Source organism: Leuresthes tenuis, unplaced genomic scaffold (assembly GCF_036924035.1).
Source record: "Leuresthes tenuis unplaced genomic scaffold, fLeuTen1.0.hap1 SCAF_6, whole genome shotgun sequence".
Taxonomy (NCBI): domain Eukaryota; kingdom Metazoa; phylum Chordata; class Actinopteri; order Atheriniformes; family Atherinopsidae; genus Leuresthes; species Leuresthes tenuis.
Genome location: NW_027325360.1, coordinates 31,006,971 through 31,079,059, shown reverse-complemented (window position 1 = coordinate 31,079,059; position 72,089 = coordinate 31,006,971). Strand labels below are relative to the sequence as shown.

At 42.1% G+C, this 72,089-nt stretch overlaps 11 non-coding genes across 11 annotated transcripts; 6 read left to right on the top strand and 5 right to left on the bottom strand.

The window, feature by feature from the left end:
• Positions 1–565: 565 nt before the first annotated feature.
• LOC140310783 (U5 spliceosomal RNA) lies at positions 566–679 on the top strand. Its single transcript, XR_011916821.1, has one exon. It is a non-coding gene; the product is annotated as a U5 spliceosomal RNA (small nuclear RNA).
• Positions 680–987: 308 nt separating this feature from the next.
• LOC140310427 (U2 spliceosomal RNA) lies at positions 988–1,171 on the top strand. The gene has a single exon (XR_011916500.1). It is a non-coding gene; the product is annotated as a U2 spliceosomal RNA (small nuclear RNA).
• Positions 1,172–4,386: 3,215 nt separating this feature from the next.
• LOC140310653 (U5 spliceosomal RNA) lies at positions 4,387–4,500 on the bottom strand. Its single transcript, XR_011916703.1, has one exon. It is a non-coding gene; the product is annotated as a U5 spliceosomal RNA (small nuclear RNA).
• Positions 4,501–24,081: 19,581 nt separating this feature from the next.
• On the bottom strand, positions 24,082–24,265 carry LOC140310725 (U2 spliceosomal RNA). The gene has a single exon (XR_011916769.1). It is a non-coding gene; the product is annotated as a U2 spliceosomal RNA (small nuclear RNA).
• Positions 24,266–24,573: 308 nt separating this feature from the next.
• LOC140310735 (U5 spliceosomal RNA) lies at positions 24,574–24,687 on the bottom strand. The gene has a single exon (XR_011916779.1). It is a non-coding gene; the product is annotated as a U5 spliceosomal RNA (small nuclear RNA).
• Positions 24,688–44,241: 19,554 nt separating this feature from the next.
• LOC140310565 (U5 spliceosomal RNA) lies at positions 44,242–44,355 on the top strand. The gene has a single exon (XR_011916622.1). It is a non-coding gene; the product is annotated as a U5 spliceosomal RNA (small nuclear RNA).
• A 308-nt stretch (positions 44,356–44,663) lies between these two features.
• Positions 44,664–44,847, top strand: LOC140310426 (U2 spliceosomal RNA). The gene has a single exon (XR_011916499.1). It is a non-coding gene; the product is annotated as a U2 spliceosomal RNA (small nuclear RNA).
• Positions 44,848–48,103: 3,256 nt separating this feature from the next.
• LOC140310651 (U5 spliceosomal RNA) lies at positions 48,104–48,217 on the bottom strand. The gene has a single exon (XR_011916701.1). It is a non-coding gene; the product is annotated as a U5 spliceosomal RNA (small nuclear RNA).
• A 19,336-nt stretch (positions 48,218–67,553) lies between these two features.
• LOC140310782 (U5 spliceosomal RNA) lies at positions 67,554–67,667 on the top strand. The gene has a single exon (XR_011916820.1). It is a non-coding gene; the product is annotated as a U5 spliceosomal RNA (small nuclear RNA).
• A 308-nt stretch (positions 67,668–67,975) lies between these two features.
• On the top strand, positions 67,976–68,159 carry LOC140310425 (U2 spliceosomal RNA). The gene has a single exon (XR_011916498.1). It is a non-coding gene; the product is annotated as a U2 spliceosomal RNA (small nuclear RNA).
• A 3,224-nt stretch (positions 68,160–71,383) lies between these two features.
• LOC140310650 (U5 spliceosomal RNA) lies at positions 71,384–71,497 on the bottom strand. The gene has a single exon (XR_011916700.1). It is a non-coding gene; the product is annotated as a U5 spliceosomal RNA (small nuclear RNA).
• Positions 71,498–72,089: the final 592 nt, after the last annotated feature.

Sequence of the window (72,089 nt, the reverse complement as noted above, 5' to 3'; positions counted from 1 at the left end):
TTTTATAGCAAAATCCGAAATCGTGAAGAACTCATGAAAGTAAGCTTATTCTCGGATTCCTGAAACTTTAGATTTGCTCTTTCTTTTACTGCAAAGTACAACGTTGTTTTTTTTGTTTAAATCTTTCTAGACATGGTAAATATTAAGGACAAAGCAGTTTTCACATAGTTTGAGTGAAGGAATTCATTTTATAGATAAAATCCCAAGAGTCTGCTGAGAAAAGAGAGTGAATGCGAAGTAGACTTTAACACGGCTATGGGAGCGAGCCGAGTGTGGGCTAACCGGGAGAATTGCTTGAAAGAAACGCGACACCGAATGAGCGGTCAGAACAAAGCCTCAATACGGGATTCTCGTGGTGTTTTTGTTGCTGCCTTGTCTTTTGCATAGAGTAAAAGACAAGGCAGCCATCGAATAGGGCCCGATTGTTCCTACTTGGTCAGCCGAGGAGCAAGGGGGGGGGGGGGGGGGGGGGGGGGGGCAAGCGTCTCAACCAAGCAAAGCTCACCATGGGGAAGGTGACTATACCAACTAGCCTGATGCCCTGCTCCCGCAGTGACGGATAATTGTACTCTGGTTTCTCTTCATAACATACAAGTCTTTCGCCTTTTACTAAAGACCTCCGTGGAGAGCAGCACTAATGAGTTGTTTCTATTATTGGCAGGCTTTACCTTTGCGGGTGAAGCCCTTTCTGTCTGTGCAAAAGAAATCTTGCTACTTTGCAGAGTGACTTCTCTGAGTAGAGTCGCCTTACTTGTTGCGACTGTGCCGATGTTCGAAGCTGGAGTGCAAAGTTGTTGCTTGAATGGTGCTTGCTGGAGCATGCGGGAGTGCAAAGTTATACCATTTAAAAGGGCTGAAGAGTGCTCAGTGCAGCGGGTGGGCGGAGGTGCAACGTGACACTCTGGCCACCTATGGCCATAAAAAGAACATTGCTACAAGTGCGCATTGTGCCAGCAAGGGCCCTCGGACCTGAAACAGTGGACAGTTATCGCTTCTCGGCCTTTTGGCTAAGATCAAGTGTAGTATCTGTTCTTATCAGTTTAATATGTCCTCTATACGAGGACAACATATTAAATGGATTTTTAAGAATAGGAGTTGAAAAAGAAGCTTGCTCCGTTCACTCCAAGCCTCGACCCGGTACTGCAGTGCCGCTGGGAACGGTGCGCTCTCCTCTGCTCTTGTGAAAAAGCAAACAGCGGTGCAGGATGGAAGTTTCAGGGAGCCCAAGATGAAACTTTCTTTTAATCTGCTGAGAAAAGAGAGTGAATGCGAAGTGGACTTTAACACGGCTCTGGGAGCGAGCCGAGTGCGGGCTAACCGGGAGAATTGCTTGAAAGAAACGCGACACCGAATGAGTGGTCAGAACAAAGCCTCAATACGGTGTTCCCGTGGTGTTTGTGGCTGCCTTGTCTTTTGCACAGAGTAAAAGACAAGGCAGCCATCGAATAGATTGTTTCTACTTGGTCAGCCGAGGAGCAGGGGGGGGGGGGGCCCTTCAATCGGGCCCTTTTCGATGGCTGCAACACCTGAAAGAGATATTGATGCGAGACCCGATCAAATGCTTTTTCAAAGTCTAAATTTAAGATGACAAGCCGGGTGTTTCTGTCTCTAGCGTAATCAATGATGTCTCGAATCAGTACGAGGCTGTCGGTGAGTTGTCTCCCTGAGATGGCACAAGTTTGGTCTGGGTGAATTACCTCCTCTAAAACAGAGGACATCCGTGTCGCTAAAACCTTGCTAAAAAGTTTACAGTCAAAGTTTAAAAGTGTGATGGGCCTCCAATTCTTTAGGTCAGTCTTATCATTTTTTTTATAAAGTAGAGTCACTATTCCCACTCTAAAACTGTCAGGCAGTCGGTCGAGTTTTTCAAAATCTTTAAAAACATCTAAAATGTCTGATGATAAAAGGTCCCAATAGGTCAGATAGAATTCTGCAGGAAGCCCGTCTAAACCCGGAGCTCGACTTCTCTTAAAACCTGTTAGGCATTTTTTTAACTCTAAAGCAGTAAAATTCTGTGTCAAGTGTGCATTCTCTTTTACGGTTTTGTCAACGAATTTTAAGATTTCTGCCGATGTTTCCAAGTGCACTGGTTTCTCTTTGTACATGTTACTATAAAAGGTATGTACAGTTTCAATCATCTCTTGTGTGGATTTTGTTAAAAACCCATCTTCTCTTTTTAGATTTTGAATACACTCCTTTTTATTTATAACTTTCTTTATTTTTCACCTTCCTCAATTTCCTGCTCCCTGCTTCTTACAAAAATTCCTTTACTCTTTATTTCTGCTGAAACTGACATTTCCTTTTTGACATCTTTGATTTCTTCTTTAAAGTCTATGCCACACTGATTTAGTTTAAAGTAGCGCTGTAAGCGTTTATGTAGTCCCATCATACATCTATTCTCTTTCCTTTTTTTACGTTTACCTTGCTGTTTAAAAAAAGTCTGGGTCGTTTCCTTCACCATTTCCCACCATTGTGCATGTGTTTCGTAGAGGTCTTGAAGGGTCTGCCACTCTTTATAACATTCCCTGTACTGACTGACTATGATTTCATCCTCCAACAGGGAACAGTTGAGTTTCCACAGACCACTTCCTACCGTCACACCAGAAGGGGGTGAAAGGGTGCAGGAGAGCATAAGGTGGTCTGAAAAGAAAACAGGGGTTAATCTAACATCAGTGGGTGGGCAATCTCTAGTAAAGAAATAATCAATGCGAGAGGCTCTGGTGCCATCATGACTAAACCAGGTGAAGCCCTCCTCTCTGGGATGCATGGTTTTAAAACAGTCAGTAAGCTTAAAATCCCTGCATATGCCCTGAAGTAAAATCGAAGTCTTATCCACTTTAAAATCTACCCCTGCTCTTTTTCTATCTTTCCTGCTCAAGATACAGTTAAAACCCCCTCCTACAACTAAAGGTACTTGCCCTAGCATGTAAAGCTGTATATCTTCTAAAAGGTCATACCTTTCATTTTTTCCATTGAAACCATAAATATTTAAGAGGTTAAAGTCTTGCCCCATAAAATTCAAGTGTGCTAAAAGTGCCCGTCCGTCTCTCACCACTGTGCTACCTTTCACCAGAACATGCGGATTTTTTATTAGAATGGCCACACCATCATTTTTATTTTGATTTGAGCCACTCCATATCGATAAATGGGGCCACATTTCCTCCCATTGTCTATGGTTTTTTTAAAAAAGGTAGTCCACATTCTTGTATTAAAAACACATCTGATTTTATGGAGTCTAAGAAGGATAAAATACTCTGGGCTCTTGTCTTTGATTTCACACTTCTCACATTTAGTGTTGAGAAGGTGAGAACCATTAAAAGCATAAAGGAAAGTAGGTATGTCATTTTCGTTTTTCTAAGTTATCAAAACAAATTACACACAGGTTATTTCTTGGGAAACTAGCTCTTCCTTCATTTCTTTAGGTGAAAAGTGAGTAGGGTGATCTATATTTCCTTTTCGGACTCTCGGTGTTGGCCTCTGACGCAATGTTGCATTTAACTTTGAGTCCCTGGGGGTTGATTGCAGAGCTGAAGTTAAAAAGGAGACCTCATTTGGTGAGTCGGAGGGGAAGACTCTAGGTTCTTCCACTGAAGAACTGTCTGAAAGGGACCTAACCCTTCCCCTCTTCTCTGATACCACTGGGGAATCAGAGGCTCAGATGCCGTCCTCTTCGGCTGTTGACCTTCGGGGAGGTGAGTATCTTCACTAGACTCACCTGTCTGCTCTTCCTCCTCATTTAGCGTAGCTCCACCCTCTGCCTGTGAATTCTCACAGACTTCAACACTGAGTGGTGAGGCCTCTACAGACCCCTCCCCTTTTTGCTCCTCACTTCCAATCCAAGCTTTTGGCGGGAAGTTTGAATTTATTGGGTCAACCTCTTCACTTTGTTCACCAACTGCCACCTTTGGTCCTTCTCTTTGTTGGCTTGACTGTGGCTTTACCGTCTTTAATTTGTTGGCAAAAGATTTAGGGCAATCTCTGAAGAGGTGATTTAATTCTCCACAGAGATTACATTTCCTGCCATTTGGACACTCTCCAAAAGTTTGCCCAATTTCTCTGCTCTTCCCACATAACACCTTGGTACAAGCCTCAACCAGGTGCCCATGCTCACCACACTTGCGGCAGAACTTGGGCTGCCCCTGCTAGTGGATGTAACCTCGGTTTTCAAGGTGGCCAGAGTGTCGCCCACCCGCTGCACTGAGCACTCTTCAGCCCTTTTAAATGGTATAACTTTGCACTCCCGCACGCTCCAGCAAGCACCATTCAAGCAACAACTTTGCACTCCAGCTTCGAACATCGGCACAGTCGCAACAAGTAAGGCGACTCTACTCAGAGAAGTCACTCTGCACAGTAAGAAGATTTCTTTTGCACAGACAGAAAGGGCTTCACCCGCAAAGGTAAAGCCTGCCAAAAATAGAAACAACTCATTAGTGCTGCTCTCCACAGAAATCTTTAGTAAAAGGCGAAAGACTTGTACGTTATGAAGAGAAACCAGAGTACGATTATCCGTCACTGCGGGAGCAGGGCATCAGGCTAGTTGGCATAGCCACCTTCCCCATGGTGAGCTTTGCTTGGTTGAGACGCTTGCTCCCCCCCCCCCCCCCCTTGCTCCTCGGCTGACCAACCAGGAACAATCGGGCCCTATTCGATGGCTGCCTTGTCTTTTACTCTGTGCAAAAGACAAGGCAGCAACAAAAACACCACGAGAATCCCGTATTGAGGCTTTGTTCTGATCGCTCATTCGGTGTCGCGTTTCTTTCAAGCAATTCTCCCGGTTAGCCCACACTCGGCTCGCTCCCATAGCCGTGTTAAAGTCTACTTCGCATTCACTCTCTTTTCTCAGCAGACTCTTGGGATTTTATCTATAAAATGAATTCCTTCACTCAAACTATGTGAAAACTGCTTTGTCCTTAATATTTACCATGTCTAGAAAGATTTAAACAAAAAAAACAACGTTGTACTTTGCAGTAAAAGAAAGAGCAAATCTAAAGTTTCAGGAATCCGAGAATAAGCTTACTTTCATGAGTTCTTCACGATTTCGGATTTTGCTATAAAATGAATTCCTTCACTCAAACTAAATTAAAACTGCTAAACCGCTAATCTGTTATATGTAAGGCAGATGTCAAATTCACCGAAATAGGATCAAAGGGTATTCGGCCAATCGAGCTGTAGCAGCTTCGGTAAAAGAGTATAAGTTGAAGAGTTTGTGAATAAAGGTGTGCGCACACATAGTGTGCTGTACGAAAATAGGCAGGGAGCAATGCCGGCTGGGGTATATGTTCTTGTATGTTGTCTGACTGTTTGATTTGAATGTGTTGTGTAAGTGTCCTGTTGAATGTTACATGTTTGGGCTTTGACACGCTTCACTGTGGTTGTTAACTGTGTGGTGTGTCCTGAAATGTTATATGTTAGGGTTGTGTGACATGCTTAATGCTTGTCAGTAGCTACCCACTTATTCATATATAGCAACTGACAACATAAGAAGTCTGGACATACTTTGATAGTAGTTGTAGAAGTATCCTTATTGATAATAGATCACTAATTCATAGTGATAGAACAGTAGATGAACAGGTGCTTGCACATGTCTCACGAAAATAAAATGGGTGTATGATTGCTGACGGCAGAGCAATACTGCCAAACTTATGAGTTCTTGTGGCAAACTTGATTCAGTGTCTTGACGTGTATACGCTGTTTCGCTGACTTGATTGTCACACGAAACAAAGTGTGTTTGATAAGATCCGACCATTTTATTACGGGAGGATCAGTATGTATGGATTCTGATGTGACTGATAAACCCATTCGTATCTTAAGCATAATCTAATACGTGAGACAACGCCCTGGCACACGATAAAAAAAAAAAAGAGAGAGAGCGGTTTTGTGTCCCCACAGTCCATAATGTAGAAAAGAGAGAAAAAAGCCTTTCTGATTTGGTGTGTGTGCTCATAGTGCAGAGTGTAGAGAAAAGAAAGCCGTTTTGGTGTCACGGGTGTTGTGACTTACACACACACATTTCTAAATTGAGAAAGGAAATTATTTTAGAGGAAGCACTAGAGTTTAGATCCCACATTTGTTGATAGGCATTCATTTATTTCTTCACTTCTGATGAAGTTTCAACAATAAACAACAAACTTTGTATTATGAGAAAGAACCAGACTCATTCTTCAGGAATCCGAAAATAAGCTCTATTTTATGAGTTATGCACGAATTCGGATTCTCCTATAAAACGAATTCATTAACTCAAACCAAGTTAAGACTGCTTTGTCCTTCATATTTATTCATGTCTAATCAAGTTTCAACGATAAACAACGTTGTACTTTGTAGAATGAGAAAGAACTTCTTCAGCAATAAGCATCTCTCGACATATGACGAAATACAGATTTTGCTATAAAATTAATTCCTTCTATCAGCCTGACTTAAAACTGTTTGTCCTCCTTATTTATCCACTTCAAATCAAGTTTCAACAATTAAAAAAAATTTGTAGTTTGAGAAAGAACAACTTAATCTTCAGCAATCAGTATAAAAAGAGGTGCAAATGCCAACCATACATACCTAAAAGGTGGAGCGGAAGTATTCAGCTGCAAGTAGGAGTGAATGTTCGACCATAATTTGTAAAAAGCGGGTAAGAAAAGGTTCGAATGCCCGACTATATATTAACAAAAGCGGGAGGAGAGGTCTTCGGATGAGAGTGGGTGAGAATTTCCAACCATAATCTATAAAATACGGTGAAAAAAAATATGTGAATGCCTCATAGAACACTAAAAGCGGAAGCGTTTGGCTGCAAGAAGGTGTGAATGTCCGACTATATTTGGTGAAAAGCAGGTGAAGCAAGGTCTGAATGCCCAACCTTACATCATCAAAAGCGAGATCAGAGGTGTTCGGCTGCAAGAAGGCCATAGTTTGCCAAAAGCGGGTAAGGTGCGAATGACCGACTAAATATCAACAAAAGTGGGGGCGGAGGTCTTCGGATGGAAGTGGGTGTGAATATCCCACCATACAAGTATGGTGGAGAGGAAGCTGTGAATGGCCGACCATAGTAAAAGGCGGGTGAGAGAAGGTGCGAATGTCAAACCATACATAATCAAAACAGGGAGCGGAGGTGTTCTGCTGTAAGAAGGTGTGAATGTCCAACCATAGTTGGTAAAAAGCGGGTAAGAAAAGGTTAAAATACCCGACTGTACACAATCAATAGCGGGAGCGGAGTTGTTCGGCTACTAAAAGGTGTGAAAGTCCGACCATGGTTTGTAAAAAGCGGGTAAAAAAAGGTGCGAATGCCCGACAATGTATGATCAAAAGAGGGAGTGGAGGTTTTCGGCTGCAAGAAGGTCTGAATGTCCAACCATAATTTGTAAAAACCGGGGAAGAAAAGGCTCGAAAGCCCGACTATACACCATCAAAAGTGGGAGCGGAGGTGTTCAGCTGCAAGACGGTCGGAATGTCCATCAATAATTGCTAGAAAACATGAAAGAAAATCTTCGAATATCAAACTGCACATGATCATAAGCGGGAGAGGAGGTGTTCAGCTGCAAGAAGGTGTGAATGTCTACCCATAATTACTGAAAAATGGGTAAGAAAAGGTGCGAATGCCTAACCATACATCATCAAAAGAGGGAGCGGAGGTGTTCCGCTGTAAGACGGTGTGAATGTCCGACCATAGATGGTAAAAAGCGGGTAAGAAAAGGTTAAATTACCCGACTGTACACAATCAAAAGAGGGAGTGGAGTTGTTCAGCTAAGAGAAGGTGTGAAAGTCCGACCTTGGTTTGTAAAAAGCGGGTAAGAAAAGGTTCGTATGCCCGAATATACACCATCAAAAGCGGAAGCGGAGGTGTTCGGCTGCAAGCAAGATATTGTGAACGTCCGACCAAAGTTTGTAAAAAGCAGTTAAGAAAAGGTTCGAATATCTAACCAAACATAATCAAAAGCGGGAGCAGAGCTGTTCGACTGGAAGTAGGTGTGAATGTCAGATCATAATTTGCAAAAAGCTGATGAGAAAGGGTGAGAATGCCCGACTATACACCATCAAATACGGTAGCGGAGTTGTTCGGCTGTGAGTAGGTGTGAATCTCCAACCATAATTGCTGAAAAATGTGTTAGAAAAGGTAAAAATGCCGGTCCATACATAATCAAAATCGGGAGAGGTGGTGTTCAGCTGCAAGAAGGTCTAAATGTCCATCAATAATTGCTAGAAAACATGAAAGAAAATTTTCGAAAATCAAACCACACATGATCATAAGTGGGAGAGGAGGTGTTCAGCTGCAAGAAGGTGTGAATGTCCACCCATAATACCTGAAAAATGGGTAAAAAAAAGGTGCGAATGCCCAACCATACATCATCAAAAGCAGGAGTGCATGTGTTCGGCTACAAGAAGGTGTGAACGTCCAACCAAAGTTTGTAAAAAGCAGTTAAGAAAAGGTTCGAATATCCAACCATACATAATCAAAAGTGGGAGCAGAGCTGTTCGACTGCAAATAGGGGTGAATGTCAGATCATAATTTGGAAAAAGCTGATGAGAAAGTGGTGAGAATGCCCGACTATACACCATCAAATGCGGGAGCGGAGTTGTTCGGCTGTGAGTAGGTGTGAATCTCCGACCATAATTGCTGAAAAATGTGTTAGAAAAGGTAAGAATGCCGGTCCATACATCATCAAAAGCGAGAGAGGTTGTGTTCGGCTGCAAGTAGGTGTGAATGTCCAGCCATAATTACTCACAAACGGGTAAGAAAAGGTAGTATTGCCAGACCATATATGATCAAAACAGGGAGCGGAGGTGGTTCAGCTGCAAGAAGGTTTGAATGTCCGACTAAAGTTCAAATATATTAACAAAAGCGGGAGGAGAGGTCTTCGGATGAGAGTGGTTGAAAATTTCCAACCATAATGTATAAAATGCGGTGAAAAAAAGGTGTGATAGAACACTAAAAGGTGGAGCGGAAGTGTTCGGCTGCAAGAAGGTGTGAATGTCCGACTATATTTGGTGAAAAGCAGGTGAAGCAAGGTCTGAATGCCCAACCTTACATCATCAAAAGCGAGATCAGAGGTGTTTGGCTGCAAGAAGGCCATAGTTTGCCAAAAGCGGGTAAGGTGCGAATGTCCGACTAAATATCAACAAAATTTGGGGCGGAGGTCTTCGGATGCAAGTGGGTGTGAATGTCCGACTATATTTGGTGAAAAGCAGGTGAAGCAAGGTCTGAATGCCCAACCTTACATAATCAAAAGCGAGATCAGAGGTGTTTGGCTGCAAGAAGGCCATAGTTTGCCAAAAGCGGGTAAGGTGCGAATGACCGACTAAATATCAACAAAAGTGGGGGCGGAGGTCTTCGGATGCAGGTGGGTGTGAATATCCCACCATACAAGTATGGTGGAGAGGAAGCTGTGAATGGCCGACCATAGTAAAAGGCGAGTGAGAGAAGGTGCGAATGTCAAACCTTACATAATCAAAACAGGGAGCGGAGGTGTTCTGCTGTAAGAAGGTGTGAATGTCCAACCATAGTTGGTAAAAAGCGGGTAAGAAAAGGTTAAAATACCCGACTGTACACAATCAATAGCGGGAGCGGATTAGTTCGGCTACTAAAAGGTGTGAAAGTCCGACCATGGTTTGTAAAAAGCGGGTAAGAAAAGGTGCGAATGCCCGACAATGTATGATCAAAAGAGGGAGTGGAGGTTTTCGGCTGCAAGAAGGTCTGAATGTCCAACCATAATTTGTAAAAACCGGGGAGGAAAAGGCTCGAAAGCCCGACTATACACCATCAAAAGTGGGAGCGGAGGTGTTCAGCTGCAAGACGGTCTGAATGTCCATCAATAATTGCTAGAAAACATGAAAGAAAATTTTTGAATATCAAACTGCACATGATCATAAGCGGGAGAGGAGGTGTTCAGCTGCAAGAAGGTGTGAATGTCTACCCATAATTACTGAAAAATGGGTAAGAAAAGGTGCGAATGCCTAACCATACATCATCAAAAGAGGGAGCGGAGGTGTTCCGCTGTAAGACGGTGTGAATGTCCGACCATAGATGGTAAAAAGCGGGTAAGAAAAGGTTAAATTACCCGACTGTACACAATCAAAAGAGGGAGCGGAGTTGTTCAGCAAAGAGAAGGTGTGAAAGTCCGACCTTGGTTTGTAAAAAGCGGGTAAGAAAAGGTTCGTATGCCCGAATATACACCATCAAAAGCGGAAGCGGAGGTGTTCGGCTGCAAGATATTGTGAACGTCCGACCAAAGTTTGTAAAAAGCAGTTAAGAAAAGGTTCAAATATCTAACCAAACATAATCAAAAGCGGGAGCAGAGCAGTTCGACTGGAAGTAGGTGTGAATGTCAGATCATAATTTGCAAAAAGCTGATGAGAAAGGGTGAGAATGCCCGACTATACACCATCAAATGCGGTAGCGGAGTTATTTGGCTGTGAGTAGGTGTGAATCTCCAACCATAATTGCTGAAAAATGTGTTAGAAAAGGTAAAAATGCCGGTCCATACATCATCAAAATCGGGAGAGGTGGTGTTCAGCTGCAAGAAGGTCTAAATGTCCATCAATAATTGCTAGAAAACATGAAAGAAAATTTTCGAAAATCAAACCACACATGATCATAAGTGGGAGAGGAGGTGTTCAGCTGCAAGAAGGTGTGAATGTCCACCCATAATACCTGAAAAATGGGTAAAAAAAAGGTGCGAATGCCCAACCATACATCATCAAAAGCAGGAGTGCATGTGTTCGGCTACAAGAAGGTGTGAACGTCCAACCAAAGTTTTTAAAAAGCAGTTAAGAAAAGGTTCGAATATCCAACCAAACATAATCAAAAGCGGGAGCAGAGCTTTTCGACGGCAAGTAGGTGTGAATGTCAGATCATAATTTGCAAAAAGCTGATGAGATAGGGTGAGAATGCCCGACTATACACCATCAAATGCGGGAGCGGAGTTGTTCGGCTGTGAGTAGGTGTGAATCTCCGACCATAATTGCTGAAAAATGTGTTAGAAAAGGTAAGAATGCCGGTCCATACATCATCATTGAGCGAGAGAGGTTGTGTTCGGCTGCAAGTAGGTGTGACTGTTCGACTAAAGTTTGTAAAAAGTGGGTAAGACAAGGTGCGAATGCCTGACAATGTATGATCATAAGCGGGAGCGGAGGTGTTCAGCTGCAAGAAGGTCTACATGTCCATCAATAATTGCTAGAAAACATGAAATAAACTTTTCGAAAATCAAACCACACATGATCATAAGTGGGATAGGAGGTGTTCAGCTGCAAGGTGTGAATGTCCACCCATAATTCCTGAAAAATGGGCAAAAAAAAGGTGTGAATGCCCAACCATACATCATCAAAAGCAGGAGTGGAAGTGTTCGGCTACAAGAAGGTGTGAACGTCCAACCAAAATATGTAAAAAGCAGTTAAGAAAAGGTTCGAATATCCAACCATACATAATCAAAAGCGGGAGCAGAGCTTTTCGACTGCAAGTAGGTGTGAATGTCAGATCATAATTTGCAAAAAGCTGATGAGAAAGGGTGAGAATGCCCGACTATACATCATCAAAGGCGGGAGCGGAGTTGTTCGGCTGTGATTAGGTGTGAATCTCAGACCATAATTGCTGAAAAATGTGTTAGAAAAGGTAAAAATGCCGGTCCATACATCATCAAAAGTGAGAGAGGTTGTGTTCGGCTGCAAGTAGGTGTGAATGTCCAGCCATAATTACTCACAAACGGGTAAGAAAAGGTAGTATTGCCAGACCATATATGATCAAAACAGGGAGCGGAGGTGGTTCAGCTGCAAGAAGGTTTGAATGTCCGACTAAAGTTAAAATATATTAAAGAAAGCGGGAGGAGAGGTCTTCGGATGAGAGTGGTTGAAAATTTCCGACCATAATGTATAAAATGCGGTGAAAAAAAGGTGTGATAGAACACTAAAAGGTGGAGCGGAAGTGTTCGGCTGCAAGAAGGTGTGAATGTCCGACTATATTTGGTGAAAAGCAGGTGAAGCAAGGTCTGAATGCCCAACCTTACATCATCAAAAGCGAGATCAGAGGTGTTTGGCTGCAAGAAGGCCATAGTTTGCCAAAAGCGGGTAAGGTGCGAATGTCATACTAAATATCAACAAAATTTGGGGCAGAGGTCTTCGGATGCAAGTGGGTGTGAATATCCAACCATACAAGAATGGTGGAGAGGAAGCTGTGAATGGCCGACCATAGTAAAAGGCGGGTGAGAGAAGGTTTGAATACCCGAACATACACCATCAAAAGAGGGAGCGGAGGTGTTCCGCTGTACGAAGGTGTGAATGTCCGACCATAGTTGGTAAGAAGCGGGTAAGAAAAGGTTAAAATACCCGACTGTACACAATCAATAGCGGGAGCGGATGTGTTCGGCTACAAGAAGGTGTGAAAGTCCGACCATGGTTTGTAAAAAGCGGGTAAGAAAAGGTGCGAATGTCCGACAATGTATGATCAAAAGAGAGAGCGGAGGTTTTCGGATACAAGAAGGTTTGAATGTCCCACCATAGTTTGTAAAAAGCGGGTAAGAAAAGGTTCGAATGCCCGACTATACACCATCAAAAGCGGGAGCAGAGGTGTTCCGCTGTAAGACGGTGTGAATGTCCGACCATAGTTGGTAAAAAGCGGGTAAGAAAAGGTTAAAATACCCGACTGTACACAATCAATAGCGGGAGCGGAGTTGTTCGGCTACAAGAAGGTGTGAAAGTCCGACCTTGGTTTGTAAAAACCGGGAAGAAAAGGCTTGAAAGCCCGACTATACACCATCAAAAAGAAGGTTTGAATGTCCATCAATAATTGCTTTAAAACAAGAAAGTAAATTTTCGAACATCAAACCGTACATGATCATAAGCGGGAGAGGAGGTGTTCCGCTCTAAGACGGTGTGAATGTCCGACAATAGTTGGTAAAAAGCGGTAAGAAAAGGTTAAAATACCCGACTGTACACAATCAATAGCGGGAGCGGAGTTTTTCGGCTACTAAAAGGTGTGAAAGTCCGATCCTGGTTTTTAAAAAGCGGGTAAGAAAAGGTTCGAATGCCCGAACATACACCATCAAAAGAGGGAGCGGAGGTGTTCGGCTGTAAGACGGTGTGAATGTCCGATCATAGTTGGTAAAAAGCGGGTAAGAAAAGGTTAAAATACCCGACTGTACACAATCAAAAGAGGGAGCGGAGTTGTTCAGCTAAGATAAGGTGTGAATGTCCGACCATGGTTTGTAAAAAGCGGGTAAGAAAAGGTTCGTATGCCCGAAAATACACTATCAAAACCGGAAGCGTAGGTGTTCGACTGCAAGTAGGTGTGAATGTCAGAGAATAATTTGCAAAAAGCTGATGAGAAAGGGTGAGAAATCCCGACTATACACCATCAAATGCGGTAGCGGAGTTGTTCGGCTGTGAGTAGGTGTGATTCTCCAACCATAATTGCTGAAAAATGTGTTAGAAAAGGTAAGAATGCCTGTCCATACATCATCAAAAGCGGGAGAGGTGGTGTTCGGCTGCAAGTAGGTGTGAATGTCCATTAATAATTGCTTTAAAACATGAAAGAAAATTTTCGAATATCAAACCTTACATGATCATTAGCAGGAGAGGAGGTGTTCAGCTGCAAGAAGGTGTGAATGTCCAGCCATAATTACTCACAAATGGGTAAGAAAAGGTACTATTGCCAGACCATATATGATCAAAACAGGGAGCGGAGGTGGTTCAGCTGCAAGAAGGTTTGAATGTCCGACTAAAGTTTGTAAAAAGCGGGTAAGACAAGGTGTGAATGCCCAACAATGTATGATCAAAAGAGGAGCGGAGGTTTTCGGCTGCAAGAAGGTCTGAATGCCCACCCATAATTACTGAAAAATGGGTAAGAAAAGGTGCGAAAGCCCAACCGCACATGATCATAAGTGGATGAGAAGGTGTTCGACTGCAAGTAGGTGTGAATGTAAGATCATAATTTGTAAAAAGCGGGTAAGAAAAGGTAAGAATGCCCAACCATAAATTATCAAAAGCGGCAGCAGAGTTTTGGCTGGTATTTATCAATGTCTAGATAGATTTCAACAAAAAACAACGTTGTACTTTGCAGTAAAAGAAAGTGCAAATCAAAAGTTTTAGGAATCCGAGAATAAGCTTATTTTCATGAGTTCTGCACGATTTCGGATTTTATGTATAAAATGAATTTCTTCACGCAAACTAAGTTAACACTGCTTTGTCCTTCATATGTACCCATTTCTACATATATTTCAAGCATAAACTTCCTCATATTACCCTGAATGAGAAAGAGCCACACTTGTGATTAAGCCATACCTCCCTTTTGAGGAGTTCTGCATGGTTTGGGATTTTATCTATAAAATTAATTCCTTCACTCAAACTATGTTAAAACGGCTTTTACCTTCATATTTATCAATGTCTCGATAGATTTAAACAAAAAAACAACGTTGTACTTTGCAATAAAAGAAAGAGCAAATCAAAAGTTTTAGGAATCCGAGAATAAGCTTATTTTCATGAGTTCTGCACGATTTCGGATTTTATGTATAAAATGAATTCATTCACTCAAACCAAGTTAAAACTGCTTTTTCCTTCATATTTATCAATGTCTAGATCGACTTCAACAAAGAACAACATTGTATTTTGCAGTAGAAGAAAGAGCAAAACTGAAGGATCAGGAATCCGAGAATAAGCTTCTTTTCATACGTTCTGCATGATTTGGGATTTTATGTATAAAATGAATTCCTTCACTCTAAGTTAACACTGCTTTGTCCTTCATATGTACCCATTTCTACATATATTTCAAGCATAAACTTCCTCATACTACCCTGAATGAGAAAGAACCACACTTGTGATTAAGCCATACGCCCCTTTTGAGGAGTTCTGCATGATTTGGGATTTTATCTATAAAATCAATTCCTTCACTCAAACTATGTTAAAACGGCTTTTACCTTCATATTTATCAATGTCTCGAAAGATTTAAACAAAAAAACAACGTTGTACTTTGCAGTAAAAGAAAGAGCCAATCAAAAGTTTTAGGAATCCGAGAATAAGCTTATTTTCATGAGTTCTGCACGATTTCGGATTTTATGTATAAAATGAATTCATTCACTCAAACCAAGTTAAAACTGCTTTTTCCTTCATATTTATCAATGTCTAGATCGACTTCAACAAAGAACAACATTGTATTTTGCAGTAGAAGAAAGAGCGAAGGATCAGGAATCAGGATCAGGAATCCGAGAATAAGCTTATTTTCTTATGGGCAAGTGGGAACTGCTTTGTCCTTCATATTTATCAATGTGTAGATGGATTTCAACTTCTTCTACTGCAAAGTCCAATGTTTTTCTTTGTTGAAGTCGATCTAGACATTGATGAATATGGAAGGACAAAGCAGTTTTAACTTGGTTTGAGCAAAGCAATTCATTTTATAGCAAAATCCGAAATCGTGCAGAACTCATGAAAGCAGGCTTATACTCGGATTCCTGAAACTTTAGATTAGCTCTTTCTTTTACTGCAAAGTACAACGTTGTTTTTTTGTTTAAATATTTCTAGACATGGTAAATATGAAGGACAAATCAGTTTTAACATAGTTTGAGTGAAGTAATGCATTTTATAAGCAAAATCCCAAATCATGCGGAACTCACGAAATGCTTTTTCTCGCTTTTCACTGCTTTTTACAAACTTTGGTTGGACGTTCACACCTTCTTGCATCCGAACACCTCCGCTTCCGCTTTTGATGATGTATATTCGGGCATTCGAATCTTTTATTACCCGCTTTTTACAAACCATTGTCGGACTTTCACACCTTCCTGCAGCCGAACACCACCTCTCCCGCTTTTGATGATGTATGGTCCAGTATTCTTACCTTTTCTAACACATTTTTCAGCAATTATGGTCGGACAATCACACCTACTCACAGCTGGACACCTCCGCTCCCGCTTTTGATCATACAATGTCGGGACATCGCTCCTTGTCTTACCAGCTTTTTACAAACTTTAGTCGAACATTCACACCTTCTTGCAGCTGAACACCTCCGCTCCCGCTTTTGATGATGTATAGTCGGGCTTTCGAGCCTTTTCTTACCCGGTTTTTACAAATTATGGTTGGACATTCAGACCTTGCAGCCGAACACCTCCGCTCTCTCTTTTGATCATACATTGTTGGGCATTCGCACCTTGTCTTACCCGCTTTTTACAAACTATAGTCAGACATTCACACCTTGCAGCTGAACCTCCGCTCCCTGTTTTGATCATGTATGGTCTGGCAATACTACCTTTTCTTCCCCCGTTTGTGAGTAATTATGGCTGGACAATCACACATACTTGCAGTCGAACAGCTCTGCTCCCGCTTTTGATTATGTTTGGTTGGATATTCGAACCTTTTCTTAACTGCTTTTTACAAACCATGGTCAGACTTTCACACCTTCTTGTAGCCGAACAACTCCGCTCCCGCTTTTGATTGTGTACAGTCGGGTATTTTAACCTTTTCTTACCCGCTTTTTACCAACTATGGTCGGACATTCACACCGTCTTACAGCGGAACACCTCCACTCCCGCTTTTTATGGTGTATAGTCGGGCATTCGAACCTTTTCTTACCCGCTATTTACAAACTATGGTAGGACATTCAAACCTTCGTGTATCCGAAAACCTCCGCTCTCTCTTTTGATCATACATTGTCGGACATTCGCACCTTTTCTTACCCGCTTTTTACAAACCATGGTCGGACTGTCACACCTTCTTGTAGCCGAACACATCCACTCCCGCTATTGATTGTGTACAGTCGGGTATTTTAACCTTTTCTTACCCGCTTTTTACCAAGTATGGTCGGACATTCACACCTTCGTACAGCGGAACACCTCCGCTCCCTCTTTTGATGGTGTATGTTCGGGCATTCAAACCTTTTCTTACCCGCTTTTTCCAAACTATGGTCGGCTATTCACAGCTTCCTCTCCACCATACTTGTATGGTGGGATATTCACACCCACTTGCATCCGAAAACCTCCGCCCCAAATTTTGTTGATATTTAGTCGGACATTCGCACCTTACCCGCTTTTGGCAAACTATGGCCTTCTTGCAGCCAAACAACTCTGATCTTGCTTTTGATGATGTAAGGTTGGGTATTCAGACCTTGCTTCACCTGCTTTTCACCAAATATAGTCGGACATTCACACCTTCTTGCAGCCGAACACTTCCGCTCCACCTTTTAGTGTTCTATCACACCTTTTTTTTCACCGCATTTTATACATTATGGTTGGAAATTTTCAACCACTTTCATCCGAAGACCTCTCCTCCCGCTTTTGTTAATATATTTGAACTTTAGTTTGACATTCAAACCTTCTTGCAGCTGAACCACCTCCGCTCCCTGTTTTGATCATATATGGTCTGGCAATACTACCTTTTCTTACCCGTTTGTGAGTAATTATGGCTGGACATTCACACCTACTTGCAGCCGAACACAACCTCTCTCGCTTTTGATGATGTATGGACCGGCATTTTTACCTTTTCTAACACATTTTTCAGCAATTATGGTCGGAGATTCACACCTACTCACAGCCGAACAACTCCGCTCACGCATTTAATGATGTATAGTCGGGCATTCTCACCCTTTCCCATCAGCTTTTTGCAAATTATTATCTGACATTCACACCTACTTGCAGTCGAACAGCTCTGCTCCCGCTTTTGATTATGTTTGGTTGGATATTCGAACCTTTTTTTAACTTCTTTTTACATATTTTGGTTGGACGTTCACACCTTCTTGCATCCGAACACCTCCGCTTCCGCTTTTGATGATGTATATTCGGGCATTCGAACCTTTTATTACCCGCTTTTTACAAACCATTGTCGGACTTTCACACCTTCTTGCAGCTGAACACCACCTCTCCCGCTTTTGATGATGTATGGTCCAGTATTCTTACCTTTTCTAACACATTTTTCAGCAATTATGGTCGGACATTCACACCTACTCACAGCTGGACACCTCCGCTCCCGCTTTTGATCATACAATGTCGGGACATCGCTCCTTGTCTTACCAGCTTTTTACAAACTTTAGTCGAACATTCACACCTTCTTGCAGCTGAACACCTCCGCTCCCGCTTTTGATGATGTATAGTCGGGCTTTCGAGCCTTTTCTTACCCGGTTATTACAAATGATGGTTGGACATTCAGACCTTGCAGCCGAACACATCCGCTCTCTCTTTTGATCATACATTGTCGGGCATTCGCACCTTGTCTTACCCGCTTTTTACAAACTATAGTCAGACATTCACACCTTGCAGCTGAACCTCCGCTCCCTGTTTTGATCATGTATGGTCTGGCAATACTACCCTTTCTTCCCCCGTTTGTGAGTAATTATGGCTGGACATTCACACCTACTTGCAGTCGAACAGCTCTGCTCCCGCTTTTGAATATGTTTGGTTGGATATTCGAACCTTTTCTTAATTGCTTTTTACAAACCATGGTCGGACTTTCAGACCTTCTTGTAGCCGAACAACTCCGCTCCCGCTATTGATTTTGTTCAGTCGGGTATTTTAACCTTTTCTTACCCGCTTTTTACCAACTATGGTCGGACATTCACACCGTCTTACAGCGGAACACCTCCGCTCCCGCTTTTTATGGTGTATAGTCGGGCATTCGAACCTTTTCTTACCCGCTATTTACAAACTATGGTAGGACATTCAAACTTTCGTGTATCCGAAAACCTCTGCTCTCTCTTTTGATCATACATTGTCGGACATTCGCACCTTTTCTTACCCGCTTTTTACAAACCATGGTCGGACTGTCACACCTTCTTGTAGCCGAACACATCCGCTCCCGCTATTGATTGTGTACAGTCGGGTATATTAACCTTTTCTTACTCGCTTTTTACCAAGTATGGTTGGACATTCACACCTTCGTACAGCGGAACACCTCCGCTCCCTCTTTTGATGGTGTATGTTCGGGCATTCCAACCTTTTCTTACCCGCTTTTTCCAAACTATGGTCGGCTATTCACAGCTTCCTCTCCACCATACTTGTATGGTGGGATATTCACACCCACTTGCATCCGAAGACCTCCGCCCCAAATTTTGTTGATATTTAGTCGGACATTCGCACCTTACCCGCTTTTGGCAAACTATGGCCTTCTTGCAGCCAAACAACTCTGATCTTGCTTTTGATGATGTAAGGTTGGGCATTCAGACCTTGCTTCACCTGCTTTTCACCAAATATAGTCGGACATTCACACCTTCTTGCAGCCGAACACTTCCGCTCCACCTTTTAGTGTTCTATCACACCTTTTTTTTCACCGCATTTTATACATTATGGTTGGAAATTTTCAACCACTCTCATCCGAAGACCTCTCCTCCCACTTTTGTTAATATATTTGAACTTTAGTTTGACATTCAAACCTTCTTGCAGCTGAACCACCTCCGCTCCCTGTTTTGATCATATATGGTCTGGCTACTACCTTTTCTTACCCGTTTGTGAGTAATTATGGCTGGACATTCACACCTACTTGCAGCCGAACACAACCTCTCTCGCCTTTGATGATGTATGGACCGGCATTTTTACCTTTTCTAACACATTTTTCAGCAATTATGGTCGGAGATTCACACCTACTCACAGCCGAACAACTCCGCTCCCGCATTTGATGATGTATAGTCGGGCATTCTCACCCTTTCTCATCAGCTTTTTGCAAATTATGATCTGACATTCACACCTACTTGCAGTCGAACAGCTCTGCTCCCGCTTTTGATTATGTTTGGTTGGATATTCGAACCTTTTCTTAACTTCTTTTTACATATTTTGGTTGGACGTTCACACCTTCTTGTAGCCGAACACTTCCACTCCTGCTTTTGATGATGTATGGTTGGGCATTCACACCTTTTTTTTGCCCATTTTTCAGGAATTATGGGTGGACATTCACACCTTGCAGCTGAACACCTCCTATCCCACTTATGCTCATGTGCGGTTTGATTTTCGAAAAGTTTCTTTCATGTTTTCTAGCAATTATTGATGGACATGTAGACCTTCTTGCAGCTGAACACCTCCGCTCCCGCTTTTGATCATACATTGTCAGGCATTCGCACCTTGTCTTACCCACTTTTTACAAACTTTAGTCAAACAGTCACACCTTTTTGCAGCCGAACACCACCTCTCCCGCTTTTGATGATGTATGGTCCAGCATTCTTACCTTTTCTAACACATTCTTCAGCAATTATGGTCGGACTTTCACACCTTCTTGTAGCCGAACAACTCCGCTCCCGCTATTGATTGTGTACAGTAGGGTATTTTAACCTTCTCTTACCCGCTTTTTACCAACTATGGTCGGACATTCACACCGTCTTACAGCGGAACACCTCTGCTCCCGCTTTTTACAAACCATGGTCGGACTGTCACATCTTCTTGTAGCCGAACACATCCGCTCCCGCTATTGATTGTGTACAGTCGGGTATTTTAACCTTTTCTTACCCGCTTTTTACCAAGTGTGGTCGGCCATTCACATCTTCGTACAGCGGAACACCTCCGCTCCCTCTTTTGATGGTGTATGTTCGGGCATTAAAACCTTTTCTTACCCGCTTTTTCCAAACTATGGTCGGCTATTCACAGCTTCCTCTCCACCATACTTGTATGGTGGGATATTCACACCCACTTGCATCCGAAGACCTCCGCCCCAAATTTTGTTGATATTTAGTCGGACATTCGCACCTTACCCGCTTTTGGCAAACTATGGCCTTCTTGCAGCCAAACACCTCTGATCTCGCTTTTGATGATGTAAGGTTGGGCATTCAGACCTTGCTTCACCTGCTTTTCACCAAATATAGTCGGACATTCACACCTTCTTGCAGCCGAACACTTCCGCTCCACCTTTTAGTGTTCTATCACACCTTTTTTTCACCGCATTTTATACATTATGGTCGGAAATTTTCAACCACTCTCATCCGAAGACCTCTCCTCCCGCTTTTGTTAATATATTTGAACTTTAGTCGGACATTAACACCTTCTTGCAGCTTAACCACCTCCGCTCCCTGTTTTGATCATGTATGGTCTGGCAATACTACCTTTTCTTACCCATTTGTGAGTAATTATGGCTGGACATTCACACCTACTTGCAGCCGAACACCACCTCTCCTGCTTTTGATGATGTATGGACCGGCATTTTTACCTTTTCTAACACATTTTTCAGCAATTATGGTTGGAGATTCACACCTACTCACAGCCGAACACCTCCGCTCCCGCATTTGATGGTGTACAGTCGGGCATACAAACCTGTTCTTACCCGCTTTTTACAAACTATGGTCGGACATTCAAACCTTCTTGTAGCCGAACACATCCACTCCTGCTTTTGATGATGTATGGTTGGGCATTCGCACCTTTTCTTACCCATTTTTCAGTAATTATGGGTGGATATTCACACCTTCTTGCAGCGGAACACCTCCTCTCCCGCTTATGATTATGTGCGGTTTGATATTCGAAAATTTTCTTTCATGTTTTATAGCAATTATTGATGGACATTCATACCTTCTTGAAGCCGAACACATCCACTCCTGCTTTTGATGATGTATGGTTGGGCATTCGAACCTACTTGTTGCCCGTTTTTCATTAATTATGGGTGGACATTCACACCTTGTCGCAGCCAAACACCTCCGCTCCCTGTTTTGATCATGTATGTTTTGACATTCGCACCTTTTCTCACCTGCTTTTTACTATTGTCGGCCAATCACAGCTTCCTCTCCACCATACTTGTATGGTAGGAAATTCTCACCCACTCTCATCCGAAGACCTCTCCTCCCGCTTTTGTTAATATTTAGTCGGGCATTCGAACCTTTTCTTACCCACTTTTTACAAATTATGGTCGAACATTCACACCTACTTGCAGCTGAATACTTCCGCTCCACCTTTTAGTGATGTATAGTTGGCATTTGCACCTTTTGTTACCCTCTTTTTATACTGATTGCTGAAGATTAAGTTGTTCTTTCTCAAACTACAATTTTTTTTTAATTGTTGAAACTTGATTTGAAGTGGATAAATAAGGAGGACAAACAGTTTTAAGTCACGCTGATAGAAGAAATTAATTTTATAACAAAATCTGTATTTCGTCATATGTCGAGAGATGCTTATTGCTGAAGAAGTTCTTTCACATTCTACAAAGTACGTTGTTTATCGTTGAAACTTGATTAGACATGAATAAATATGAAGGACAAAGCAGTCTTAACTTGGTTTGAGTTAATTAATTCGTTTTATAGGAGAATCCGAATTCGTGCTTATTTTCGGATTCCTGAAGAATGAGTCTGGTTCTTTCTCATAATACAAAGTTTGTTGTTTATTGTTGAAACTTCATCAGAAGCGAAGAAATAAATGAATGCCTATCAACAAATGTGGGATCTAAACTCTACTGCTTCCTCTAAAATAATTTCTTTTCTCAATTCAGAAATGTGTGTGTGTAAGTCACAACACCCGTGACACCAAAACGGCTTTCTTTTCTCTCTTTTCTCTACACTCTGCACTATGAGCACACACACCAAATCAGAAAGGCTTTTTTCTCTCTTTTCTACATTATGGACTGTGGGGACACAAAACCGCTCTCTCTTTTTTTTTTTGATTGTGTGCCAGGGCGTTGTCTCACGTATTAGATTATGCTTAAGATACGAATGGGTTTATCAGTCACATCAGAATCCATACATACTGATCCTCCCGTAATAAAATGGTCGGATCTTATCAAACACACTTTGTTTCTTGTGACAATCAAGTCAGCGAAACAGCGTATACACGTCAAGACACTGAATCAAGTTTGCCACAAGAACTCATAAGTTTGGCAGTATTGCTCTGCCGTCAGCAATCATACACCCATTTTATTTTCGTGAGACGTGCAGGCACCTGTTCATCTACTGTTCTATCACTATGAATTAGTTTATCTATTATCAATAAGGATACTTCTACAACTACTATCAAAGTATGTCCAGACTTCTTATGTTGTCAGTTGCTATATATGAATAAGTGGATAGCTACTGACAAGCATTAAGCATGTCACACAGCCCAAACATATAACATTTCAGGACACACCACACAGTTAACAACCACAGTGAAGTGTCAAAGCCCAAACATTCAACAGGACACTTACACAACACATTCAAATCAAACAGTCAGACAACATACAAGAACATATACCCCAGCCGGCATTGCTCCCTGCCTATTTTCCTACAGCTCACTATGTGTGCGCACACCTTTATTCACAAACTCTTCAACTTATACTCTTTTACCGAAGCTGCTACAGCTCGATTGGCCGAATACCCTTAGATCCTATTTCGGTGAATTTGACATCTGCCTTACATGTAACAGATTAGCGGTTTAGCAGTTTTAATTTAGTTTGAGTGAAGGAATTCATTTTATAGCAAAATCCGAAATCGTGAAGCACTCATGAAAGTAAGCTTATTCTCGGATTCCTGAAACTTTAGATTTGCTCTTTCTTTTACTGCAAAGTACAACGTTGTTTTTTTTGTTTAAATCTTTCTAGACATGGTAAATATGAACGACAAAGCAGTTTTGACATAGTTTGAGTGAAGGAATTCATTTTATAGATAAAATCCCAAGAGTCTGCAGAGAAAAGAGAGTGAATGCGAAGTAGACTTTAACACGGCTATGGGAGCGGGCCGAGTGTCGGCTAACCGGGAGAATTGCTTGAAAGAAACGCGACACCGAATGAGCGGTCAGAACAAAGCCTCAATACGGGATTCTCGTGGTGTTTTTGTTGCTGCCTTGTCTTTTGCATAGAGTAAAAGAAAAGGCAGCCATCGAATAGGGCCCGATTGTTCCTACTTGGTGAGATTTGCTTGGTTGAGACACTTGCTCCCCCCCCCTTGCTCCTCGGCTGACCAAGTAGGAACAATCGGGCCCTATTCGATGGCTGCCTTGTCTTTTACTCTGTGCAAAAGACAAGGCAGCCACAAACACCACGGGAACACCGTATTGAGGCTTTGTTCTGACCACTCATTCGGTGTCGCGTTTCTTTCAAGCAATTCTCCCGGTTAGCCCACACTCAGCTCGCTCCCAGAGCTGTGTTAAAGTCTACTTCGCATTCACTCTCTTTTCTCAGCAGATTAAAAGAAAGTTTCATCTTGGGCTCCCTGAAACTTCCATCCTGCATCGCTGTTTGCTTTTTCACAAGAGCAGAGAAGAGCGCACCGTTCCCAGCGGCACTGCAGTACTGGGTCGATGCTTGGAGTGAACGGAGCAAGCTTCTTTTTTAACTCCTATTCTTAAAAATCCATTTAATATGTAGTCCTCGTATAGAGGACATATTAAACTGATAAGAACAGATACTACACTTGATCTTAGCCAAAAGGCCGAGAAGCGATAACTGTCCACTGTTTCAGGTCCGAGGGCCCTTGCTGGCACAATGCGCACTTGTAGCAGTGTTCTTTTTATGGCCATAGGTGGCCAGAGTGTCACGTTGCACCTCCGCCCACCCGCTGCACTGAGCACTCTTCAGCCCTTTTAAATGGTATAACTTTGCACTCCCGCATGCTCCAGCAAGCACCATTCAAGCAACAACTTTGCACTCCAGCTTCGAACATCGGCACAATCGCAACAAGTAAGGCGACTCTACTCAGAGAAGTAACTCTGCACAGTAACAAAATTTATTTTGCACAGACAGAAAGGGCTTCACCCGCAAAGGTAAAGCCTGCCAAAAATAGAAACAACTCATTAGTGCTGCTCTCCACGAAAGTCTTTAGTAAAAGGCGAAAGACTTGTATGTTATGAAGAGAAACCAGAGTACGATTATCCGTCACTGCGGGAGCAGGGCATCAGGCTAGTTGCCATAGCCACCTTCCCCATGGTGAGCGTTGCTTGGTTGAAACGCTTGCCCCTGTGCAATCGACAAGGCAGCAACAAAAACACCACGGGAACACCGTATTGAGGCTTTGTTCTGACCGCTCATTCGGTGTCGCGTTTCTTTCAAGCAATTCTCCCGGTTAGCCCACACTCGGCTCGCTCCCAGAGCCGTGTTAAAGTCTACTTCGCATTCACTCTCTTTTCTCAGCAGACTCTTGGGATTTTATCTATAAAATGAATTCCTTCACTCAAACTATGTTAAAACTGCTTTGTCCTTCATATTTACCATGTCTAGAAAGATTTAATAAAAAAAAAAACAACGTTGTACTTTGCAGTAAAAGAAAGAGCAAATCTAAAGTTTCAGGAATCCGAGAATAAGCTTACTTTCATGAGTTCTTCACAATTTCGGATTTTGCGATAAAATGAATTCCTTCACTCGAACTAAATTAAAACTGCTAAACCGCTAATCTGTTACATGTAAGGCAGATGTCAAATTCACCGAAATAGGATCTAAGGGTATTCGGCCAATCGAGCTGTAGCAGCTTTGGTAAAAGAGTATAAGTTGAAGAGTTTGTGAATAAAGGTGTGCGCACACATAGTGAGCTGTAGGAAAATAGGCAGGGAGCAATGCCGGCTGGGGTATATGTTCTTGTATGTTGTCTGACTGTTTGATTTGAATGTGTTGTGTAAGTGTCCTGTTGAATGTTACATGTTTGGGCTTTGACACTTCACTGTGGTTGTTAACTGTGTGGTGTGTCCTGAAATGTTATATGTTTGGGCTGTGTGACATGCTTAATGCTTGTCAGTAGCTACCCACTTATTCATATATAGCAACTGACAACATAAGAAGTCCGGACATACTTTGATAGTAGTTGTAGAAGTATCCTTATTGATAATAGATCACTAATTCATAGTGATAGAACAGTAGATGAACAGGTGCTTGCACATGTCTCACGAAAATAAAATGGGTGTATGATTGCTGACGGCAGAGCAATACTGCCAAACTTATGAGTTCTTGTGGCAAACTTGATTCAGTGTCTTGACGTGTATACGCTGTTTCGCTGACTTGATTGTCACAAGAAACATGTTTTCCAAATTTCCCACAGCCTCGGATATTACAGCCGGCACAGCTCTGCCTGCTTGATTATCCATCTTTACACAGAATTGAGAATGGCTAAGAGGGGTTAAGATATCTACTTATATATATATACACACATTTACTTTACTTCGAAATCACGGCCAAGTCACGGTTAATTCTCTGTATAAGAATCTCGCTACTTCTCATGAATGCCCGAGCTCTTGATCTTTCACGTCGGATGGTAGCGTTTCTTTTCCTCCACAGACGAGGGTCGGGCCGGTTTGGAGGATTTATCCGTTCTATTGACAGATCGGCCTCTGTGGTTGAAGGAGAAATAACCATAAAAGTATTTTGAATATACCTGGTTCAGTGATTGTGAATTTAAAAAAAATAAATAAATAAAAAAAATAAATAAATAAAAAAAAATTAAGAATTAAAAATTTAAATTAAAGTTTAAAAAAAAAAAAAATTTAATTAAAAATTAAAAATTTAAATTAAAATAAATGAAAAAAATTAAAGAAATTATATATAAAAAAATTAAAAAAAAAATTAATAATAATAATTTAAAATAACAATAATAATAATAATAATAATAATAATAATAATAATAGGCTGTACCTTTCATTAGCCCTTCGACAAGCGACAGTCTGTTGCGCACTCTATTGCACCGCCGATTCTACACCACGGACCTCACGGGAGCTATAACATCAGATTCTGTCAAATTGAAACACAGTTTAATAGCGTAAAATAGATAAATAAATAAATTTAAAAAAAAAAAATCTTGCTTAAGTATACACTATGTGAAATTTGCATAGATGTTACCATGTAATGCTCCCGTTGAATGCAGCACGGATAAGTGGACAGAGCAGTAATAATATATCAACTGGCTTGTTTTACAGGCACCAGACATGAGTTCTACTGGAAAAAAAAAGGCTGCGCTCTTTTAACCCCTCTCACCCTTCACGCTCTCCCTATGCGTCACATCCGTGTTGATGACGTATGACGCTTACGCGCTCACGTGAGAAAACAAAAACAATGAGTGATGAGTTTTTTTTAAAAACTTACCCCGCTGATCAGGCTGTTTAGCGAGGGGTCCCTCCTCCCCGCGAGCAACGCTTGGCGCCTCTAATAGCTGCGCCGTTATGCAGCCTAGTAAACCGACAGCCCCTTCAGCCCCTGCAGCCGTGTCGGTATGGTAGCCGCTCACAGGCGACTCGGGTCGTTGGGTTTCTCGTGGGCTGTAAGGTATACTCGGTGGTGTGTGTAGAACAGATGTTTCCTGCCGTCCGTCCTCTGTACTAACACTCGGACACTCAGTTGAAAACTGGTTGTGTTGTACAGGGAGCAGTCTTCGTCGTAGCCGGGATTTATTCAGGGAAAGTCCGTTTCCCCCTCCCGGCGCGTTTAAAGTCAATTCACCTTCGAACACGGCTTGGTTCTTCTTTTTTCGGCCTTGCTCCACACTGTTTAGTAAATCTGTGAACAATTACATCTGTTGTTATTTCATTGAAACATTTCACTTGTTAAAGGTTATTAAAGTTAAAGTAACATTACCATAATCGGCTTGCGTCAATATGAAGTCATCCAAATCCTCTGCGTCCAACTCTGGAAATTAACACTCTGTCAAGGTGTGGTAATATAATTATACACGCATTCATATGTTTATCATCAGATCTTTTTTACTTACCGTTGAATACTCCTAAGAGTGCCAAAGAACCGCCGGTTGGCTGTGTATGGATGTCAGCTCTTGTTTTCCGTCCTAAAAAAGTTGTTTGTTGTTGGTTTTTTTTTTTTTGGTTTTTTTTTGTTGTTTTTTTTTTTTTTTAAAGTTTTAAGGAGACTTTTTGCGTACCTGTGTCCATGGTTCCTATCCTGTCGGTTGAGCCCCTGACGTAAATGCCTGAACCATTTTATATAGTCTTACCCCCCTCCATAGAAATAAGGGAGTGTTTTAAAAATTTCTTGAAGTGCTAATTTCAACCCATTTGCTCTTCACACTTAGTTTATATCCACCCTACGGTTAGTAACAGATTGATTCTGTTTACTTGTGAAGTAAGACGTTGTCTCATTCCCACACAGCATGGTGCATCCTAGTGAACATCATATATGTTCATTTGTTTACTTGCGAACTAAGACAACGACATATACTGTTTACCACACTGTACTTTGCATTCTTAATGAACCCATTTGTCCTTACTGTTCAGTGCCACAGCATGATGCATTCTTACGACCCCCTGCAGTTGGCTCTCATAGTATCAGTCAGAGCGAGAACTACATGTAAACTTTATGGGCAACCTGTTCTATTAGTGAATTCTCTGTAGATTAGCCCATGATACCATATACAACATGTATGCAAACTAAGAGGGAAACCTTTTTCATGTAATTTAAACCTACCTCTATTTGCTATAAACAACCCATCCTCCGTTCAGTGTCACAGTATGGTGCAGCCAGAGACAACCAGATGTCTGTTAACACCCCCCCCCCCCACCCCACCCCACCCAAATCCATGCAGTGCTAGCAACACCTGGTAAAAGGAGGACTTTCCGGCACCCTGAGCCTTGCTCGTACGAGACTTAAAATGTTATCTCATTCCCACACAGCATGGTGCATCCTTGTGAACATCATATATGTTCATTTGTTTACTTGCGAACTAAGACAAGGACACATACTGTTTACCACACTGTACTTTGCATTCTTATTGACCCGGGCCATTTGCCCCCTACAGCCCAGTGCCACAGCATGATGCATTCTTACGACCCCCTGCAGTTGGCTCTCATAGTATCAGTCAGAGCGAGAACTAGATGTAAACTTTATGGGCAACCTGTTCTATTAGTGAATTCTCTGTAGATTAGCCCATGATACCATATACAACATGTATGCAAACTAAGAGGGAAACCTTTTTCATGTAATTTAAACCTACCTCTATTTGCTATAAACAACCCATCCTCCGTTCAGTGTCACAGTATGGTGCAGCCAGAGACAACCAGATGTCTGTTAACAGACCCCACCCCACACATCTAATTATTTTCCCATCTTTACCTTACAGGGACCGGTCTTTGAAGCTGTTAAAATGCTGACCGCTTCTACAACTTAACCTTTTCTATTAACCCTAACCCTTTCTCTTATTTAAACATTCAACTAATATATTTCTCACAACCTCCTGACTTTAGCTGTAATAATTCTTAACCCTAGCCATAAACTCCCCCTTCCTTCCTTAGATCTCTTCAACAGATGGCTAATCTATGTCAAACAGAGGTCACACGTCAAAATAGCTTGATCGATCGATAAGAGGTCAAAAGTCATATCCCCAGATGTCAGCAAACGGATGTCAAACAAAGGTCACCTGTCATATTAATTTGATTGATCGATAAGAGGTCAGAGGTCACCTGTCAAAATGAGTTTGAATAAAGGTGTCCTTTTATTTCTCTAATGCGGGAGCGGAGTTGTTCGGCTGTGAGTAGGTGTGAATCTCCGACCATAATTGCTGAAAAATGTGTTAGAAAAGGTAAAAATGCCGGTCCATACATCATCAAAGGCGAGAGAGGTTGTGTTCGGCTGCAAGTAGGTGTGAATGTCCAGCCATAATTACTCACAAACGGGTAAGAAAAGGTAGTAGCCAGACCATATATGATCAAAACAGGGAGCGGAGGTGGTTCAGCTGCAAGAAGGTTTGAATGTCAAACTAAAGTTCAAATATATTAACAAAAGTGGGAGGAGAGGTCTTCGGATGAGAGTGGTTGAAAATTTCCAACCATAATGTATAAAATGCGGTGAAAAAAAAGGTGTGATAGAACACTAAAAGGTGGAGCGGAAGTGTTCGGCTGCAAGAAGGTGTGAATGTCCGACTATATTTGGTGAAAAGCAGGTGAAGCAAGGTCTGAATGCCCAACCTTACATCATCAAAAGCAAGATCAGAGTTGTTTGGCTGCAAGAAGGCCATAGTTTGCCAAAAGCGGGTAAGGTGCGAATGTCCGACTAAATATCAACAAAATTTGGGGCGGAGGTCTTCGGATGCAAGTGGGTGTGAATATCCCACCATACAAGTATGGTGGAGAGGAAGCTGTGAATAGCCGACCATAGTTTGGAAAAAGCGGGTAAGAAAAGGTTGGAATGCCCGAACATACACCATCAAAAGAGGGAGCGGAGGTGTTCCGCTGTACGAAGGTGTGAATGTCCAACCATACTTGGTAAAAAGCGGGTAAGAAAAGGTTAATATACCCGACTGTACACAATCAATAGCGGGAGCGGATGTGTTCGGCTACAAGAAGGTGTGACAGTCCGACCATGGTTTGTAAAAAGCGGGTAAGAAAAGGTGCGAATGTCCGACAATGTATGATCAAAAGAGAGAGCGGAGGTTTTCGGATACACGAAAGTTTGAATGTCCTACCATAGTTTGTAAATAGCGGGTAAGAAAAGGTTCGAATGCCCGACTATACACCATAAAAAGCGGGAGCGGAGGTGTTCCGCTGTAAGACGGTGTGAATGTCCGACCATAGTTGGTAAAAAGCGGGTAAGAAAAGGTTAAAATACCCGACTGTACAAAATCAATAGCGGGAGCGGAGTTGTTCGGCTACAAGGTCTGAAAGTCTGACCATGGTTTGTAAAAAGCAATTAAGAAAAGGTTCGAATATCCAACCAAACATAATCAAAAGCGGGAGCAGAGCTGTTCCACTGCAAGTAGGTGTGAATGTCCAGCCATAATTACTCACAAACGGGGGAAGAAAAGGTAGTATTGCCAGACCATACATGATCAAAACAGGGAGCGGAGGTTCAGCTGCAAGGTGTGAATGTCTGACTATAGTTTGTAAAAAGCGGGTAAGACAAGGTGCGAATGCCCGACAATGTATGATCAAAAGAGAGAGCGGAGGTGTTCGGCTGCAAGGTCTGAATGTCCAACCATAATTTGTAAAAACCGGGTAAGAAAAGGCTCGAAAGCCCGACTATACATCATCAAAAGCGGGAGCGGAGGTGTTCAGCTGCAAGAAGGTGTGAATGTTCGACTAAAGTTTGTAAAAAGCTGTTAAGACAAGGAGCGATGTCCCGACATTGTATGATCAAAAGCGGGAGCGGCGGTGTCCAGCTGTGAGTAGGTGTGAATGTCCGACCATAATTGCTGAAAAATGTGTTAGAAAAGGTAAGAATACTGGACCATACATCATCAAAAGCGGGACAGGAGGTGTTCAGCTGCAAGAAGGTGTGAAAGTCCGACAATGGTTTGTAAAAAGCGGGTAATAAAAGGTTCGAATGCCCGAATATACATCATCAAAAGCGGAAGCGGAGGTGTTCGGATGCAAGAAGGTGTGAACGTCCAACAAAAATATGTAAAAAGAAGTTAAGAAAAGGTTCGAATATCCAACCAAACATAATCAAAAGCGGGAGCAGAGCTGTTCGACTGCAAGTAGGTGTGAATGTCAGATCATAATTTGCAAAAAGCTGATGAGAAAGGGTGAGAATGCCCGACTATACATCATTAAATGCGGGAGCGGAGTTGTTCGGCTGTGAGTAGGTGTGAATCTCCGACCATAATTGCTGAAAAATGTGTTAGAAAAGGTAAAAATGCCGGTCCATACATCATCAAAAGCGAGAGAGGTTGTGTTCGGCTGCAAGTAGGTGTGAATGTCCAGCCATAATTACTCACAAACGGGTAAGAAAAGGTAGTATTGCCAGACCATATATGATCAAAACAGGGAGCGGAGGTGGTTCAGCTGCAAGAAGGTTTTAATGTCAAACTAAAGTTCAAATATATTAACAAAAGCGGGAGGAGAGGTCTTCGGATGAAAGTGGTTGAAAATTTCCAACCATAATGTATAAAATGCGGTGAAAAAAAAGGTGTGATAGAACACTAAAAGGTGGAAGAAGACCATAGTTTGCCAAAAGCGGGTAAGGTGCGAATGTCCGACTAAATATCAACAAAATTTGGGGCGGAGGTTTTCGGATGCAAGTGGGTGTGAATATCCCACCATACAAGTATGGTGGAGAGGAAGCTGTGAATAGCCGACCATAGTTTGGAAAAAGTGGGTAAGAAAAGGTTTGAATGCCCGAACATACACCATCAAAAGAGGGAGCGGAGGTGTTCCGCTGTACGAAGGTGTGAATGTCCGACCATACTTGGTAAAAAGCGGGTAAGAAAAGGTTAAAATACCCGACTGTACACAATCAATAGCGGGAGCGGATGTGTTCGGCTACAAGAAGGTGTGACAGTCCGACCATGGTTTGTAAAAAGCGGGTAAGAAAAGGTGCGAATGTCCGACAATGTATGATCAAAAGAGAGAGCGGAGTTTTCGGATACACGAAGGTTTGAATGTCGTACCATAGTTTGTAAATAGCGGGTAAGAAAAGGTTCGAATGCCCGACTATACACCATAAAAAGCGGGAGTGGAGGTGTTCCGCTGTAAGACGGTGTGAATGTCCGACCATAGTTGGTAAAAAGCGGGTAAGAAAAGGTTAAAATACCCGACTGTACACAATCAATAGCCGGAGCGGAGTTGTTCGGCTACAAGAAGGTGTGAAAGTCCGACCATGGTTTGTAAAAAGCAGTTAAGAAAAGGTTTGAATATCCAAACCAAACATAATCAAAAGCGGTAGCAGAGCAGTTCGACTGCAAGTAGGTGTGAATGTCCAGCCATAATTACTCACAAACGGGGGAAGAAAAGGTAGTATAACCAGACCATACATGATCAAAACAGGGAGCGGAGGTGTTCGGCTGCAAGGTCTGAATGTCCAACCATAATTTGTAAAAACCGGGTAAGAAAAGGCTCGAAAGCCCGACTATACATCATCAAAAGCGGGAGCGGAGGTGTTCAGCTGCAAGAAGGTGTGAATGTTCGACTAAAGTTTGTAAAAAGCTGGTAAGACAAGGAGCGATGTCCCGACATTGTATGATCAAAAGCGGGAGCGGAGGTGTCCAGCTGTGAGTAGGTGTGATTGTCCGACCATAATTGCTGAAAAATGTGTTAGAAAAGGTAAGAATACTGGACCATACATCATCAAAAGCGGGAGAGGTGGTGTTCGGCTGCAAGAAGGTGTGAAAGTCCGACAATGGTTTGTAAAAAGCGGGTAATAAAAGGTTCGAATGCCCGAATATACATCATCAAAAGCGGAAGCGGAGGTGTTCGGATGCAAGAAGGTGTGAACGTCCAACCAAAGTTTGTAAAAAGCAGTGAAAAGCGAGAAAAAGCATTTCGTGAGTTCCGCATGATTTGGGATTTTGCTTATAAAATGCATTACTTCACTCAAACTATGTTAAAACTGATTTGTCCTTCATATTTACCATGTCTAGACATATTTAAACAAAAAAACAACGTTGTACTTTGCAGTAAAAGAAAGAGCAAATCTTAAGTTTCAGGAATCCGAGTATAAGCCTGCTTTCATGAGTTCTGCACGATTTCGGATTTTGCTATAAAATGAATTGCTTTGCTCAAACCAAGTTAAAACTGCTTTGTCCTTCCATATTCATCAATGTCTAGATCGACTTCAACAAAGAAAAACATTGGACTTTGCAGTAGAAGAAGTTGAAATCCATCTACACATTGATAAATATGAAGGACAAAGCAGTTCCCACTTGCCCATAAGAAAATAAGCTTATTCTCGGATTCCTGATCCTTCAGTGTTGCTCTTTCTTCTACTGCAAAATACAATGTTGTTCTTTGTTGAAGTCGATCTAGACATTGATAAATATGAAGGAAAAAGCAGTTTTAACTTGGTTTGAGTGAATCAATTAATTTTATACATAAAATCCGAAATCGTGCAGAACTCATGAAAATAAGCTTATTCTCGGATTCCTAAAACTTTTGATTGGCTCTTTCTTTTACTGCAAAGTACAACGTTGTTTTTTGTTTAAATCTATCGAGACATTGATAAATATGAAGGTAAAAGCCGTTTTAACATAGTTTGAGTGAAGGAATTGATTTTATAGATAAAATCCCAAATCATGCAGAACTCCTCAAAAGGGGCGTATGGCTTAATCACAAGTGTGGTTCTTTCTCATTCGGGGTAGTATGAGGAAGTTTATGCTTGAAATATATGTAGAAATGGGTACATATGAAGGACAAAGCAGTGTTAACTTAGTTTGAGTGAAGGAATTCATTTTATACATAAAATCCCAAATCATGCAGAACGTATGAAAAGAAGCTTATTCTCGGATTCCTGATCCTTCAGTTTTGCTCTTTCTTCTACTGCAAAATACAATGTTGTTCTTTGTTGAAGTCGATCTAGACATTGATAAATATGAAGGAAAAAGCAGTTTTAACTTGGTTTGAGTGAATGAATTCATTTTATACATAAAATCCGAAATCGTGCAGAACTCATGAAAATAAGCTTATTCTCGGATTCCTAAAACTTTTGATGTGCTCTTTCTTTTATTGCAAAGTACAACGTTGTTTTTTTGTTTAAATCTATCGAGACATTGATAAATATGAAGGTAAAAGCCGTTTTAACATAGTTTGAGTGAAGGAATTCATTTTATAGATAAAATCCCAAATCATGCAGAACTCCTCAAAAGGGAGGTATGGCTTAATCACAAGTGTGGCTCTTTCTCATTCAGGGTAATATGAGGAAGTTTATGCTTGAAATATATGTAGAAATGGGTACATATGAAGGACAAAGCAGTGTTAACTTAGTTTGCGTGAAGAAATTCATTTTATACATAAAATCCGAAATCGTGCAGAACTCATGAAAATAAGCTTATTCTCGGATTCCTAAAACTTTTGATTTGCACTTTCTTTTACTGCAAAGTACAACGTTGTTTTTTGTTGAAATCTATCTAGACATTGATAAATACCAGCCAAAACTCTGCTGCCGCTTTTGATAATTTATGGTTGGGCATTCTTACCTTTTCTTACCCGCTTTTTACAAATTATGATCTTACATTCACACCTACTTGCAGTCGAACACCTTCTCATCCACTTATGATCATGTGCGGTTGGGCTTTCGCACCTTTTCTTACCCATTTTTCAGTAATAATAACCTTCTTGCAGCCGAAAACCTCCGCTCCTCTTTTGATCATACATTGTCGGGCATTCACACCTTGTCTTACCCGCTTTTTACAAACTTTAGTCGGACATTCAAACCTTCTTGCAGCTGAACCACCTCCGCTCCCTGTTTTGATCATATATGGTCTGGCAATAGTACCTTTTCTTACCCTTTTGTGAGTAATTATGGCTGGAAATTCACACCTTCTTGCAGCTGAACACCTCCTCTCCTGCTAATGATCATGTATGGTTTGATATTTGAAAATTTTATTTCATGTTTTAAAGCAATTATTAATGGACATTCACACCTACTTGCAGCCGAACACCACCTCTCCCGCTTTTGATGATGTATGGACAGGCATTCTTACCTTTTCTAACACATTTTTCAGCAATTATGGTTGGAGAATCACACCTACTCACAGCCGAACAACTCCGCTACCGCATTTGATGGTGTATAGTCGGGATTTCTCACCCTTTCTCATCAGCTTTTTGCAAATTATGATCTGACATTCACACCTACTTGCAGTCGAACACCTTATCATCCGCTTTTGATTATGTTTGGTTAGATATTCGCACCTTTTCTTAACTGCTTTTTTACAAACTTTGGTCGGACGTTCACACCTTCTTGCAGCCGAACACCTACGCTTCCGGTTTTGATAGTGTATATTCGGGCATACGAACCTTTTCTTACCCGCTTTTTACAAACCATGGTCGGACTTTCACACCTTCTCTTAGCCGAACAACTCCGCTCCCTCTTTTGATTGTGTACAGTCGGGTATTTTAACCTTTTCTTACCCGCTTTTTACCAACTATGATCGGACATTCACACCGTCTTACAGCCGAACACCTCCGCTCCCTCTTTTGATGGTGTATGTTCGGGCATTCGAACCTTTTCTTACCCGCTTTTTACAAACCAGGATCGGACTTTCACACCTTTTAGTAGCCGAAAAACTCCGCTCCCGCTATTGATTGTGTACAGTCGGGTATTTTAACCTTTTCTTACCCGCTTTTTACCAACTATTGTCGGACATTCACACCGTCTTAGAGCGGAACACCTCCTCTCCCGCTTATGATCATGTACGGTTTGATGTTCGAAAATTTACTTTCTTGTTTTAAAGCAATTATTGATGGACATTCAAACCTTCTTTTTGATGGTGTATAGTCGGGCTTTCGAGCCTTTTCTTCCCGGTTTTTACAAACCATGGTCGGACTTTCACACCTTCTTGTAGCCGAACAACTCCGCTCCCGCTATTGATTGTGTACAGTCGGGTATTTTAACCTTTTCTTACCCGCTTTTTACCAACTATGGTCGGACATTCACACCGTCTTACAGCGGAACACCTCTGCTCCCGCTTTTGATGGTGTATAGTCGGGCATTCGAACCTTTTCTTACCCGCTTTTTACAAACTATGGTGGGACATTCAAACCTTCTTATATCCGAAAACCTCCGCTCTCTCTTTTGATCATACATTGTCGGACATTCGCACCTTTTCTTACCCGCTTTTTACAAACCATGGTCGGACTTTCACACCTTCTTGTAGCCGAACACATCCGCTCCCGCTATTGATTGTGTACGGTCGGGTATTTTAACCTTTTCTTACCCGCTTCTTACCAACTATGGTCGGACATTCACACCTTCGTACAGCGGAACACCTCCGCTCCCTCTTTTGATGGTGTATGTTCGGGTATTCAAACCTTTTCTTACCCGCTTTTTCCAAACTATGGTCGGCTATTCACAGCTTCCTCTCCACCATACTTGTATGGTTGGATATTCACACCCACTTGCATCCGAAGACCTCTGCCCCAAATTTTGTTGATATTTAGTATGACATTCGCACCTTACCCGCTTTTGGCAAACTATGGCCTTCTTGCAGCCAAACACCTCTGATCTCGCTTTTGATGATGTAAGGTTGGGCATTCAGACCTTGCTTCACCTGCTTTTCACCAAATATAGTCGGACATTCACACCTTCTTGCAGCCGAACACTTCCGCTCCACCTTTTAGTGTTCTATCACACCTTTTTTTCACCGCATTTTATACATTATGGTCGGAAATTTTCAACCACTCTCATCCGAAGACCTCTCCTCCCGCTTTCGTTAATATATTTGAACTTTAGTCGGACATTCAAACCTTCTTGCAGCTGAACCACCTCCGCTCCCTGTTTTGATCCTGTTTTGATCATATATGGTCTGGCAATACTACCTTTTCTTACCCGTTTGTGAGTAATTATGGCTGGACATTCACACCTACTTGCAGCCGAACACAACCTCTCTCACTTTTGATGATGTATGGACCGGCATTTTTACCTTTTCTAACACATTTTTCAGCAATTATGGTCGGAGATTCACACCTACTCACAGCCGAACAACTCCGCTCCCGCATTTGATGATGTATAGTCGGGCATTCTCACCCTTTCTCATCAGCTTTTTGCAAATTATGATCTGACATTCACACCTACTTGCAGTCGAAAAGCTCTGCTCCCGCTTTTGATTATGTATGGTTGGATATTCAAACCTTTTCTTAACTGCTTTTTACATATTTTGGTTGGACGTTCACACCTTCTTGTAGCCGAACACTTCCACTCCTGCTTTTGATGATGTATGGTTGGGCATTCACACCTTTTTTTTGCCCATTTTTCAGGAATTATGGGTGGACATTCACACCTTGCAGCTGAACACCTCCTATCCCACTTATGATCATGTGTGGTTTGATTTTCGAAAAGTTTCTTTCATGTTTTCTAGCAATTATTGATGGACATGTAGACCTTCTTGCAGCTGAACACCTCCGCTCCCGCTTTTGATGATACATTGTCAGGCATTCGCACCTTGTCTTACCCACTTTTTACAAACTTTAGTCGAACAGTCACACCTACTTGCAGCCGAACACAACCTCTCTCGCTCAATGATAATGTATGGACCGGCATTCTTACCTTTTCTAACACATTTTTCAGCAATTATGGTCGGAGATTCACACCTACTCACAGCCGAACAACTCCGCTCCCGCATTTGATGGTGTATAGTCGGGCATTCTCACCCTTTCTCATCAGCTTTTTGCAAAATTATGATCTGACATTCACACCTACTTGCAGTCGAAAAGCTCTGCTCCAGCTTTTGATTATGTTTGGTTGGATATTCGAATCTTTTCTTAACTGCTTTTTTCAAACTTTGGTTGGACGTTCACACCTTCTTGTAGCCGAACACATGCAGTCCTGCTTTTGATGATGTATGGTTGAGCATTCGCACCTTTTTTTTACCCATTTTTCAGGTATTATGGGTGGACATTCACACCTTCTTGCAGCTGAACACCTCCTCTCCCACTTATGATCATGTGTGGTTTGATTTTCGAAAATTTTCTTTCATGTTTTCTAGCAATTATTGATGGACATTTAGACCTTCTTGCAGCTGAACACCACCTCTCCCGATTTTGATGATGTATGGACCGGCATTTTTACCTTTTCTAACACATTTTTCAGCAATTATGGTTGGAGATTCACACCTACTCACAGCCAAATAACTCCGCTACCGCATTTGATGGTGTATAGTCGGGCATTCTCACCCTTTCTCATCAGCATTTTGCAAATTATGATCTGACATTCACACCTACTTCCAGTCGAACTGCTCTGCTCCCGCTTTTGATTATGTTTGGTTAGATATTTGAACCTTTTCTTAACTGCTTTTTACAAACTTTGGTCGGACGTTCACAATATCTTGCAGCCGAACACCTCCGCTTCCGCTTTTGATGGTGTATATTCGGGCATACGAACCTTTTCTTACCCGCTTTTTACAAACCAAGGTCGGACTTTCACACCTTCTCTTAGCTGAACAACTCCGCTCCCTCTTTTGATTGTGTACAGTCGGGTAATTTAACCTTTTCTTACCCACTTTTTACCATCTATGGTCGGACACTCACACCGTCTTACAGCGGAACACCTCCGCTCCCTCTTTTGATGATGTATGGTTAGGCATTCGCACCTTTTCTTACCCATTTTTCAGTAATTATGGGTAGACATTCACACCTTCTTGCAGCTGAACACCTCCTCTCCCGCTTATGATCATGTGCAGTTTGATATTCGAAAATTTTCTTTCATGTTTTCTAGCAATTATTGATGGACATTCAGACCGTCTTGCAGCTGAACACCTCCGCTCCCACTTTTGATGGTGTATAGTCGGGCTTTCGAGCCTTTTCCTCCCCGGTTTTTACAAATTATGGTTGGACATTCAGACCTTCTTGCAGCCGAAAACCTCCACTCCCTCTTTTGATCATACATTGTCGGACATTCGCATCTTTTCTTACCCGCTTTTTACAAACCATGGTCGGACTTTCACACCTTTTAGTAGCCGAACTAATCCGCTCCCGCTATTGATTGTGTACAGTCGGGTATTTTAACCTTTTCTTACCCGCTTTTTACCAACTATGGTTGGACATTCACACCTTCTTACAGCAGAACACCTCCGCTCCCTGTTTTGATTATGTAAGGTTTGACATTCGCACCTTCTCTCACTCGCCTTTTACTATGGTCGGCCATTCACAGCTTCCTCTCCACCATACTTGTATGGTGGGATATTCACACCCACCTGCATCCGAAGACCTCCGCCCCCACTTTTGTTGATATTTAGTCGGTCATTCGCACCTTACCCGCTTTTGGCAAACTATGGCCTTCTTGCAGCCAAACACCTCTGATCTCGCTTTTGATGATGTAAGGTTGGGCATTCAGACCTTGCTTCACCTGCTTTTCACCAAATATAGTCGGACATTCACACCTTCTTGCAGCCGAACACTTCCGCTCCACCTTTTAGTGTTCTATCACACCTTTTTTTCACCGCATTTTATACATTATGGTTGGAAATTTTCAACCACTCTCATCCGAAGACCTCTCCCCCCGCTTTTGTTAATATATTTGAACTTTAGTCGGACATTCAAACCTTCTTGCAGCTGAACCACCTCTGCTCCCTGTTTTGATCATATATGGTCTGGCAATACTACCTTTTCTTACCCGTTTGTGAGTAATTATGGCTGGACATTCACACCTACTTGCAGCCGAACACAACCTCTCTCGCTTTTGATGATGTATGGACCAGCATTCTTACCTTTTCTAACACATTTTTCAGCAATTATGGTCGGAGATTCACACCTACTCAAAGCCGAACAACTCCGCTCCCGCATTTGATGGTGTATAGTCGGGCATTCTCACCCTTTCTCATCAGCTTTTTCCAAATTATGATCTGACATTCACCCCTATTTGCAGTCGAACAGCTCTGCTCCCGCTTTTGATTATGTATGGTTGGATATTCGAACCTTTTCTTATCTGCTTTTTACAAACTTTGGTTGGACGTTCACACCTTCTTGTAGCCGAACACATGCACTCCTGCTTTTGATGATGTATGGTTGGGCATTGGCACCTTTTTTTTACCCATTTTCCAGGTATTATGGGTGGACATTCACACCTTCTTGCAGCTGAACACCTCCTCTCCCACTTATGATCATGTGTGGTTTGATTTTCGAAAATTTTCTTTCATGTTTTCTAGCAATTATTGATGGACATTTAGACCTTCTTGCAGCTGAACACCACCTCTCCCGATTTTGATTATGTATGGACCGGCATTTTTACCTTTTCTAACACATTTTTCAGCAATTATGGTTGGAGATTCACACCTACTCACAGCCGAACAACTCCGCTACCGCATTTGATGGTGTATAGTCGGGCATTCTCACCCTTTCTCATCAGCTTTTTGCAAATTATGATCTGACATCCACACCTACTTGCAGTCGAACAGCTCTGCTCCCGCTTTTGATTATGTATGGTTGGATATTCGAACCTTTTCTTAACTGCTTTTTACAAACTTTGGTTGGACGTTCACACCTTCTTGTAGCCGAACACATGCACTCCTGCTTTTGATGATGTATGGTTGGGCATTCGCACCTTTTTTTTACCCATTTTTCAGGTATTATGGGTGGACATTCACACCTTCTTGCAGCTGAACACCTCCTCTCCCACTTATGATCATGTGTGGTTTGATTTTCGAAAATTTTCTTTCATGTTTTCTAGCAATTATTGATGGACATTTAGACCTTCTTGCAGCTGAACACCACCTCTCCCGATTTTGATGATGTATGGACTGGCATTTTTACCTTTTCTAACACATTTTTCAGCAATTATGGTTGGAGATTCACACCTACTCACAGCCGAACAACTCCGCTACCGCATTTGATGGTGTATAGTCGGGCATTCTCACCCTTTCTCATCAGCTTTTTGCAAATTATGATCTGACATTCACACCTACTTCCAGTCGAACAGCTCTGCTCCCGCTTTTGATTATGTATGGTTAGATATTCGAACCTTTTCTTAACTGCTTTTTACAAACTTTGGTCGGACGTTCACAATATCTTGCAGCCGAACACCTCCGCTTCCGCTCTTGATGGTGTATATTCGGGCATACGAACCTTTTCTTACCCGCTTTTTACAAACCAAGGTCGGACTTTCACACCTTCTCTTAGCTGAACAACTCCGCTCCCTCTTTTGATTGTGTACAGTCGGGTAATTTAACCTTTTATTACCCGCTTTTTACCATCTATGGTCGGACATTCACACCGTCTTACAGCGGAACACCTCCGCTCCCTCTTTTGATGATGTATGGTTAGGCATTCGTGCAGTTTGATATTCGAAAATTTTCTTTCATGTTTTCTAGCAATTATTGATGGACATTCAGACCGTCTTGCAGCTGAACACCTCCGCTCCCACTTTTGATGGTGTATAGTCGGGCTTTCGAGCCTTTTCTTCCCCGGTTTTTACAAATTATGGTTGGACATTCAGACCTTCTTGCAGCCGAAAACCTCCACTCCCTCTTTTGATCATACATTGTCGGGCATTCGCACCTTTTCTTACCCGCTTTTTACAAACCATGGTCGGACTTTCACACCTTTTAGTAGCCGAACAACTCCGCTCCCGCTATTGATTGTGTACAGTCGGGTATTTTAACCTTTTCTTACCCGCTTTTTACCAACTATGGTTGGACATTCACACCTTCTTACAGCAGAACACCTCCGCTCCCTGTTTTGATTATGTATGGTTTGACATTCGCACCTTCTCTCACCCGCCTTTTACTATGGTCGGCCATTCACAGCTTCCTCTCCACCATACTTGTATGGTGGGATATTCACACCCACTTCCATCCGAAGACCTCCGCCCCCACTTTTGTTGATATTTAGTCGGTCATTCGCACCTTACCCGCTTTTGGCAAACTATGGCCTTCTTGCAGCCGAACACCTCTGATCTCGCTTTTGATGATGTAAGGTTGGGCATTCAGACCTTGCTTCACCTGCTTTTCACCAAATATAGTCGGACATTCACACCTTCTTGCAGCCAAACGCTTCCGCTTTTAGTGTTCTATGAGGCATTCACATATTTTTTTTCACCGTATTTTATAGATTATGGTTGGAAATTCTCACCCACTCTCATCCGAAGACCTCTCCTCCCGCTTTTGTTAATATATAGTCGGGCATTCGAACCTTTTCTTACCCGCTTTTTACAAATTATGGTCGAACATTCACTCCTACTTGCAGCTGAATACTTCCGCTCCACCTTTTAGGTATGTATGGTTGGCATTTGCACCTCTTTTTATACTGATTGCTGAAGATTAAGTTGTTCTTTCTCAAACTACAAATTTTTTTTAATTGTTGAAACTTGATTTGAAGTGGATAAATAAGGAGGACAAACAGTTTTAAGTCAGGCTGATAGAAGGAATTAATTTTATAGCAAAATCTGTATTTCGTCATATGTCGAGAGATGCTTATTGCTGAAGAAGTTCTTTCTCATTCTACAAAGTACAACGTTGTTTATCGTTGAAACTTGATTAGACATGAATAAATATGAAGGACAAAGCAGTCTTAACTTGGTTTGAGTTAATGAATTCGTTTTATAGGAGAATCCGAATTCGTGCATAACTCATAAAATAGAGCTTATTTTCGGATTCCTGAAGAATGAGTCTGGTTCTTTCTCATAATACAAAGTTTGTTGTTTATTGTTGAAACTTCATCAGAAGTGAAGAAATAAATGAATGCCTATCAATAAATGTGGGATCTAAACTCTAGTGCTTCCTCTAAAATAATTTCCTTTCTCAATTTAGAAATGTGTGTGTGTAAGTCACAACACCCGTGACACCAAAACGGCTTTCTTTTCTCTACACTCTGCACTATGAGCACACACACCAAATCAGAAAGGCTTTTTTCTCTCTTTTCTACATTATGGACTGTGGGGACACAAAACCGCTCTCTCTCTTTTTTTTTTTTATCGTGTGCCAGGGCGTTGTCTCACGTATTAGATTATGCTTAAGATACGAATGGGTTTATCAGTCACATCAGAATCCATACATACTGATCCTCCCGTAATAAAATGGTCGGATCTTATCAAACACACTTTGTTTCTTGTGACAATCAAGTCAGCGAAACAGCGTATACACGTCAAGACACTGAATCAAGTTTGCCACAAGAACTCATAAGTTTGGCAGTATTGCTCTGCCGTCAGCAATCATACACCCATTTTATTTTCGTGAGACATGTGCAAGCACCTGTTCATCTACTGTTCTATCACTATGAATTAGTGATCTATTATCAATAAGGATACTTCTACAACTACTATCAAAGTATGTCCAGACTTCTTATGTTGTCAGTTGCTATATATGAATAAGTGGGTAGCTACTGACAAGCATTAAGCATGTCACACAGCCCAAACATATAACATTTCAGGACACACCACACAGTTAACAACCACAGTGAAGCGTGTCAAAGCCCAAACATGTAACATTCAACAGGACACTTACACAACACATTCAAATCAAACAGGCAGACAACATACAAGAACATATACCCCAGCCGGCATTGCTCCCTGCCTATTTTCGTACAGCACACTATGTGTGCGCACACCTTTATTCACAAACTCTTCAACTTATACTCTTTTACCGAAGCTGCTACAACTCGATTGGCCGAATACCCTTTGATCCTATTTCGGTGAATTTGACATCTGCCTTACATATAACAGATTAGCGGTTTAGCAGTTTTAATTTAGTTTGAGTGAAGGAATTCATTTTATAGCAAAATCCGAAATCGTGAAGAACTCATGAAAGTAAGCTTATTCTCGGATTCCTGAAACTTTAGATTTGCTCTTTCTTTTACTGCAAAGTACAACGTTGTTTTTTTTGTTTAAATCTTTCTAGACATGGTAAATATTAAGGACAAAGCAGTTTTCACATAGTTTGAGTGAAGGAATTCATTTTATAGATAAAATCCCAAGAGTCTGCTGAGAAAAGAGAGTGAATGCGAAGTAGACTTTAACACGGCTATGGGAGTGAGCCGAGTGTGGGCTAACCGGCAAGCGTCTCAACCAAGCAAAGCTCACCATGGGGAAGGTGGCTATACCAACTAGCCTGATGCCCTGCTCCCGCAGTGACGGATAATCGTACTCTGGTTTCTCTTCATAACATACAAGTCTTTCGCCTTTTACTAAAGACTTCCGTGGAGAGCAGCACTAATGAGTTGTTTCTATTATTGGCAGGCTTTACCTTTGCGGGTGAAGCCCTTTCTGTCTGTGCAAAAGAAATCTTGCTACTTTGCAGAGTGACTTCTCTGAGTAGAGTCGCCTTACTTGTTGCGACTGTGCCGATGTTCGAAGCTGGAGTGCAAAGTTGTTGCTTGAATGGTGCTTGCTGGAGCATGCGGGAGTGCAAAGTTATACCATTTAAAAGGGCTGAAGAGTGCTCAGTGCAGCGGGTGGGCGGAGGTGCAACGTGACACTCTGGCCACCTATGGCCATAAAAAGAACATTGCTACAAGTGCGCATTGTGCCAGCAAGGGCCCTCGGACCTGAAACAGTGGACAGTTATCGCTTCTCGGCCTTTTGGCTAAGATCAAGTGTAGTATCTGTTCTTATCAGTTTAATATGTCCTCTATACGAGGACAACATATTAAATGGATTTTTAAGAATAGGAGTTGAAAAAGAAGCTTGCTCCGTTCACTCCAAGCCTCGACCCGGTACTGCAGTGCCGCTGGGAACGGTGCGCTCTCCTCTGCTCTTGTGAAAAAGCAAACAGCGGTGCAGGATGGAAGTTTCAGGGAGCCCAAGATGAAACTTTCTTTTAATCTGCTGAGAAAAGAGAGTGAATGCGAAGTGGACTTTAACACGGCTCTGGGAGCGAGCCGAGTGCGGGCTAACCGGGAGAATTGCTTGAAAGAAACGCGACACCGAATGAGTGGTCAGAACAAAGCCTCAATACGGTGTTCCCGTGGTGTTTGTGGCTGCCTTGTCTTTTGCACAGAGTAAAAGACAAGGCAGCCATCGAATAGATTGTTTCTACTTGGTCAGCCGAGGAGCAGGGGGGGGGGGGGGGGGGCAAGCGTCTCAACCAAGCAAAGCTCACCAAGTAGGAACAATCGGGCCCTTTTCGATGGCTGCAACACCTGAAAGAGATATTGATGCGAGACCCGATCAAATGCTTTTTCAAAGTCTAAATTTAAGATGACAAGCCGGGTGTTTCTGTCTCTAGCGTAATCAATGATGTCTCGAATCAGTACGAGGCTGTCGGTGAGTTGTCTCCCTGAGATGGCACAAGTTTGGTCTGGGTGAATTACCTCCTCTAAAACAGAGGACATCCGTGTCGCTAAAACCTTGCTAAAAAGTTTACAGTCAAAGTTTAAAAGTGTGATGGGCCTCCAATTCTTTAGGTCAGTCTTATCATTTTTTTTATAAAGTAGAGTCACTATTCCCACTCTAAAACTGTCAGGCAGTCGGTCGAGTTTTTCAAAATCTTTAAAAACATCTAAAATGTCTGATGATAAAAGGTCCCAATAGGTCAGATAGAATTCTGCAGGAAGCCCGTCTAAACCCGGAGCTCGACTTCTCTTAAAACCTGTTAGGCATTTTTTTAACTCTAAAGCAGTAAAATTCTGTGTCAAGTGTGCATTCTCTTTTACGGTTTTGTCAACGAATTTTAAGATTTCTGCCGATGTTTCCAAGTGCACTGGTTTCTCTTTGTACATGTTACTATAAAAGGTATGTACAGTTTCAATCATCTCTTGTGTGGATTTTGTTAAAAACCCATCTTCTCTTTTTAGATTTTGAATACACTCCTTTTTATTTATAACTTTCTTTATTTTTCACCTTCCTCAATTTCCTGCTCCCTGCTTCTTACAAAAATTCCTTTACTCTTTATTTCTGCTGAAACCGACATTTCCTTTTTGACATCTTTGATTTCTTCTTTAAAGTCTATGCCACACTGATTTAGTTTAAAGTAGCGCTGTAAGCGTTTATGTAGTCCCATCATACATCTATTCTCTTTCCTTTTTTTACGTTTACCTTGCTGTTTAAAAAAAGTCTGGGTCGTTTCCTTCACCATTTCCCACCATTGTGCATGTGTTTCGTAGAGGTCTTGAAGGGTCTGCCACTCTTTATAACATTCCCTGTACTGACTGACTATGATTTCATCCTCCAACAGGGAACAGTTGAGTTTCCACAGACCACTTCCTACCGTCACACCAGAAGGGGGTGAAAGGGTGCAGGAGAGCATAAGGTGGTCTGAAAAGAAAACAGGGGTTAATCTAACATCAGTGGGTGGGCAATCTCTAGTAAAGAAATAATCAATGCGAGAGGCTCTGGTGCCATCATGACTAAACCAGGTGAAGCCCTCCTCTCTGGGATGCATGGTTTTAAAACAGTCAGTAAGCTTAAAATCCCTGCATATGCCCTGAAGTAAAATCGAAGTCTTATCCACTTTAAAATCTACCCCTGCTCTTTTTCTATCTTTCCTGCTCAAGATACAGTTAAAATCCCCTCCTACAACTAAAGGTACTTGCCCTAGCATGTAAAGCTGTATATCTTCTAAAAGGTCATACCTTTCATTTTTTCCATTGAAACCATAAATATTTAAGAGGTTAAAGTCTTGCCCCATAAAATTCAAGTGTGCTAAAAGTGCCCGTCCGTCTCTCACCACTGTGCTACCTTTCACCATAACATGCGGATTTTTAATTAGAATGGCCACACCATCATTTTTATTTTGATTTGAGCCACTCCATATCGATAAATGGGGCCACATTTCCTCCCATTGTCTATGGTTTTTTAAAAAAGGTAGTCCACATTCTTGTATTAAAAACACATCTGATTTTATGGAGTCTAAGAAGGATAAAATACTCTGGGCTCTTGTCTTTGATTTCACACTTCTCACATTTAGTGTTGAGAAGGTGAGAACCATTAAAAGCATAAAGGAAAGTAGGTATGTCATTTTCGTTTTTCTAAGTTATCAAAACAAATTACACACAGGTTATTTCTTGGGAAACTAGCTCTTCCTTCATTTCTTTAGGTGAAAAGTGAGTAGGGTGATCTATATTTCCTTTTCGGACTCTCGGTGTTGGCCTCTGACGCAATGTTGCATTTAACTTTGAGTCCCTGGGGGTTGATTGCAGAGCTGAAGTTAAAAAGGAGACCTCATTTGGTGAGTCGGAGGGGAAGACTCTAGGTTCTTCCACTGAAGAACTGTCTGAAAGGGACCTAACCCTTCCCCTCTTCTCTGATACAACTGGGGAATCAGAGGCTCAGATGCCGTCCTCTTTGGCTGTTGACCTTCGGGGAGGTGAGTATCTTCACTAGACTCACCTGTCTGCTCTTCCTCCTCATTTAGCGTAGCTCCACCCTCTGCCTGTGAATTCTCACAGACTTCAACACTGAGTGGTGAGGCCTCTACAGACCCCTCCCCTTTTTGCTCCTCACTTCCAATCCAAGCTTTTGGCGGGAAGTTTGAATTTATTGGGTCAACCTCTTCACTTTGTTCACCAACTGCCACCTTTGGTCCTTCTCTTTGTTGGCTTGACTGTGGCTTTACCGTCTTTAATTTGTTGGCAAAAGATTTAGGGCAATCTCTGAAGAGGTGATTTAATTCTCCACAGAGATTACATTTCCTGCCATTTGGACACTCTCCAAAAGTTTGCCCAATTTCTCTGCTCTTCCCACATAACACCTTGGTACAAGCCTCAACCAGGTGCCCATGCTCACCACACTTGCGGCAGAACTTGGGCTGCCCCTGGTAGTGGATGTAACCTCGGTTTTCAAGGTGGCCAGAGTGTCGCCCACCCGCTGCACTGAGCACTGAGCACTTCAGCCCTTTTAAATGGTATAACTTTGCACTCCCGCACGCTCCAGCAAGCACCATTCAAGCAACAACTTTGCACTCCAGCTTCGAACATCGGCACAGTCGCAACAAGTAAGGCGACTCTACTCAGAGAAGTCACTCTGCACAGTAAGAAGATTTCTTTTGCACAGACAGAAAGGGCTTCACCCGCAAAGGTAAAGCCTGCCAAAAATAGAAACAACTCATTAGTGCTGCTCTCCACAGAAATCTTTAGTAAAAGGCGAAAGACTTGTACGTTATGAAGAGAAACCAGAGTACGATTATCCGTCACTGCGGGAGCAGGGCATCAGGCTAGTTGGCATAGCCACCTTCCCCATGGTGAGCTTTGCTTGGTTGAGACGCTTGCTCCCCCCCCCCCTTGCTCCTCGGCTGACCAACTAGGAACAATCGGGCCCTATTCGATGGCTGCCTTGTCTTTTACTCTGTGCAAAAGACAAGGCAGCAACAAAAACACCACGAGAATCCCGTATTGAGGCTTTGTTCTGATCGCTCATTCGGTGTCGCGTTTCTTTCAAGCAATTCTCCCGGTTAGCCCACACTCGGCTCGCTCCCATAGCCGTGTTAAAGTCTACTTCGCATTCACTCTCTTTTCTCAGCAGACTCTTGGGATTTTATCTATAAAATGAATTCCTTCACTCAAACTATGTGAAAACTGCTTTGTCCTTAATATTTACCATGTCTAGAAAGATTTAAACAAAAAAAACAACGTTGTACTTTGCAGTAAAAGAAAGAGCAAATCTAAAGTTTCAGGAATCCGAGAATAAGCTTACTTTCATGAGTTCTTCACGATTTCGGATTTTGCTATAAAATGAATTCCTTCACTCAAACTAAATTAAAACTGCTAAACCGCTAATCTGTTATATGTAAGGCAGATGTCAAATTCACCGAAATAGGATTAAAGGGTATTCGGCCAATCGAGCTGTAGCAGCTTCGGTAAAAGAGTATAAGTTGAAGAGTTTGTGAATAAAGGTGTGCGCACACATAGTGTGCTGTACGAAAATAGGCAGGGAGCAATGCCGGCTGGGGTATATGTTCTTGTATGTTGTCTGACTGTTTGATTTGAATGTGTTGTGTAAGTGTCCTGTTGAATGTTACATGTTTGGGCTTTGACACGCTTCACTGTGGTTGTTAACTGTGTGGTGTGTCCTGAAATGTTATATGTTTGGGCTGTGTGACATGCTTAATGCTTGTCAGTAGCTACCCACTTATTCATATATAGCAACTGACAACATAAGAAGTCTGGACATACTTTGATAGTAGTTGTAGAAGTATCCTTATTGATAATAGATCACTAATTCATAGTGATAGAACAGTAGATAAACAGGTGCTTGCACATGTCTCACGAAAATAAAATGGGTGTATGATTGCTGACGGCAGAGCAATACTGCCAAACTTATGAGTTCTTGTGGCAAACTTGATTCAGTGTCTTGACGTGTATACGCTGTTTCGCTGACTTGATTGTCACAAGAAACAAAGTGTGTTTGATAAGATCCGACCATTTTATTACGGGAGGATCAGTATGTATGGATTCTGATGTGACTGATAAACCCATTCGTATCTTAAGCATAATCTAATACGTGAGACAACGCCCTGGCACACGATAAAAAAAAAAAAGAGAGAGAGCGGTTTTGTGTCCCCACAGTCCATAATGTAGAAAAGAGAGAAAAAAGCCTTTCTGATTTGGTGTGTGTGCTCATAGTGCAGAGTGTAGAGAAAAGAAAGCCGTTTTGGTGTCACGGGTGTTGTGACTTACACACACACATTTCTAAATTGAGAAAGGAAATTATTTTAGAGGAAGCACTAGAGTTTAGATCCCACATTTGTTGATAGGCATTCATTTATTTCTTCACTTCTGATGAAGTTTCAACAATAAACAACAAACTTTGTATTATGAGAAAGAACCAGACTCATTCTTCAGGAATCCGAAAATAAGCTCTATTTTATGAGTTATGCACGAATTCGGATTCTCCTATGAAACGAATTCATTAACTCAAACCAAGTTAAGACTGCTTTGTCCTTCATATTTATTCATGTCTAATCAAGTTTCAACGATAAACAACGTTGTACTTTGTAGAATGAGAAAGAACTTCTTCAGCAATAAGCATCTCTCGACATATGACGAAATACAGATTTTGCTATAAAATTAATTCCTTCTATCAGCCTGACTTAAAACTGTTTGTCCTCCTTATTTATCCACTTCAAATCAAGTTTCAACAATTAAAAAAAATTTGTAGTTTGAGAAAGAACAACTTAATCTTCAGCAATCAGTATAAAAAGAGGTGCAAATGCCAACCATACATACCTAAAAGGTGGAGCGGAAGTATTCAGCTGCAAGTAGGAGTGAATGTTCGACCATAATTTGTAAAAAGCGGGTAAGAAAAGGTTCGAATGCCCGACTATATATTAACAAAAGCGGGAGGAGAGGTCTTCGGATGAGAGTGGGTGAGAATTTCCAACCATAATCTATAAAATACGGTGAAAAAAAATATGTGAATGCCTCATAGAACACTAAAAGCGGAAGCGTTTGGCTGCAAGAAGGTGTGAATGTCCGACTATATTTGGTGAAAAGCAGGTGAAGCAAGGTCTGAATGCCCAACCTTACATCATCAAAAGCGAGATCAGAGGTGTTCGGCTGCAAGAAGGCCATAGTTTGCCAAAAGCGGGTAAGGTGCGAATGACCGACTAAATATCAACAAAAGTGGGGGCGGAGGTCTTCGGATGGAAGTGGGTGTGAATATCCCACCATACAAGTATGGTGGAGAGGAAGCTGTGAATGGCCGACCATAGTAAAAGGCGGGTGAGAGAAGGTGCGAATGTCAAACCATACATAATCAAAACAGGGAGCGGAGGTGTTCTGCTGTAAGAAGGTGTGAATGACCAACCATAGTTGGTAAAAAGCGGGTAAGAAAAGGTTAAAATACCCGACTGTACACAATCAATAGCGGGAGCGGAGTTGTTCGGCTACTAAAAGGTGTGAAAGTCCGACCATGGTTTGTAAAAAGCGGGTAAGAAAAGGTGCGAATGCCCGACAATGTATGATCAAAAGAGGGAGTGGAGGTTTTCGGCTGCAAGAAGGTCTGAATGTCCAACCATAATTTGTAAAAACCGGGGAAGAAAAGGCTCGAAAGCCCGACTATACACCATCAAAAGTGGGAGCGGAGGTGTTCAGCTGCAAGACGGTCTGAATGTCCATCAATAATTGCTAGAAAACATGAAAGAAAATCTTCGAATATCAAACTGCACATGATCATAAGCGGGAGAGGAGGTGTTCAGCTGCAAGAAGGTGTGAATGTCTACCCATAATTACTGAAAAATGGGTAAGAAAAGGTGCGAATGCCTAACCATACATCATCAAAAGAGGGAGCGGAGGTGTTCCGCTGTAAGACGGTGTGAATGTCCGACCATAGATGGTAAAAAGCGGGTAAGAAAAGGTTAAATTACCCGACTGTACACAATCAAAAGAGGGAGCGGAGTTGTTCAGCTAAGAGAAGGTGTGAAAGTCCGACCTTGGTTTGTAAAAAGCGGGTAAGAAAAGGTTCGTATGCCCGAATATACACCATCAAGAGCGGAAGCGGAGGTGTTCGGCTGCAAGATATTGTGAACGTCCGACCAAAGTTTGTAAAAAGCAGTTAAGAAAAGGTTCGAATATCTAACCAAACATAATCAAAAGCGGGAGCAGAGCTGTTCGACTGGAAGTAGGTGTGAATGTCAGATCATAATTTGCAAAAAGCTGATGAGAAAGGGTGAGAATGCCCGACTATACACCATCAAATGCGGTAGCGGAGTTGTTCGGCTGTGAGTAGGTGTGAATCTCCAACCATAATTGCTGAAAAATGTGTTAGAAAAGGTAAAAATGCTGGTCCATACATAATCAAAATCGGTAGAGGTGGTGTTCAGCTGCAAGAAGGTCTAAATGTCCATCAATAATTGCTAGAAAACATGAAAGAAAATTTTCGAAAATCAAACCACACATGATCATAAGTGGGAGAGGAGGTGTTCAGCTGCAAGAAGGTGTGAATGTCCACCCATAATACCTGAAAAATGGGTAAAAAAAAGGTGCGAATGCCCAACCATACATCATCAAAAGCAGGAGTGCATGTGTTCGGCTACAAGAAGGTGTGAACGTCCAACCAAAGTTTGTAAAAAGCAGTTAAGAAAAGGTTCGAATATCCAACCATACATAATCAAAAGCGGGAGCAGAGCTGTTCGACTGCAAGTAGGTGTGGATGTCAGATCATAATTTGCAAAAAGCTGATGAGAAAGGGTGAGAATGCCCGACTATACACCATCAAATGCGGTAGCGGAGTTGTTCGGCTGTGAGTAGGTGTGAATCTCCAACCATAATTGCTGAAAAATGTGTTAGAGAAGGTAAAAATGCCGGTCCATACATAATCAAAATCGGGAGAGGTGGTGTTCAGCTGCAAGAAGGTCTAAATGTCCATCAATAATTGCTAGAAAACATGAAAGAAAATTTTCGAAAATCAAACCACACATGATCATAAGTGGGAGAGGAGGTGTTCAGCTGCAAGAAGGTGTGAATGTCCACCCATAATACCTGAAAAATGGGTAAAAAAAGGTGCGAATGCCCAACCATACATCATCAAAAGCAGGAGTGCATGTGTTCGGCTACAAGAAGGTGTGAACGTCCAACCAAAGTTTGTAAAAAGCAGTTAAGAAAAGGTTCGAATATCCAACCATACATAATCAAAAGCGGGAGCAGAGCTGTTCGACTGCAAATAGGGGTGAATGTCAGATCATAATTTGGAAAAAGCTGATGAGAAAGGGTGAGAATGCCCGACTATACACCATCAAATGCGGGAGCGGAGTTGTTCGGCTTTGAGTAGGTGTGAATCTCCGACCATAATTGCTGAAAAATGTGTTAGAAAAGGTAAGAATGCCGGTCCATACATCATCAAAAGCGAGAGAGGTTGTGTTCGGCTGCAAGTAGGTGTGAATGTCCAGCCATAATTACTCACAAACGGGTAAGAAAAGGTAGTATTGCCAGACCATATATGATCAAAACAGGGAGCGGAGGTGGTTCAGCTGCAAGAAGGTTTGAATGTCCGACTAAAGTTCAAATATATTAACAAAAGCGGGAGGAGAGGTCTTCGGATGAGAGTGGTTGAAAATTTCCAACCATAATGTATAAAATGCGGTGAAAAAAAGGTGTGATAGAACACTAAAAGGTGGAGCGGAAGTGTTCGGCTGCAAGAAGGTGTGAATGTCCGACTATATTTGGTGAAAAGCAGGTGAAGCAAGGTCTGAATGCCCAACCTTACATCATCAAAAGCGAGATCAGAGGTGTTTGGCTGCAAGAAGGCCATAGTTTGCCAAAAGCGAGTAAGGTTCGAATGTCCGACTAAATATCAACAAAATTTGGGGCAGAGGTCTTCGGATGCAAGTGGGTGTGAATATCCAACCATACAAGTATGGTGGAGAGGAAGCTGTGAATAGCCGACCATAGTTTGGAAAAAGCGGGTAAGAAAAGGTTTGAATACCCGAACATATACCATCAAAAGAGGGAGCGGAGGTGTTCCGCTGTACGAAGGTGTGAATGTCCGACCATAGTTGGTAAGAAGCGGGTAAGAAAAGGTTAAAATACCCGACTGTACACAATCAATAGCGGGAGCGGATGTGTTCGGCTACAAGAAGGTGTGAAAGTCCGACCATGGTTTGTAAAAAGCGGGTAAGAAAAGGTGCGAATGTCCGACAATGTATGATCAAAAGAGAGAGCGGAGGTTTTCGGATATAAGAAGGTTTGAATGTCCCACCATAGTTTGTAAAAAGCGGGTAAGAAAAGGTTCGAATGCCCGACTATACACCATCAAAAGCGGGAGCAGAGGTGTTCCGCTGTAAGACGGTGTGAATGTCCGACCATAGTTGGTAAAAAGCGGGTAAGAAAAGGTTAAAATACCCGACTGTACACAATCAATAGCGGGAGCGGAGTTGTTCGGCTACAAGAAGGTGTGAAAGTCCGACCATGGTTTGTAAAAACCGGGAAGAAAAGGCTCGAAAGCCCGACTATACACCATCAAAAAGAAGGTTTGAATGTCCATCAATAATTGCTTTAAAACAAGAAAGTAAATTTTCGAACATCAAACCGTACATGATCATAAGCGGGAGAGGAGGTGTTCCGCTCTAAGACGGTGTGAATGTCCGACAATAGTTGGTAAAAAGCGGGTAAGAAAAGGTTAAAATACCCGACTGTACACAATCAATAGCGGGAGCGGAGGTTTTCGGCTACTAAAAGGTGTGAAAGTCCGATCCTGGTTTGTAAAAAGCGGGTAAGAAAAGGTTCGAATGCCCGAACATACACCATCAAAAGAGGGAGCGGAGGTGTTCGGCTGTAAGACGGTGTGAATGTCCGATCATAGTTGGTAAAAAGCGGGTAAGAAAAGGTTAAAATACCCGACTGTACACAATCAAAAGAGGGAGCGGAGTTGTTCAGCTAAGAGGAGGTGTGAAAGTCCGACCATGGTTTGTAAAAAGCGGGTAAGAAAAGGTTCGTATGCCCGAATATACACTATCAAAACCGGAAGCGTAGGTGTTCGGCTGCAAGAAGGTGTGAACGTCCGACCAAAGTTTGTAAAAAAGCAGTTAAGAAAAGGTTCGAATATCTAACCAAACATAATCAAAAGCGGATGAGAAGGTGTTCGACTGCAAGTAGGTGTGAATGTCAGAGAATAATTTGCAAAAAGCTGATGAGAAAGGGTGAGAATGCCCGACTATACACCATCAAATGCGGTAGCGGAGTTGTTCGGCCGTGAGTAGGTGTGATTCTCCAACCATAATTGCTGAAAAATGTGTTAGAAAAGGTAAGAATGCCTGTCCATACATCATCAAAAGCGGGAGAGGTGGTGTTCGGCTGCAAGTAGGTGTGAATGTCCATTAATAATTGCTTTAAAACATGAAAGAAAATTTTCGAATATCAAACCATACATGATCATTAGCAGGAGAGGAGGTGTTCAGCTGCAAGAAGGTGTGAATGTCCAGCCATAATTACTCACAAATGGGTAAGAAAAGGTACTATTGCCAGACCATATATGATCAAAACAGGGAGCGGAGGTGGTTCAGCTGCAAGAAGGTTTGAATGTCCGACTAAAGTTTGTAAAAAGCGGGTAAGACAAGGTGTGAATGCCCGACAATGTATGATCAAAAGAGGAGCGGAGGTTTTCGGCTGCAAGACGGTCTGAATGTCCACCCATAATTACTGAAAAATGGGTAAGAAAAGGTGCGAAAGCCCAACCGCACATGATCATAAGTGGATGAGAAGGTGTTCGACTGCAAGTAGGTGTGAATGTAAGATCATAATTTGTAAAAAGCGGGTAAGAAAAGGTAAGAATGCCCAACCATAAATTATCAAAAGCGGCAGCAGAGTTTTGGCTGGTATTTATCAATGTCTAGATAGATTTCAACAAAAAACAACGTTGTACTTTGCAGTAAAAGAAAGGGCAAATCAAAAGTTTTAGGAATCCGAGAATAAGCTTATTTTCATGAGTTCTGCACGATTTCGGATTTTATGTATAAAATGAATTTCTTCACGCAAACTAAGTTAACACTGCTTTGTCCTTCATATGTACCCATTTCTACATATATTTCAAGCATAAACTTCCTCATATTACCCTGAATGAGAAAGAGCCACACTTGTGATTAAGCCATACCTCCCTTTTGAGGAGTTCTGCATGATTTGGGATTTTATCTATAAAATTAATTCCTTCACTCAAACTATGTTAAAACGGCTTTTACCTTCATATTTATCAATGTCTCGATAGATTTAAACAAAAAAACAACGTTGTACTTTGCAATAAAAGAAAGAGCAAATCAAAAGTTTTAGGAATCCGAGAATAAGCTTATTTTCATGAGTTCTGCACGATTTCGGATTTTATGTATAAAATGAATTCATTCACTCAAACCAAGTTAAAACTGCTTTTTCCTTCATATTTATCAATGTCTAGATCGACTTCAACAAAGAACAACATTGTATTTTGCAGTAGAAGAAAGAGCAACACTGAAGGATCAGGAATCCGAGAATAAGCTTATTTTCTTATGGGCAAGTGGGAACTGCTTTGTCCTTCATATTTATCAATGTGTAGATGGATTTCAACTTCTTCTACTGCAAAGTCCAATGTTTTTCTTTGTTGAAGTCGATCTAGACATTGATGAATATGGAAGGACAAAGCAGTTTTAACTTGGTTTGAGCAAAGCAATTCATTTTATAGCAAAATCCGAAATCGTGCAGAACTCATGAAAGCAGGCTTATACTCGGATTCCTGAAACTTAAGATTTGCTCTTTCTTTTACTGCAAAGTACAACGTTGTTTTTTTGTTTAAATATGTCTAGACATGGTAAATATGAAGGACAAATCAGTTTTAACATAGTTTGAGTGAAGTAATGCATTTTATAAGCAAAATCCCAAATCATGCGGAACTCACGAAATGCTTTTTCTCGCTTTTCACTGCTTTTTACAAACTTTGGTTGGACGTTCACACCTTCTTGCATCCGAACACCTCCGCTTCCGCTTTTGATGATGTATATTCGGGCATTCGAACCTTTTATTACCCGCTTTTTACAAACCATTGTCGGACTTTCACACCTTCTTGCAGCCGAACACCACCTCTCCCGCTTTTGATGATGTATGGTCCAGTATTCTTACCTTTTCTAACACATTTTTCAGCAATTATGGTCGGACAATCACACCTACTCACAGCTGGACACCTCCGCTCCCGCTTTTGATCATACAATGTCGGGACATCGCTCCTTGTCTTACCAGCTTTTTACAAACTTTAGTCGAACATTCACACCTTCTTGCAGCTGAACACCTCCGCTCCCGCTTTTGATGATGGATAGTCGGGCTTTCGAGCCTTTTCTTACCCGGTTTTTACAAATTATGGTTGGACATTCAGACCTTGCAGCCGAACACCTCCGCTCTCTCTTTTGATCATACATTGTTGGGCATTCGCACCTTGTCTTACCCGCTTTTTACAAACTATAGTCAGACATTCACACCTTGCAGCTGAACCTCCGCTCCCTGTTTTGATCAAGTATGGTCTGGCAATACTACCTTTACTTCCCCCGTTTGTGAGTAATTATGGCTGGACATTCACACCTACTTGCAGTCGAACTGCTCTGCTACCGCTTTTGATTATGTTTGGTTTGGATATTCGAACCTTTTCTTAACTGCTTTTTACAAACCATGGTCGGACTTTCACACCTTCTTGTAGCCGAACAACTCCGCTCCCGCTATTGATTGTGTACAGTCGGGTAATTTAACCTTTTCTTACCCGCTTTTTACCAACTATGGTCGGACATTCACACCGTCTTACAGCGGAACACCTCCACTCCCGCTTTTTATGGTGTATAGTCGGGCATTCGAACCTTTTCTTACCCGCTATTTACAAACTATGGTACGACATTCAAACCTTCGTGTATCCGAAAACTCCGCTCTCTCTTTTGATCATACATTGTCGGACATTCGCACCTTTTCTTACCCGCTTTTTACAAACCATGGTCGGACTGTCACACCTTCTTGTAGCCGAACACATCCGCTCCCTCTTTTGATTGTGTACAGTCGGGTATTTTAACCTTTTCTTACCCGCTTTTTACCAAGTATGGTCAGACATTCACACCTTCGTACAGCGGAACACCTCCGCTCCCTCTTTTGATGGTGTATGTTCGGGCATTCAAACCTTTTCTTACCCGCTTTTTACAAACCATGGTCGGACTTTCACACCTTCTTGTAGCCGAACAACTCCGCTCCCGCTATTGATTGTGTACAGTCGGGTATTTTAACTTTTCTTACCCGCTTTTTACCAACTATGGTTGGACATTCACACCGTCTTACAGCGGAACACCTCCGCTCCCGCTTTTTATGGTGTATAGTCGGGCATTCGAACCTTTTCTTACCCGCTATTTACAAACTATGGTAGGATATTCAAACCTTCGTGTATCCGAAAACCTCCGCTCTCTCTTTTGATCATACATTGTCGGACATTCGCACCTTTTCTTACCCGCTTTTTACAAACCATGGTCGGACTTTCACACCTTTTAGTAGCCGAACAACTCCGCTCCCGCTATTGATTGTGTACAGTCGGGTATTTTAACCTTTTCTTACCCGCTTTTTACCAACTATGGTTGGACATTCACACCTTCTTACAGCAGAACACCTCCGCTCCCTGTTTTGATTATGTATGGTTTGACATTCGCACCTTCTCTCACCCGCCTTTTACTATGGTCGGCCATTCACAGCTTCCTCTCCACCATACTTGTATGGTGGGATATTCACACCCACTTGCATCCGAAGACCTCCGCCCCCACTTTTGTTGATATTTAGTCGGTCATTCGCACCTTACCCGCTTTTGGCAAACTATGGCCTTCTTGCAGCCAAACACCTCTGATCTCGCTTTTGATGATGTAAGGTTGGGCATTCAGACCTTGCTTCACCTGCTTTTCACCAAATATAGTCGGACATTCACACCCACTTGCATCCGAAGACCTCCGGCCCAAATTTTGTTGATATTTAGTCGGACATTCGCACCTTACCCGCTTTTGGCAAACTATGGCCTTCTTGCAGCCAAACACCTCTGATCTCGCTTTTGATGATGTAAGGTTGGGCATTCAGACCTTGCTTCACCTGCTTTTCACCAAATATAGTCGGACATTCACACCTTCTTGCAGCCGAACACTTCCTCTCCACCTTTTAGTGTTCTATCACACCTTTTTTTCACCGCATTTTATACATTATGGTTGGAAATTTTCAACCACTCTCATCCGAAGACCTCTCCTCCCGCTTTTGTTAATATATTTGAACTTTAGTCGGACATTCAAACCTTCTTGCAGCTGAACCACCTCCGCTCCCTGTTTTGATCATATATGGTCTGGCAATACTACCTTTTCTTACCCGTTTGTGAGTAATTATGGCTGGACATTCACACCTACTTGCAGCCGAACACAACCTCTCTCGCTTTTGATGATGTATGGACCGGCATTCTTACCTTTTCTAACACATTTTTCAGCAATTATGGTTGGAGATTCACACCTACTCACAGCCGAACAACTCCGCTCCCGCATTTGATGGTGTATAGTCGGGCATTCTCACCCTTTCTCATCAGCTTTTTGCAAATTATGATCTGACATTCACACCTACTTGCAGTCGAACAGCTCTGCTCCCGATTTTGATTATGTATGGTTGGATATTCGAAACTTTTCTTAACTGCTTTTTACAAACTTTGGTTGGACGTTCACACCTTCTTGTAGCCGAACACATGCACTCCTTCTTTTGATGATGTATGGTTGGGCATTCGCACCTTTTTTTTACCCATTTTTCAGGTATTATGGGTGGACATTCACACCTTCTTGCAGCTGAACACCTCCTCTCCCACTTATGATCATGTGTGGTTTGATTTTCGAAAATTTTCTTTCATGTTTTCTAGCAATTATTGATGGACATGTAGACCTTCTTGCAGCTGAACACCACCTCTCCCGATTTTGATGATGTATGGACCGGCATTTTTACATTTTCTAACACATTTTTCAGCAATTATGGTTGGAGATTCACACCTACTCACAGCCGAACAACTCCGCTCCCGCATTTGATGGTGTATAGTCGGGCATTCTCACCCTTTCTCATCAGCTTTTTGCAAATTATGATCTGACATTCACACCTACTTCCAGTCGAACAGCTCTGCTCCCGCTTTTGATTATGTTTGGTTAGATATTCGAACCTTTTCTTAACTGCTTTTTACAAACTTTGGTCGGACGTTCACAATATCTTGCAGCCGAACACCTCCGCTTCCGCTTTTGATGGTGTACAGTCGGGAATTTTAACCTTTTCTTACCCGCTTTTTACCAAGTATGGTCGGAAATTCACACCTTCGTACAGCGGAACACCTCCGCTCCCTCTATTGATGGTGTATGTTCGGGCATTCAAACCTTTTCTTACCCGCTTTTTCCAAACTACGGTCGGCTATTCACAGCTTCCTCTCCACCATACTTGTATGGTGGGATATTCACACCCACTTGCATCCGAAAACCTCCGCCCCAAATTTTGTTGATATTTAGTCGGACATTCGCACCTTACCCGCATTTTGCAAACTATGGCCTTCTTGCAGCCAAACAACTCTGATCTTAATTTTGATGATGTAAGGTTGGGCATTCAGACCTTGCTTCACCTGCTTTTCACCAAATATAGTCGGACATTCACACCTTCTTGCAGCCGAACACTTCCGCTCCACCTTTTAGTGTTCTATCACACCTTTTTTTTCACCGCATTTTATACATTATGGTTGGAAATTTTCAACCACTTTCATCCGAAGACCTCTCCTCCCGCTTTTGTTAATATATTTGAACTTTAGTTTGACATTCAAACCTTCTTGCAGCTGAACCTCCTCCGCTCCCGGTTTTGATCATATATGGTCTGGCAATACTACCTTTTCTTACCCGTTTGTGAGTAATTATGGCTGGACATTCACACCTACTTGCAGCCGAACACAACCTCTCTCGCTTTTGATGATGTATGGACCGGCATTTTTACCTTTTCTAACACATTTTTCAGCAATTATGGTCGGAGATTCACACCTACTCACAGCCGAACAACTCCGCTCCCGCATTTGATGATGTATAGTCGGGCATTCTCACCCTTTCTCATCAGCTTTTTGCAAATTATGATCTGACATTCACACCTACTTGCAGTCGAACAGCTCTGCTCCCGATTTTGATTATGTATGGTTGGATATTCGAACCTTTTCTTAACTGCTTTTTACAAACTTTGGTTGGACGTTCACACCTTCTTGTAGCCGAACACATGCACTCCTTCTTTTGATGATGTATGGTTGGGCATTCGCACCTTTTTTTTACCCATTTTTCAGGTATTATGGGTGGACATTCACACCTTCTTGCAGCTGAACACCTCCTCTCCCACTTATGATCATGTGTGGTTTGATTTTCGAAAATTTTCTTTCATGTTTTCTAGCAATTATTGATGGACATGTAGACCTTCTTGCAGCTGAACACCACCTCTCCCGATTTTGATGATGTATGGACCGGCATTTTTACATTTTCTAACACATTTTTCAGCAATTATGGTTGGAGATTCACACCTACTCACAGCCGAACAACTCCGCTCCCGCATTTGATGGTGTATAGTCGGGCATTCTCACCCTTTCTCATCAGCTTTTTGCAAATTATGATCTGACATTCACACCTACTTCCAGTCGAACAGCTCTGCGCCCGCTTTTGATTATGTTTGGTTAGATATTCGAACCTTTTCTTAACTGCTTTTTACAAACTTTGGTCGGACGTTCACAATATCTTGCAGCCGAACACCTCCGCTTCCGCTTTTGATGGTGTACAGTCGGGAATTTTAACCTTTTCTTACCCGCTTTTTACCAAGTATGGTCGGACATTCACACCTTCGTACAGCGGAACACCTCCGCTCCCTCTATTGATGGTGTATGTTCGGGCATTCAAACCTTTTCTTACCCGCTTTTTCCAAACTATGGTCGGCTATTCACAGCTTCCTCTCCACCATACTTGTATGGTGGGATATTCACACCCACTTGCATCCGAAAACCTCCGCCCCAAATTTTGTTGATATTTAGTCGGACATTCGCACCTTACCCGCATTTTGCAAACTATGGCCTTCTTGCAGCCAAACAACTCTGATCTTAATTTTGATGATGTAAGGTTGGGCATTCAGACCTTGCTTCACCTGCTTTTCACCAAATATAGTCGGACATTCACACCTTCTTGCAGCCGAACACTTCCGCTCCACCTTTTAGTGTTCTATCACACCTTTTTTTTCACCGCATTTTATACATTATGGTTGGAAATTTTCAACCACTTTCATCCGAAGACCTCTCCTCCCGCTTTTGTTAATATATTTGAACTTTAGTTTGACATTCAAACCTTCTTGCAGCTGAACCTCCTCCGCTCCCGGTTTTGATCATATATGGTCTGGCAATACTACCTTTTCTTACCCGTTTGTGAGTAATTATGGCTGGACATTCACACCTACTTGCAGCCGAACACAACCTCTCTCGCTTTTGATGATGTATGGACCGGCATTTTTACCTTTTCTAACACATTTTTCAGCAATTATGGTCGGAGATTCACACCTACTCACAGCCGAACAACTCCGCTCCCGCATTTGATGATGTATAGTCGGGCATTCTCACCCTTTCTCATCAGCTTTTTGCAAATTATGATCTGACATTCACACCTACTTGCAGTCGAACAGCTCTGCTCCCGATTTTGATTATGTATGGTTGGATATTCGAACCTTTTCTTAACTGCTTTTTACAAACTTTGGTTGGACGTTCACACCTTCTTGTAGCCGAACACATGCACTCCTTCTTTTGATGATGTATGGTTGGGCATTCGCACCTTTTTTTTACCCATTTTTCAGGTATTATGGGTGGACATTCACACCTTCTTGCAGCTGAACACCTCCTCTCCCACTTATGATCATGTGTGGTTTGATTTTCGAAAATTTTCTTTCATGTTTTCTAGCAATTATTGATGGACATGTAGACCTTCTTGCAGCTGAACACCACCTCTCCCGATTTTGATGATGTATGGACCGGCATTTTTACCTTTTTTAACACATTTTTCAGCAATTATGGTTGGAGATTCACACCTACTCACAGCCGAACAACTCCGCTCCCGCATTTGATGGTGTATAGTCGGGCATTCTCACCCTTTCTCATCAGCTTTTTGCAAATTATGATCTGACATTCACACCTACTTCCAGTCGAACAGCTCTGCTCCCGCTTTTGATTATGTTTGGTTAGATATTCGAACCTTTTCTTAACTGCTTTTTACAAACTTTGGTCGGACGTTCACAATATCTTGCAGCCGAATCACCTCCGCTTCCGCTTTTGATGGTGTACAGTCGGGAATTTTAACCTTTTCTTACCCGCTTTTTACCAAGTATGGTCGGACATTCACACCTTCGTACAGCGGAACACCTCCGCTCCCTCTATTGATGGTGTATGTTCGGGCATTCAAACCTTTTCTTACCCGCTTTTTCCAAACTATGGTCGGCTATTCACAGCTTCCTCTCCACCATACTTGTATGGTGGGATATTCACACCCACTTGCATCCGAAAACCTCCGCCCCAAATTTTGTTGATATTTAGTCGGACATTCGCACCTTACCCGCATTTTGCAAACTATGGCCTTCTTGCAGCCAAACAACTCTGATCTTAATTTTGATGATGTAAGGTTGGGCATTCAGACCTTGCTTCACCTGCTTTTCACCAAATATAGTCGGACATTCACACCTTCTTGCAGCCGAACACTTCCGCTCCACCTTTTAGTGTTCTATCACACCTTTTTTTTCACCGCATTTTATACATTATGGTTGGAAATTTTCAACCACTTTCATCCGAAGACCTCTCCTCCCGCTTTTGTTAATATATTTGAACTTTAGTTTGACATTCAAACCTTCTTGCAGCTGAACCTCCTCCGCTCCCTGTTTTGATCATATATGGTCTGGCAATACTACCTTTTCTTACCCGTTTGTGAGTAATTATGGCTGGACATTCACACCTACTTGCAGCCGAACACAACCTCTCTCGCTTTTGATGATGTATGGACCGGCATTTTTACCTTTTCTAACACATTTTTCAGCAATTATGGTCGGAGATTCACACCTACTCACAGCCGAACAACTCCGCTCCCGCATTTGATGATGTATAGTCGGGCATTCTCACCCTTTCTCATCAGCTTTTTGCAAATTATGATCTGACATTCACACCTACTTGCAGTCGAACAGCTCTGCTCCCGCTTTTGATTATGTTTGGTTGGATATTCGAACCTTTTCTTAACTTCTTTTTACATATTTTGGTTGGACGTTCACACCTTCTTGTAGCCGAACACTTCCACTCCTGCTTTTGATGATGTATGGTTGGGCATTCACACCTTTTTTTTGCCCATTTTTCAGGAATTATGGGTGGACATTCACACCTTGCAGCTGAACACCTCCTATCCCACTTATGATCATGTGCGGTTTGATTTTCGAAAAGTTTCTTTCATGTTTTCTAGCAATTATTGATGGACATGTAGACCTTCTTGCAGCTGAACACCTCCGCTCCCGCTTTTGATCATACATTGTCAGGCATTCGCACCTTGTCTTACCCACTTTTTACAAACTTTAGTCGAACAATCACACCTTTTTGCAGCCGAACACCACCTCTACCGCTTTTGATGATGTATGGTCCAGCATTCTTACCTTTTCTAACACATTCTTCAGCAATTATGGTCGGACATTCACACCTACTCAGAGCCGAACACTTCCGCTCCCGCATTTGATGGTCTATAGTCGGGCATTCTAAAGCGGAAAAGACTCATTCTTATGTTTGGTTAGATATTCGAACTTTTTCTTAACTGCTTTTTACAAACTTTGGTCGGACGTTCACAATATCTTGCAGCCGAACACCTCCGCTTCCGCTTTTGATGGTGTATATTCGGGCATACGAACCTTTTCTTACCCGCTTTTTACAAACCAAGGTCGGACTTTCACACCTTCTCTTTGCTGAACAACTCCGCTCCCTCTTTTGATTGTGTACAGTCTGGTAATTTAACCTTTTCTTACCCGCTTTTTACCATCTATGGTCGGACATTCACACCGTCTTACAGCGGAACACCTCCGCTCCCTCTTTTGATGATGTATGGTTAGGCATTCGCACCTTTTCTTACCCATTTTTCAGTAATTATGGGTAGACATTCACACCTTCTTGCAGCTGAACACCTCCTCTCCTGCTTAAGATCATGTGCAGTTTGATATTCGAAAATTTTCTTTCATGTTTTCTAGCAATTATTGATGGACATTCAGACCGTCTTGCAGCTGAACACCTCCGCTCCCACTTTTGATGGTGTATAGTCGGGCTTTCGAGCCTTTTCTTCCCCGGTTTTTACAAATTATGGTTGGACATTCAGACCTTCTTGCAGCCGAAAACCTCCACTCCCTCTTTTGATCATACATTGTCGGGCATTCGCACCTTTTCTTACCCGCTTTTTACAAACCATGGTCGGACTTTCACACCTTCTTACAGCAGAACACCTCCGCTCCCTGTTTTGATTATGTATGGTTTGACATTCGCACCTTCTCTCACCCGCCTTTTACTATGGTCGGCCATTCACAGCTTCCTCTCCACCATACTTGTATGGTGGGATATTCACACCCACTTGCATCCGAAGACCTCCGCCCCCACTTTTGTTGATATTTAGTCGGTCATTCGCACCTTACCCGCTTTTGGCAAACTATGGCCTTCTTGCAGCCAAACACCTCTGATCTCGCTTTTGATGATGTAAGGTTGGGCATTCAGACCTTGCTTCACCTGCTTTTCACCAAATATAGTCGGACATTCACACCTTCTTGCAGCCGAACACTTCCGCTTTTAGTGTTCTATGAGGCATTCACATATTTTTTTTCACCGTATTTTATAGATTATGGTTGGAAATTCTCACCCACTCTCATCCGAAGACCTCTCCTCCCGCTTTTGTTAATATATAGTCGGGCATTCGAACCTTTTCTTACCCGCTTTTTACAAATTATGGTCGAACATTCACACCTACTTGCAGCTGAATACTTCCGCTCCACCTTTTAGGTATGTATGGTTGGCATTTGCACCTCTTTTTATACTGATTGCTGAAGATTAAGTTGTTCTTTCTCAAACTACAAATTTTTTTTAATTGTTGAAACTTGATTTGAAGTGGATAAATAAGGAGGACAAACAGTTTTAAGTCAGGCTGATAGAAGGAATTCATTTTATAGCAAAATCTGTATTTCGTCATATGTCGAGAGATGCTTATTGCTGAAGAAGTTCTTTCTCATCTTTCTCACAAAGCAGTCTTAACTTGGTTTGAGTTAATGAATTCGTTTTATAGGAGAATCCGAATTCGTGCATAACTCATAAAATAGAGCTTATTTTCGGATTCCTGAAGAATGAGTCTGGTTCTTTCTCATAATACAAAGTTTGTTGTTTATTGTTGAAACTTCATCAGAAGTGAAGAAATAAATGAATGCCTATCAACAAATGTGGGATCTAAACTCTAGTGCTTCCTCTAAAATAATTTCCTTTCTCAATTTAGAAATGTGTGTGTGTAAGTCACAACACCCGTGACACCAAAACGGCTTTCTTTTCTCTACACTCTGCACTATGAGCACACACACCAAATCAGAAAGGCTTTTTTCTCTCTTTTCTACGTTATGGACTGTGGGGACACAAAACCGCTCTCTCTCTTTTTTTTTTTTTATCGTGTGCCAGGGCGTTGTCTCACGTATTAGATTATGCTTAAGATACGAATGGGTTTATCAGTCACATCAGAATCCATACATACTGATCCTCCTGTAATAAAATGGTCGGATCTTATCAAACACACTTTGTTTCTTGTGACAATCAAGTCAGCGAAACAGCGTATACACGTCAAGACACTGAATCAAGTTTGCCACAAGAACTCATAAGTTTGGCAGTATTGCTCTGCCGTCAGCAATCATACACCCATTTTATTTTCGTGAGACATGTGCAAGCACCTGTTCATCTACTGTTCTATCACTATGAATTAGTGATCTATTATCAATAAGGATACTTCTACAAGGACTTCTTATGTTGTCAGTTGGTATATATGAATAAGTGGGTAGCTACTGACAAGCATTAAGCATGTCACACAGCCCAAACATATAACATTTCAGGACACACCACACAGTTAACAACCACAGTGAAGCGTGTCAAAGCCCAAACATGTAACATTCAAGAGGACACTTACACAACACATTCAAATCAAACAGGCAGACAACATACAAGAACATATACCCCAGCCGGCATTGCTCCCTGCCTATTTTCGTACAGCACACTATGTGTGCGCACACCTTTATTCACAAACTCTTCAACTTATACTCTTTTACCGAAGCTGCTACAGCTCGATTGGCCGAATACCCTTTGATCCTATTTCAGTGAATTTGACATCTGCCTTACATATAACAGATTAGCGGTTTAGCAGTTTTAATTTAGTTTGAGTGAAGGAATTCATTTTATAGCAAAATCCGAAATCGTGAAGAACTCATGAAAGTAAGCTTATTCTCGGATTCCTGAAACTTTAGATTTGCTCTTTCTTTTACTGCAAAGTACAACGTTGTTTTTTTTGTTTAAATCTTTCTAGACATGGTAAATATTAAGGACAAAGCAGTTTTCACATAGTTTGAGTGAAGGAATTCATTTTATAGATAAAATCCCAAGAGTCTGCTGAGAAAAGAGAGTGAATGCGAAGTAGACTTTAACACGGCTATGGGAGCGAGCCGAGTGTGGGCTAACCGGGAGAATTGCTTGAAAGAAACGCGACACCGAATGAGCGGTCAGAACAAAGCCTCAATACGGGATTCTCGTGGTGTTTTTGTTGCTGCCTTGTCTTTTGCATAGAGTAAAAGACAAGGCAGCCATCGAATAGGGCCCGATTGTTCCTACTTGGTCAGCCGAGGAGCAAGGGGGGGGGGGGGGGGGGGGGGGGGGGGCAAGCGTCTCAACCAAGCAAAGCTCACCATGGGGAAGGTGACTATACCAACTAGCCTGATGCCCTGCTCCCGCAGTGACGGATAATTGTACTCTGGTTTCTCTTCATAACATACAAGTCTTTCGCCTTTTACTAAAGACCTCCGTGGAGAGCAGCACTAATGAGTTGTTTCTATTATTGGCAGGCTTTACCTTTGCGGGTGAAGCCCTTTCTGTCTGTGCAAAAGAAATCTTGCTACTTTGCAGAGTGACTTCTCTGAGTAGAGTCGCCTTACTTGTTGCGACTGTGCCGATGTTCGAAGCTGGAGTGCAAAGTTGTTGCTTGAATGGTGCTTGCTGGAGCATGCGGGAGTGCAAAGTTATACCATTTAAAAGGGCTGAAGAGTGCTCAGTGCAGCGGGTGGGCGGAGGTGCAACGTGACACTCTGGCCACCTATGGCCATAAAAAGAACATTGCTACAAGTGCGCATTGTGCCAGCAAGGGCCCTCGGACCTGAAACAGTGGACAGTTATCGCTTCTCGGCCTTTTGGCTAAGATCAAGTGTAGTATCTGTTCTTATCAGTTTAATATGTCCTCTATACGAGGACAACATATTAAATGGATTTTTAAGAATAGGAGTTGAAAAAGAAGCTTGCTCCGTTCACTCCAAGCCTCGACCCGGTACTGCAGTGCCGCTGGGAACGGTGCGCTCTCCTCTGCTCTTGTGAAAAAGCAAACAGCGGTGCAGGATGGAAGTTTCAGGGAGCCCAAGATGAAACTTTCTTTTAATCTGCTGAGAAAAGAGAGTGAATGCGAAGTGGACTTTAACACGGCTCTGGGAGCGAGCCGAGTGCGGGCTAACCGGGAGAATTGCTTGAAAGAAACGCGACACCGAATGAGTGGTCAGAACAAAGCCTCAATACGGTGTTCCCGTGGTGTTTGTGGCTGCCTTGTCTTTTGCACAGAGTAAAAGACAAGGCAGCCATCGAATAGATTGTTTCTACTTGGTCAGCCGAGGAGCAGGGGGGGGGGGGGGGGGGGGGGGGGGCAAGCGTCTCAACCAAGCAAAGCTCACCAAGTAGGAACAATCGGGCCCTTTTCGATGGCTGCAACACCTGAAAGAGATATTGATGCGAGACCCGATCAAATGCTTTTTCAAAGTCTAAATTTAAGATGACAAGCCGGGTGTTTCTGTCTCTAGCGTAATCAATGATGTCTCGAATCAGTACGAGGCTGTCGGTGAGTTGTCTCCCTGAGATGGCACAAGTTTGGTCTGGGTGAATTACCTCCTCTAAAACAGAGGACATCCGTGTCGCTAAAACCTTGCTAAAAAGTTTACAGTCAAAGTTTAAAAGTGTGATGGGCCTCCAATTCTTTAGTTCAGTCTTATCATTTTTTTTATAAAGTAGAGTCACTATTCCCACTCTAAAACTGTCAGGCAGTCGGTCGAGTTTTTCAAAATCTTTAAAAACATCTAAAATGTCTGATGATAAAAGGTCCCAATAGGTCAGATAGAATTCTGCAGGAAGCCCGTCTAAACCCGGAGCTCGACTTCTCTTAAAACCTGTTAGGCATTTTTTTAACTCTAAAGCAGTAAAATTCTGTGTCAAGTGTGCATTCTCTTTTACGGTTTTGTCAACGAATTTTAAGATTTCTGCCGATGTTTCCAAGTGCACTGGTTTCTCTTTGTACATGTTACTATAAAAGGTATGTACAGTTTCAATCATCTCTTGTGTGGATTTTGTTAAAAACCCATCTTCTCTTTTTAGATTTTGAATACACTCCTTTTTATTTATAACTTTCTTTATTTTTCACCTTCCTCAATTTCCTGCTCCCTGCTTCTTACAAAAATTCCTTTACTCTTTATTTCTGCTGAAACTGACATTTCCTTTTTGACATCTTTGATTTCTTCTTTAAAGTCTATGCCACACTGATTTAGTTTAAAGTAGCGCTGTAAGCGTTTATGTAGTCCCATCATACATCTATTCTCTTTCCTTTTTTTACGTTTACCTTGCTGTTTAAAAAAAGTCTGGGTCGTTTCCTTCACCATTTCCCACCATTGTGCATGTGTTTCGTAGAGGTCTTGAAGGGTCTGCCACTCTTTATAACATTCCCTGTACTGACTGACTATGATTTCATCCTCCAACAGGGAACAGTTGAGTTTCCACAGACCACTTCCTACCGTCACACCAGAAGGGGGTGAAAGGGTGCAGGAGAGCATAAGGTGGTCTGAAAAGAAAACAGGGGTTAATCTAACATCAGTGGGTGGGCAATCTCTAGTAAAGAAATAATCAATGCGAGAGGCTCTGGTGCCATCATGACTAAACCAGGTGAAGCCCTCCTCTCTGGGATGCATGGTAAAACAGTCAGTAAGCTTAAAATCCCTGCATATGCCCTGAAGTAAAATCGAAGTCTTATCCACTTTAAAATCTACCCCTGCTCTTTTTCTATCTTTCCTGCTCAAGATACAGTTAAAACCCCCTCCTACAACTAAAGGTACTTGCCCTAGCATGTAAAGCTTTCCATTGAAACCATAAATATTTAAGAGGTTAAAGTCTTGCCCCATAAAATTCAAGTGTGCTAAAAGTGCCCGTCCGTCTCTCACCACTGTGCTACCTTTCACCAGAACATGCGGATTTTTAATTAGAATGGCCACACCATCATTTTTTATTTTGATTTGAGCCACTCCATATCGATAAATGGGGCCACATTTCCTCCCATTGTCTATGGTTTTTTAAAAAAGGTAGTCCACATTCTTGTATTAAAAACACATCTGATTTTATGGAGTCTAAGAAGGATAAAATACTCTGGGCTCTTGTCTTTGATTTCACACTTCTCACATTTAGTGTTGAGAAGGTGAGAACCATTAAAAGCATAAAGGAAAGTAGGTATGTCATTTTCGTTTTTCTAAGTTATCAAAACAAATTACACACAGGTTATTTCTTGGGAAACTAGCTCTTCCTTCATTTCTTTAGGTGAAAAGTGAGTAGGGTGATCTATATTTCCTTTTCGGACTCTCGGTGTTGGCCTCTGACGCAATGTTGCATTTAACTTTGAGTCCCTGGGGTTTGATTGCAGAGCTGAAGTTAAAAAGGAGACCTCATTTGGTGAGTCGGAGGGGAAGACTCTAGGTTCTTCCACTGAAGAACTGTCTGAAAGGGACCTAACCCTTCCCCTCTTCTCTGATACCACTGGGGAATCAGAGGCTCAGATGCCGTCCTCTTCGGCTGTTGACCTTCGGGGAGGTGAGTATCTTCACTAGACTCACCTGTCTGCTCTTCCTCCTCATTTAGCGTAGCTCCACCCTCTGCCTGTGAATTCTCACAGACTTCAACACTGAGTGGTGAGGCCTCTACAGACCCCTCCCCTTTTTGCTCCTCACTTCCAATCCAAGCTTTTGGCGGGAAGTTTGAATTTATTGGGTCAACCTCTTCACTTTGTTCACCAACTGCCACCTTTGGTCCTTCTCTTTGTTGGCTTGACTGTGGCTTTACCGTCTTTAATTTGTTGGCAAAAGATTTAGGGCAATCTCTGAAGAGGTGATTTAATTCTCCACAGAGATTACATTTCCTGCCATTTGGACACTCTCCAAAAGTTTGCCCAATTTCTCTGCTCTTCCCACATAACACCTTGGTACAAGCCTCAACCAGGTGCCCATGCTCACCACACTTGCGGCAGAACTTGGGCTGCCCCTGCTAGTGGATGTAACCTCGGTTTTCAAGGTGGCCAGAGTGTCGCCCACCCGCTGCACTGAGCACTCTTCAGCCCTTTTAAATGGTATAACTTTGCACTCCCGCACGCTCCAGCAAGCACCATTCAAGCAACAACTTTGCACTCCAGCTTCGAACATCGGCACAGTCGCAACAAGTAAGGCGACTCTACTCAGAGAAGTCACTCTGCACAGTAAGAAGATTTCTTTTGCACAGACAGAAAGGGCTTCACCCGCAAAGGTAAAGCCTGCCAAAAATAGAAACAACTCATTAGTGCTGCTCTCCACAGAAATCTTTAGTAAAAGGCGAAAGACTTGTACGTTATGAAGAGAAACCAGAGTACGATTATCCGTCACTGCGGGAGCAGGGCATCAGGCTAGTTGGCATAGCCACCTTCCCCATGGTGAGCTTTGCTTGGTTGAGACGCTTGCTCCCCCCCCCCCCCCCTTGCTCCTCGGCTGACCAACCAGGAACAATCGGGCCCTATTCGATGGCTGCCTTGTCTTTTACTCTGTGCAAAAGACAAGGCAGCAACAAAAACACCACGAGAATCCCGTATTGAGGCTTTGTTCTGATCGCTCATTCGGTGTCGCGTTTCTTTCAAGCAATTCTCCCGGTTAGCCCACACTCGGCTCGCTCCCATAGCCGTGTTAAAGTCTACTTCGCATTCACTCTCTTTTCTCAGCAGACTCTTGGGATTTTATCTATAAAATGAATTCCTTCACTCAAACTATGTGAAAACTGCTTTGTCCTTAATATTTACCATGTCTAGAAAGATTTAAACAAAAAAAACAACGTTGTACTTTGCAGTAAAAGAAAGAGCAAATCTAAAGTTTCAGGAATCCGAGAATAAGCTTACTTTCATGAGTTCTTCACGATTTCGGATTTTGCTATAAAATGAATTCCTTCACTCAAACTAAATTAAAACTGCTAAA